General features: G+C 36.9%; 6 non-coding genes across 6 annotated transcripts; 3 read left to right on the top strand and 3 right to left on the bottom strand.

Moving 5' to 3' along the window:
- Positions 1–1,350: 1,350 nt before the first annotated feature.
- Positions 1,351–1,444, bottom strand: trnai-uau (transfer RNA isoleucine (anticodon UAU)). The gene is made up of 2 exons: positions 1,407–1,444; positions 1,351–1,386 (listed from the first exon to the last, which is right to left on the bottom strand). It is a non-coding gene; the product is annotated as a tRNA-Ile (tRNA).
- A 27,820-nt stretch (positions 1,445–29,264) lies between these two features.
- Positions 29,265–29,356, bottom strand: trnar-ucu (transfer RNA arginine (anticodon UCU)). The gene is given in 2 exon segments: positions 29,265–29,300; positions 29,320–29,356. It is a non-coding gene; the product is annotated as a tRNA-Arg (tRNA).
- A 133-nt stretch (positions 29,357–29,489) lies between these two features.
- Positions 29,490–29,561, top strand: trnaw-cca (transfer RNA tryptophan (anticodon CCA)). The gene has a single exon. It is a non-coding gene; the product is annotated as a tRNA-Trp (tRNA).
- A 404-nt stretch (positions 29,562–29,965) lies between these two features.
- trnar-ucu (transfer RNA arginine (anticodon UCU)) lies at positions 29,966–30,057 on the bottom strand. Its single transcript is given in 2 exon segments — positions 29,966–30,001; positions 30,021–30,057. It is a non-coding gene; the product is annotated as a tRNA-Arg (tRNA).
- Positions 30,058–30,162: 105 nt separating this feature from the next.
- On the top strand, positions 30,163–30,234 carry trnaw-cca (transfer RNA tryptophan (anticodon CCA)). The gene has a single exon. It is a non-coding gene; the product is annotated as a tRNA-Trp (tRNA).
- A 722-nt stretch (positions 30,235–30,956) lies between these two features.
- On the top strand, positions 30,957–31,028 carry trnaw-cca (transfer RNA tryptophan (anticodon CCA)). The gene has a single exon. It is a non-coding gene; the product is annotated as a tRNA-Trp (tRNA).
- Positions 31,029–72,089: the final 41,061 nt, after the last annotated feature.

Below are 72,089 nucleotides of genomic sequence, written 5' to 3'. Positions count from 1 at the left end.
AAATGGACTGAACTTTGTGTTTTTTCTGCTCAGTCTCTCAACATGTTGTCACTGGCACACTGTAAAACCCAGTGTTGCTTGTTTGTTATTATAACTAATTATTCCTTTTCAATGCAACAAGATTTGTGCAAAAAGTCATTTTAACTTAAAATATTGAGTCAAATAGCAAGATTCATTTGAGTTAACTCTGTTGTCTTTGTTGTCTTAACATAAAATTCTTTTGCAGCATGGACACTCAAATATTTAAGTTGAAACAACAAGTTGGGTTTTACAGTGCACTTATTGATGCACTAATAGCTCTTTTTGCACTATACCTTCATTGCTTTTATTCTTCCTGTAAGCTGCTAAATGACTAAATGTAAATGCAGAGGTGGGTAGTAACGCGCTACATTTACTCCGTTACAAATACTTGAGTAACTTTTTGGATAATTTGTAATTTTAGGAGTAGTTTTTTTGGACCATACTTTTACTTTTACTTGAGTATATATTTGAAGAAGGAACGGTACTTTTACGCCGTTCTATTTGGCTACGTGATGGTAGTTACTTTTTTTTTTTTAAATCTTTTTTTTAACTACATGCGAGATCTATTTCTACGTCTTCAGCTTTCAACCAATAAAAAACATTAGAAAATGATCTTGCCAATCAAATGCAGCTACTTGGGTCAGATGACAAGTGTTGTCATGTCGGTCGTAGCCATAGCAACAGTGAACTCGTGCTTTTTAACGGCCCGTCACCTGCCTTGACTCACATATGAACTAAAGTGACATCCCATTCTTAATCCATAGGGTTTAATATGATGTCGGTCCACCCTTTGCAACTTATGGCAATATATTGTATCTTTAGTTTGAAGATTGCTGTTTTATATGTTGTTTGCTACTATTTTATACCGTTTGTGTTGCTTTCAAAAATAAATCCGGAGGAAACGCAGTACTTGTACTCTTGAGTACTTGAGTAGTCTTTTCACTGCATACTTTTTTACTCTTACTTGAGTAATTATTTTTATGAGTACTTTTTACTTTTATTTGAGTAATTATAATCTTAAGTAACAGTACTTTTACTTGAGTACATTTTTTGGCTACTCTGCCCACCTCTGTGTAAATGTCAACATCTTGAGTTCAGTCCTGACATTTCCTGGTGATCAGTGTTCTAATTTGATCTGTGGTGCTCCAGGTGAGGTTTGAACTCACATCATGTCGTGTAAACTGTTTATTACTTGTCCACTTCTAACTGGGAAAGTGTTCCCAAGTCTGAGTGCGTGCTGTTGATCACGGACACACATACAGTTCTTATTTTACAAAGTTAACCTGCCGTTCTCCTTGTGATCAGAGTCTCTTCAGAGTAAAACTGTGGTGCTCCAGGTGAGGCTCGAACTCACAACCTCGGCATCACTCTGCAGGTATCTGTCTTATAAGTACCGCGCGCTGACCGACTGCACCACTGGAGCTCAGCAGAGAAGCTTCAGTATATACAGGAAGGCTCATGAAGCTCCAGCTGAACACTGAAGTCTTAAAATAATACGTGAAAAATACCCAAAAATATATGTTAAAAATGTCAAAAACATATGTAAAAATACCTAAAAAAATATTTTAAAAATGTCCCCAAAATACCAAGTAAATATGTAAAAAAATAATTACCAAAAATACTTAAATTATACCCAGTAAATATGTTAAAAAGGCCACAAATATGTACCCCCCCCGAAAATACATAAAAAAAACAAATTAAAAAACATTTTTAAAAAAAGGAAAAAAAACTGTCTAAAAATGCGTAAAAATACCCCCAAATTCATCAATTATACCCAAAAAATATGTTTAAAAAAAAAAAAAAAAAAAGGAAAAAAAATACCCCCAAGATACGTAAAAAAAATACCGAAAAAATATGTTAGAAAGAGGCCCAAATCATGCGGGAAAATACCTTAAAAAATACTCAAAAAATATGTAAAAATGCCAAAAACATACGTAAACCCCCCCTAAAAACTACAGAAATAATGCACCCAAAAAAATTTAATAAATTCCAAAAAATATGTTAAAAAAATACGTAAGCAGAAAGACAGGAAGGCTCATAAAGCTCCAACTGAACACTGAAGGTACATGTTGTTATCATCATGTTGTTGTTATTTATTGCTAAAAATAGTTGAATTGATTTGCAGTGTTTCTGTCCTCACGGTAGCTTTTTATATTGATAGAGGTGCATCTCAATACATTAGAATATGATGAAAAGTCCATTTCCAGTAGTTCAAGTCAAACAGCCCCAAACAAGTATTGAGTCATATAGATGGAGATACTGTTCAGAGGCCAACATTTACATATTGCAACACAATCAAACGCCTCGTTTGATAATCAGGTCCAGTCCTCCATCAGGTGAGTCAGATTGAGCTTCAGGACGAGACGTCCTCACAGCTCTGAGAGAAGAAACTGAGCTTCAGATTAACAACTGTAGCTGCTCTGACATTTGGCAGGTTTGGATCAACTGATTTAATCCCCATAAGGATTAGAGGTAAAGTCTAATCCAGTTGTATTTACAGAGACACTCTTGAAAGATGATGGAGCACCAAGTCCCAAAGAGATAACATCATCAGATGTACAGTACTGGAGGAGGGACACATCAGGCTCAAAGAGCCAATAAAACAACAAAACAAACCAATCTCAGAACATCTGATATCATCTGACCACGATTTAGTCTGGAGGTTGTTAGGTTGATATTCCTCTAGTTCTGTAACAGACACTAAGTATCCAGATACTAACAGGTATCTTCTTCCAGGAGACAGTTCTTGTTCAAGTCCTGTTAGCAAGTAGCTTCTGATACCATAATGTAGAGTTCAGGGAAATAATCAATATGTATATGTGGTATTGAGATATTTTGCATGGCAATATTATATCAATTCATGGCCGCCAAGTATCGATATTTAGTGTTCAGACGTTTCAGAGGCCATAGCGGGCTCACTTTTAGTAATATACTGGAGATTCTGGTATCATATGAAACTAGAAGATCTAAGGAATCTATAGGCAAGTTTCTCAGGATATCGTGTCAGGAAGTTGTCGAAATAAGGCTGTAAAGTTAGTTTTTTATGTTTCATGGTGTTACATTTGCAACATTTCAAATTCTTTATTGAGCATGATAGTGTTTTTAAAGTAAAAAAAGATTCAAAATCACATTTGATGTTGGACTACAAAAGACACAAAATGACTAAAAAAAGACACAAACAGACAAAAAAAAAAAAAAAAGACACAAAATGACTAAAAAAAGAAACAAAATGACCAAAAAAAGACACAAAATAACAAAAAAAGACACAAAATCACCAAAAAAGGCACAAAAAGACAAAAAAAGACACAAAATGACTAAAAAAAGACACAAAATGACCAAAAAAGAAACAAATGAGGAGACAAAATGACCAAAAAAAAACACAGAAAAAGAAAAAAGAAGAAAAAAAAGACACGAAATAACTAAAAAAGACATAACAAAAGACACAAAATGACCAAAAAAAAGACACAAAAAAGATAAAACCGTATCGTGAGGCCGATACGCTGAGTCACACCTCTACCATAATGTGGTCCTGTTGCCTACACATTCTGTATTTATATAGAATATTATATTATTATATCAAGTACAGACAGACCGAGCTGAGAAACCCTTGTTTTATTGCTAAAGTCTTATTTCATTAAGAAGTTGCTCTCCAGACGTTGACCAGCACACAGAAGCTGCGGTTTGATTTCATTCATGAGCAGCGCCTCCTGAAACAAACACTTCCTGTGTGTTCTGTTACAGCAGACTCACTAATGCCTGTTGATGTGGTTAATGTGTGGTGTATCATGGGGAAGACTAATTCCTGGTCGGTAATTGAAGGAGTCTGTCTAATTAGAGCGTTCCTGTGATCAGGGAGAGATAATTAATTATGAGAGATCTAGAACCGCCATCGCAGCGCCGAGGCATGACGTGTGTGTGTGTGTGTGTGTGTGTGTTCTTGTACTTCCTACATAGTGAGGACCAGAACACGTTTTTAACCAACAGAGTGAGGACATTTTTGCAAAGTGGGGACATTTCGGCCAGTCCTCACTTCTTTAAAGGCTTTTTTGAGATTTCAGACTTTGTTTTAAGGGTTAAAGGTTACATGATAATGATAATTAACACACACACATTCTTGTACTTCTATCATTGTGAGGACCCTCATTGTAACAGTGAATTCCCTTGCAAAGTTATTATAGTTTTGGATTTTTCATTAGTTTAAATTTTAATTTTTTTGTGAATTTTTGTTTTCAAATTCAGTTAGTTTTAATTAGTTTTTAGAATGAGTTTGCTAGTTTTAGTTTAGTATTTCTTTTTTGAAATGCTTTAGTTTTAGTTCAGTTTTTATTAGTTGTATTTTTTCGTAATGGGGTATTTGTTGGGTGGGAGATTAAAAGAGGTCACAGTAAATTTTGCCTTTATTTCCTTTGTCTGATCCATCTTCATTATGTATGAAAAAAGTTGACAAAGACGAAAACGAAGGACATTTTCACTATAATTTTAGTTAGTTTTGTAACCACACAATACAGTTTCAGTTAATTATCATTATCATGTAACCTTTAACCCTTAAAACAAAGTCTGAAATCTAAAAAAAGCCTTTAAAGAAGTGAGGACCGGCCGAAATGTCCTCACTTTGCAAAAATGTCCTCACTCTGTTGGTTAAAAACGTGTTCCGGTCCTCACTTTGTAGGAAGTACAAGAACACACACACACACACACACACACACACACACGGAGAGAGATGAACATACATGAGTCTGTAGTCATGCGTTGAGAGGACGTAATGAGCAGCATCTGATTACTGCCACTAATTAACAAAACACACACACACTAATAACACACAGTGTCTCATCATCATTCTGTCATCGTTGCTGCGGCTGCATGATCTCTGTCAGCTGAAAGGTTAATGCTTCTACTAAACTAAAGTTCTCTTTAGGGAGCGCCTCAGCTCACACACAGCTTTTAATTAACAGCACACACACACACACACACACACACACACACACACATACACACACACACACATACACATACAGTGTAAATGATTTGAAAAGCAGCAGATCTTACATACAGTCAACATGCTGAGCAGTGAAGAAACTTGATGTCACATAATAAACCAAAACCACACAATCCCAACATGAGTGCAAACAAGCGTATAAATATAAATATAAATTTATACAGTCTATGGTATAAATACATGGATCAAAACTACAGTTTTGTAAGTCTTGTAAATTGCAAATTCAAATAAAAACTGTTTCTGCTGACGTCGGCTTAACTATTTGCAGGAGTTGAAATGCCAAATCCTGCAGACTGGGCTTTTCTTTTCATTGTTGCAGATTGTTTTTAACCCTTTGGAGCAAAAAAAATAAACCTTTTTTTTTTTTACAAAAAAAAAAACACACAAAAAACACACAAAAAAACACAAAAAAAACACAAAGAAATGACAAAAAACACACAAAAAAACAGTAAAAACAAAAGATTGCATGAAAAACGCTGAATCCACACTGCAAAAAAAGTAAAATCATGTTGGTCAAGGTGTTCTTTACCTTTGCTGAGAAAGAGTTGATTCATTAAATTGGACATGGAAACTTCTGGAAAAGCCAAAACTTTAGAGAGAAGCTGACAGCAGGAAACATGCTGCTCGTAACATCATGAAGAAGTCATGCTCTGGAGCATGACTTCTTTATGACGTCACCACGTAAAAACGAAGCAGCATTTTGGCTTTCTCACAAGTTTCCATGTCCAATTTAATGCATCAACTCTTTTTCAGCAACGTTTAGAAAAACACCTTGACCAAGTGTATGTTTTGCAGAGGTTTTTAATGCAATATTTCGTCTTTAATGTTTTTTGTGTGATTTTTGTCAATTTGTGTGTGTGTCTCTGTGTTTTTTGTGTGTTTTTGTGTGTGTTTTATGTGTGTTTTTTGTAATATTTTGTGTGGTTTTTGTAAAAAAAAAAATTATGTTTTTTTCGGTGTGTTTTAAGTGTGCTTTTACATGTTTTTATTTTTTTTAATTTGTTTTTGTGTGTGTGTGTTTGGTGTATTTTTGTGTGAGTTTTTTGTGTTGAAAATGTAGATCCAGTAAATCAAAATGAAAAAAATAATAATCAGGTCATATAGGTGAGGTTGTGCTGAAAACAATACCAACATGTCATGGTGAACACTTTTTAAGTCGTTTAGGCAGAATGAAAAGGAGTCAAAAACCGACAAAATAGCCCCAAACTCCAGAGGGTTAAGTAAAAGATCTGAATACTTCTTCCACTGCTGCTGTTGAGTGATTTTAACTTATTGATCTGAACTGAATTTAAAAAGTGAAGGTTGCATGTTCCCTGCAGGGAGAACGATCCGCTGCGTGGACATTATTCCTCCTCTGTGTATAACGGGTCCTGGCTGTATTTACATGTATATGTTTGCAGCAGTGTGTGAATAAATGTGTGTGTGAGCATCACGTGTCTGTCCTCTCTATAATAGCCACGCTGCTATCAGCCGTAGCCTCTCACAGCTACTGCGGGACAACCAATTCCCTTTATCAGGTCCTGATAACAGGCTTTAGCTCTGCTGCGTCCACGTACACACCATCACACACACACACACACACAGGCCGCTAAATAACTAATTAGCTTCTCTGGGGGGTGTTTGAGGGGGGGGGGGGGGGGGGTGACCCACCGCTCTGACAAAGGCATGCAGCGTTTTAATGTAAAAAAATGAAATCAATAAAGGCGTGGGGGCGTCGGGCAACTAGCAAGCGGCCCCCTCTTAACATTAACAATTATAGTGATTAACAGTGATACCCAGAGCTCATTATTCACAGGCAGCGGCCGAGAGAGAGAGGAGAGATAAGCTTGTTTATTGGAGAGGGCCCTTTTCACAAGGTGCAGTCGTTCATCATTTGGGCTGAGGGGGGTGGTGGGGTGTTGGGAGGAGGCGGGGGGGGGGGGGGGGGGGGGGGGGGGGGGGGTGAGGGGCACCACAATTAAAAACACACTGTGACCTTGTGGCTGCAAGGACCTGCAGAGGTGGAGAATTTAAACAGGGAGAAGAAACATCAGGACGCTGCAGCAGCCAGGAGCCATCATCATCATCATCATCATCATCATCAGCAGCAGCAGCAGCAGCAGCACCACCAGAGTCTCAGAGTTGGATACTGCCCAGTTACTAATACTCATAATTATTATCAAAAGTCCTCTTTTATTATGTTGATCAGGGGTCTCAAATTCAAATTACCTGGGGGCCGCAGTATCAAAATGACCAAAAAATACACAAAATTACTAAAAAAAGACACAAAATGACAGAAAAAACTAATTTACTTAAAAAGACACAAAATGAACAAAAAAAAAGACACAGAATTATAAAAAAAAGACACAAAAATGAACAAAAAAATGCACAAAATTACTAAAAAAGACACAAAATGACAGAAAAAACTAATTTACTTAAAAAGACACAAAATGAACAAAACAAAGACACAGAATTATAAAAAAAAAGACACAAAATGAACAAAAAATGCACAAAATTACTAAAAAAAGACACAAAATGACAGAAAAAACTAATTTACTTAAAAAGACACAAAATGACTAAAAAAAAGACAGAAAAAAACTAATTTACTTAAAAAGACACAAAATAATCAAAAAAGACACAAAATGACACAAAAAAGACACAAAATTACTTAAAAAGACACAAAATGACCAAAAAAGACACAAAATTATTAAAAAAGACACAAAATTACCAAAAATGAAGACACAAAATTACCCCAAAAAAGTAATTAAAGGGACCTTCCACAGACAACACGGTAAAGTGCCATTCAAATAAAACTCACAATAACACAATAAACTTTCATATCACATCATATCACATATAGGAGCGTGCACTTAACCAGATATGATGAAACTGCAATTTTAAATATGTTTACAGTGCAGTAACTTAACATATTTCATGCTCAAATGCATGTATAACAGTATAAATAGGAATACAAAAGGTTTGAAGCAAATAAAAAATAACCACTTACTATGATTTTTTTTTTTCAGTGCAATAACAGCAGACCAACATTAATTGCAAGAAGTAATTTTGTGCATTTTTACACTGCACTTTTAAGTTTTCATGCCCAGTTGTACTGAGGGCCACTTCAAGTGAGGGGTATGGGCCGTATGTGGCCCCCGGGCCTCCAGTTGCCCATCCCTGGTCTAGATAGTGACGTTCGTCAACAGAGACAGAATAACAGATTTTATTCTAATAATATTCTAACACCTTCAACAGCCATTATCATCATCATCATCGCCAGAGTCTCAGAGCTGGATTCTGCCCAGTTACTAATACTCATAATTATCATATAAATCCTCTTTCATTATGTTGATGTGGTGCCATTTTTTTACATGTTGTCTCATGTCTTAAACAGCATCCGAGTCACTTTAATGCAGCCGTGCAAGGTTAAACACACAGAGAGGCAGATATTAAAGCCTCATCATCACGTTTCTTACACATAAAGACAATAACACCAGGTTGTAAATAAGCTCATTTGAAGTTGTCGAGGAGATTCACATGAATTTATAAGAATGATTATTTCCTCTCGCATTATAAGGGAAACGATTATGATTTTAATAGCAAAAAAAAAAAACACCAGGACAAATATCACATGAGCTGAGTACACTGTAAAAAATGGTTGTAGAAATTACAGTAAAACACTGTCAAATTGCATCAGAAATAAGTGGTAAAATTAAACATTAAATCTGCAATTTTTTTCTTCTAGATTTGCCACTTTTAATCTCACAAATCTGCTACTTTTTTCTAGTATATTTGCCACTTTTTATCTCATAAATATGACATTTTTTCTCTCGTAGATTTGCGACTTTAATCTCATAAATCTGCTGCTTTTTTCTAGTATATTTGCCACTTTTAATCTCATATACATGTGACTTTTCTCTCGTAGATTTGCCACTTTTTATGTCATAAATCTGCGACTTTTTTCTTATAGATTTGCCACTATTTCATCTCACAAGTCTGCTACTTTTTTCTAGTATATTTGCCACTTTTATCTCACAAATCTGCTGCTTTTTCTAGTATATTTGCCACTTTTTTATATCATATTTATGTGACTTTTTCATCTAAATTTGCCACTTTTTTATCTCACAAATCTGCTACTTTTTTCTAGTATACTTGCCACTTTTTATCTCATATACATGTGACTTTTCTCTTGTAGATTTGAGACTTTGATCTCATAAATCTGCTACTTCTGCTACTAAAATTTCAATAATATCGTATCGTGACTTAAGTATCAGGATAAAATGAAAGTTGCGGGGCCTCTGCTATATATATATATATATATATATATATATATATATATATATATATATATATATATATATATATATATATATATATATATATATATCAATCTGACTCATGAAACGTGTCCGTCCACGCTGAGTGCCATCTGTGTGTTAATTGGTGCTAATTAAACACGTCTTTTCATTAAATACTGTATGTTTTCAGGAGGTTTTCACCTCCAGCAGCCTCTCAGTGTCTCTCCAGTTTCTTTTTCATCCCTCCCTCCTCCTCCTCCTCCTCCTCCTCCTCCTGCTCCTCCTGCTCCTCCTGCTCCCCTCTTCTGGCTTCTGTCTCTGCTCTCCAGCACTACGGCTGCTTAATGAGCCGTAAAATATAATTCAGAAATGATAGTGGTCTGAAGGAGATGGAGAGGGAGAGAGAGATGGGCAGATAGGAAGACAAAGACAGTTTATTGTCAGCACTGTTTCCATATCAGCAATATCTCTTCTTGTGTTTTCACAGTGAACCAGCGGCCTGCACAGCCGGGGTCAGCACGGGTTCACAGGTCCTCACAGGTCCTCACAGGTCCTCACAGGGTCCTCACAATAACACACATCACATGTTAGGCCCTTTAAAGCTGCAGACCTTGAGGATCAATTGATTTGATGACACGTTCCATTTGAATTGTCTTTAGATATAACCAATCTGTCCACTGGGTTTTTAGTTCCTGATGCAGAAAAGGATCCAAATTAGTACAGTGTTTGCTTCTGAATAGGCCCAATTCACAGCAATGTCTCTTCAAAGTCCTGATACGTCTGATAATCTGGTGATTCTGGGCTGCGGCTTCTATGGTGATGTAGTCCCTTTTCTTTGTCTCAAATCTGCTACATTTTTCTCATAGATTTGCCACTTTTAATCGTATAAATCTGTGATTTTTTTCTCTTAAATTTGTCACTTTTAATCTCATATCTGTGACCTTTTTCTCCTAGATTTGTCACTTTTTATCTCATAAATCTGCTACTTTTTTTCTAGTATATTTACCACTTTTAATCTCATAAATCTGTGAGTTTTTTCCTGTAAATTTGCCACTTTTAAACGCATAAATCAGCAACTTTTGTTCTGTTGTTGATTTGCCACTTTAAATCTCATGAATCTGCAATTTTTTTCTCGTAGATTTGCCACTTTTAGTCTTATAAATCTGCTACTTTTTTGTAGTATATTTGCCACTTTTAATCTCATAAATGCAACTTTTTTCTTCTAGATTTGATCTCATAAATCTGCAACTTTTTTCTTACTTTTTTACTTTAAAACTCCGTAGTTAAATTCATAAATACACAGACTGAGCAGGAAGGCAAACATTACCAGACCTCATCATTATTAACCTGATTAGAGAAAAGAGGCTGATACAAGAAGCACCAAACAAAGAAAGTCTGAAGTTTAGTAACCTCTAACCAGAGACATTAGACATTAGTTTCCATTAAAAATTGCAAAATGTTGCAAATTTTTAGTCCAATATTCACTCAAATGTATGTTCACATCATGTGTGAACATACATTTGAGTGAATATTGGACTAAAAATTTGCAAAATTTTGCAATTTTTAATCTCACAACTGTTACTTTTTTCTCATAGATTTGCCACTTTTAAACGCATAAATCAGCAACTTTTGTTCTCTCGTTGATTTGCCACTTTTTATCTCATAAATCTGCTACTTTTTTGTAGTATATTTACAACTTTTAATCTCATAAATATGCACCTTTCCTCTCGTAGATTTGCGACTTTAATCTCATAAATCTGCAAATTTATTCTAGTAGATTTGCAAAATATTCCCCCCCTCCCCTGGGTCCGTATTTTATTCGTTTTTCATACTTTGCCCTAATAAGCTGTCGTTTGTATAAAGAACAGTTAACAACATATTATTAAATAGCAACAGTTTAATGTAAGGAACATTTTGTAATAGAATATAGTTTTGATACAATAATTATTATATCATGTACAGTTAATTAAGTCAGTGAAGACAGTTGATGATATTTTCTCACTGATTTGGCAGCAAATCATCACAGGAGCTTAATAAAGGCGTTTAATGAAGCCCCATTGAGCTGATATAACCACAGTTATAACCACAGACTCAGAGTGATTCCATCTCATTCACTTTTCTCTCTCAGATCTCATTTATATCATTAATACAGAGATAGTGAGAATATATACACGTAAAAAAGAAAAGAAAGAGAGCAGACACAGTCGTACTAATATTCTAATGTGTTCACTGGCTTTCAATAGGACACATTATGCAGCTTCATCCACTCATGTATTCTCCACCTTCACCTGCTGCAGAGTGACAATAGCAAGTCTTTCTCCTGCAGCACAAGTCCTGCTGGCCTCCGAGTCCCAGTCAATGACGGGTGAAACGGATCTTATTAGATCCAGTCAGAGTGGAAGTCAGACTGTAAATGTGCCGGCTCCATTGTGTTCTTTTACCTATTATGGAGAATAGAAAGATAAATGTCCGGCAGCTTCTACACCCTCTAAAAGAATGAGTACAACGTTTCTATTACTTATTAATAAGGTTCATAGTGTTTCCATTCATGGTATGTTACACTGAAAGGTTCACACAGTTCATGTTTAACCCTCTGGAGTCCATCTATTTATTGAAAATACACGTTTTATTTACAGTAATAACTTAATTTATATATGATATGTAGACAAGCTGAGAAAGACAGTGCAATTCATGTTTCTAAACCATTTTTAAATTGTGAATTTTCTTTCTACAATGAAAACTATTACTATTCACACCTCACACTTTACACCTGTATGTGAGGTTAAATTCATGAACACACAGACAAAAATGACCAGACCTCATCATTATTAACCTGATTGGAGAAAAGAGGCTGAGACAAGAAGCACCAAACAAAGAAAGACTGAAGTCTATAAGCTGTAGCCAGAGACATTAGCCGAGTTTCCATTAAAAATTGCAAAATTATGCAAATTTTTAGTCCAATATTCACTCAAATGTATACATTTTGGACAAAAAATGTGCAAAAAATTGCCGGCTGCCCATTGTGTTCTTTTACCTATTATGGAGAATAGAAAGATAAATGTCCGGCAGCTTCTACACCCTCTAAAAGAATGAGTACAACGTTTCTATTACTTATTAATAAGGTTCACAGTGTTTCCATTCATGGTATGTTACGCTGAAAGGTTCACACAGTTCATGTTTAACCCTCTGGAGTCTATCTATTTATTGAAAATACACATGTTTTATTTACAGTAATAACTTTATTTATATATGATATGTAGACAAGCTGAGGAAGCCAGTTGAAAGTGCAATCATATATTACATATAAGAGGTAAAGTGTGGATAACGGCTAGTTCGTTTTGCTTTGTTTTTACATTGTGACATCATGAAGAAGTAATCCGCTGGCCTTTGTTCACATTTGCAACATTTAAATTCTTTATTGAGCATGATAGTGTTTTGAAAGTTTAAAAAAAGATTCAAAATCACATTTTATGTTGGACTAAAGGACTAAAAAAGACAGAAAATGACACAAAATGACTAAAAAATACACAAAATGATGAAAAAAATACACAAAATGACCAAAATTGGTTCAAAATGTTGATCCAGTAAGTCAGAATAAAAAAAACAATTATAATTAGGTCATATAGGTGACCAACATGGCATTTAAAAAATTTTTAAGTGGTGTATACAGGCAGGATGAAAAGGATTAAAAAATGGACAAAATAGCCCAAAACTCCATAGAATTAAATTAAAAAATACACAGACTGAGCAGGAAGGCAAAAATGACCAGAACTCATCATTATTAACCTGCTTTCAGAAAAGAGGCTGAGACAAGAAGCACCAAACAAAGACATTAGCCGGGTTTCCATTAAAAATTGCAAAATTTTGCTATTTTTTAGTCCAATATTCACTCAAATGGTTATTTGAGTGAATATTGGACTAAAAATTTGCAAAATTTTGCAATTTTTAATCTCACAACTGTGACTTTTTTCTCATAGATTTGCCACTTTTAAACGCATAAATCAGCAACTTTTGTTCTCTCGTTGATTTGCGACTTTTAATCTCATAAATCTGCCACTTTTTTCTTCTAGATTTGTCACTTTTTATCTCACAAAACTGCTACTTTTTTCTAGTATATTTGCCAATTTTAATCTCATAAATATGCGTCTTTTCTCTCGTAGATTTGCAACTTTTTAGTCCTAGAGTACATGATCTTTCTGCATTTGAAGTCGAGGTTAAATGAGACACTCAGATCTCCATGAAGGACGCCAGATATTCTCTCAGATGGAAGTGGCTCTTCTCATTTCCTGCTGCTGTTGTTCTCTCCTGTGATTGGTCCAGAGCTAAGCTGTCCTGCAGCTCTGTAGCCTGCATGTTTTTCAAGAGGCTATTTCCTCTTTATTGAATGAGTTAATTAACACAGTGTGTATATCCCAATGAGCCCACACAGCTACACTTATGTGCTCTTTAGTTGTCACTGTTGAGGTTAATCTGCTGCAGAATGCTTTGCTTTGTGTCATTTCAACCGATAATTACGGACGTTTCATTTCAACTTGAACTGACACTTCAAACAGACCAGTTTTTCAGGTCTTTGTCACTTTGATTTCCCACCACTTCAACTGTTCGTAGACACTTCAACTGATTGATCTCCTGTCCTCTCCTCTCTGCTCTGTGTACACAGCAGAATTTAATGTTTTTAACAGGATCTGGTTTATTTTAAATGACACATGGAGAATAAAGAGATTCTGACACAAATATCAACATTTAACACAAGTAACGGTCACTTTTAGAGCTGATGATGCGTTCAAGGAGCGTCGGAAAGTTCAAACTCTGACGATATCATCTGTTTTTACAGGTTATTTCTATGATAAATGGAGGATTGTTAGTGATCTTTTAAATAACACAGGGTTCAAAGGGTTCAGGTCAAGTCAAACTAAAAAAAAAGTCAAATGTAATATTTTTATTTATTTTTCCCTTTTTTCTGATTTATTTATTTATCTATTCTGTGACTGTGATGACCAAAATAAATCTTTAATAGTGTGTAAGAGTAACAAAATGCCCAGTTTACATTCAGGTAAAGGTCAACAGTGTGTGTAGTGTTAATTAGCCAGCATCACATTTATCATATCAGAACACCATCTCTTTCTTTGTTTAAATCAGGGGTCTCAAACTCAAATTACCTGGGGGCCGCTGGAGGTAGTATCAAAATAACCAAAAAAACCCCCACAAAATTACTTTAAAAAAAAGAGACAAAATGACCAAAAAAAAGACACAAAATGACCAGAAAAGACAGAAAATGACAGAAAAAAAATTTAATTACTTAAAGATGAAACAAAATGACCAAAAAAAAGACACAGACTTACCAAAAAAGAGACAAAAACTTTTTTTAAAAATACACAAAATTACTAAAAAAAAAAGACACAAAACTACCAAAAAAAGACACAGAATTATTAAAAAAAGACACGAAATTACCAAAAAAAGTAATTAAAGGGACCTTCCACACACAACACGGTAAAGTGCCATTCATATAAAACTCACATTAAACTTTCATATCAAGGTGGGGGCCACAAAATATCGTCATGAGGGCCGCAATTGGCCCACGCCCCGAGTTTGAAACCCATGGTTTAAATGTTCAAATATTTAATTAAGTTTGTATGAAGTTAAAGAAACATGAATGATTTAAATGTGGACCATCTGTCTCCAGAGCAGACAGAAACATGAACCAGTCTATTAATGCTCCCAGCTAATTAAACTGGGAATCAAGGCAGATGAAGGAGATAGGCCTGTGATTGTGTGAGAACACATTGATGTAGCACTTAGCCTGAGGGTGGAGGTGTTTGACCTGTGTGTGACACAGTTCTCCTCCTCCTCCTCTTTCTCCTCCTCCTCCCCTCCTGTCTTTAACAGGGACAGAGTGAAGGGTAAGTTCACCTCAACACACTTCTAAAAAACAACCAGCAAAAACTGAACTACAACCAGCCAAAAAGGTCACAGGTCACACCGCTGCTCCTCCAGCTCCACTGGCTACCTGTTGCAGCATCAAATCCAGATCTCTAATGCTGGTCTACACAGTCTCTGGTACTGAACCCAGCTACCTGAACGCCCTGATTCAGACATATGCTACCTCACCACCACTGCGCTCTTCCAATGACCGACGCCTGACTCTGCCATCTGTTGGTCCAAGACAATCCAGACTCTTTGCATTTCTTGTTCCCTGTTGGTGGAACCATTACCTGTTCCTACCAGAGCAGGGGCGTCCCTCTCTACCTTTAAAAACCTCCTGAAGACCTGAAGGCTCTTCAGAGAGCATCTTCTCTCCTACAGGGTTTGTACGGATGCTTGAAATCCTTGAAAATGCTTGAATTTTAACGATGAATTTCAAGGTTTGAAAAGTGATTAAGTGTTTGTAAATGCTTGAAATTCTTACTGTATTTCTCTTGCAAGCTGACTGTAGATAACCACATTTTCAATTCATTTTGTATAGCCTCTAATCTGAAATGAAGACCGATCCGCCTGCGTCTCGTCTGCGTCTTCTTGTTTCTGAGATGTTTCTTGTTGCTCTACCCTGTATCTTCTTACTGAAGGGAGTTTTTCTAATTCCTAGTGGATGTGAGGGCTCCTGAAGTATTATTAAGGCCTATTTGTGGGGCTTTCCTCCTAGTTTGGGTCGTGTATAGTTCCACCAGCTGCCCGTTGGTGATTTTTTTGGAGCTTACTTTTGCTCCTAGCCCCTAGATTCCCATACCAGTATGTTTTATGAGACTAACAAACTACTTTTAGTTGTTAAAAGTGTAATACCATTGCTGATGGTATGGTTAAGTGAAATTACCCCTTTTAGTGTCGAAGTACTCATCTAAAACTTGAAAATGGACCTTCAAAGTCCTTGAAAAGTGCTTGAATTTGACCACTGAAAAAGTGTACAAACACTGCTCCCAGCACCACACCACAACTCTACTCTTTAAAGAATCATCACTAGACCTGATAGCTGCACTAACGCCTCTTACTGTACTATACCTTGATTATTCCTTTTTTCCTGTAAGTCGCTTTGGATAAAAGCGTCTGATAAATGACTAAATGTAAATATGACACAAACACGCTCAATGTAAAGTTGTTCAGGAGACGAATGAAAGAAAGAAAAGGTGTTGGAGTGAAAGATGTGTGTGTAGAAGAGACTAGAAGTCATCCTTCACATCATCACACACCAGCTCTTCCTTTCTGCTGCTGCAGCCAACTGAGAGACATGTCCTCATGTCCTCATGTCTCCTTTCCTTTCCTCTTGTCTTCTCCTCTCCCCTCGTTTCCTCTCCTCTCCTCCCTCCTCTCTCCTATCTATCTGTCTCGGTGAAAGGCCAGCGTGAGCACAAAAGGCCTGCTGTGGTAGCTAGTTATAGAGCTCCATTGTCACACAGCCTTTCTCTATCTGCTCCATCTTAATAAGAGCAGTCATCATTTAGAGTCTAAGTCGCTCTCAGCCTCCTCGCTTTAATTATGACGTATCGATTGTCTCGTTAAGTCTAGTTTGGCTTAATGAAATCTATTGTTACCTCTAATTCTGCCTTCCATTGTCCCGCCCTGCAGCGCTGGCGCTGTGATGTGGACCTGGGCTCTCTTTGTGCTGTCTAATCTGACTCTGTGTGTGTGTGTGTGTGTGTGTGTGTGTGTGTGTTACTGTGTGTGTGTTCTCATGTCTGTTTCTATATGTTTGTGTCTCGGTTTATCTGTGTTTGTGTCTCTAGGTGTGTTCTTTTTTTCAGTGTGTGTACATCTTTGCTTCAGTGCCTTAAAACCTATGTGTCTATGTGTGTGTTCGTGTGTGTGTGTGTGTGTGTGTGTGTGTGCGTCGATGGGTCCCCGCTCTAAAAGGCGCTGCTGTCACCGTTTATCTGCTGCTTCCTGATTCCCTTCCATCGACTCTCAGCCAATCAATTCACTAAATGATGCAATTATACGCCCTCCCTCTCCCCCTCCACATTTAAAGTTGAGAGGTTTATTTTGGATCAATCCAGACCACTTTGTGTGCAAATTACACAATTGCATTGCCTTCAGATTCCTTAGGCAGCCCAATTGGAGCGAGCCCTGGGTGTGAATGCCTAATGAGAGACCCTGTCCTTCAAAAAGGCTCTGTCGAACACAGCCAGAGACAATTAGAGAGGCGGCAGCAAAAAAAAAAAAAAAAAAAAAAAGGAGAAAAACAGCCATTCCTGTTTCTTTACAGGCCTCCAGCTTTACTCCATATTGGATTCACAGGCCAGGGCCATTCACCAAGAATCCATTGGTTTAAATGCTGCTCTAAGATGAAACCTGCCTGTTCATGTGTCCACACGGGACAAAAGAGTCCTTAATGTGCTGTAAAGAATCCTTTGTGATGTTCTCATCATCTCTCACTGAGCACAAAGCTCATCAACGTTTCAAAGGTTTCACTGTTACTGGACGTCAGAGTCAGAATGCATCGTCATCATAAAAGTCTGCAGACGTTCTCATCTGAAACACTGTAGGGGAGAGGGTCAACGTGTTCTCACCAAGGTTATTATAGCTTTATGTTTTGTAGAACTTGGTCAGGAATATTATTGTAAATAAGTCTCCAAACTTTTTGTATTTTCTTTTCTGACGTCAGTGGAGTCGACACTGTTCAGAGCCGTTCTGGAGTGGAACTCCTTGCCACTTTATATCCTATTAATAGATTCCAAACAGAGGTATTTATATACATTTTTGCTTAAACAGGTTCTCTTAACCCTCTGGAGTCTCCAAAAGCTCCAAATCCAGACTTCTTCATGACATCCAGACTAGAAAACAAAGCAGCATCACATTTTATGTTGGACTAAAGGACTAAAAAAGACACAAAATGACCAAAAAAGACACAAAATGACAAAAAAAAGACACAAAATGACTAAAAATAGACACAAATAGACACAAAATGACTAAAAATAGACACAAAATTATAAAAAAAAGACACAAAAAGACATACATTTTTTTTTTAAATGGACAAAATAGCCCAAGATTCCATAGAGTTAACAGGTGAAAAAGAATAAGAAACCTCAGGGAAAGCGACAGAGGATCTCCCAGGACTACTGGACGTCAGAGTCAGAATGCATCGTCATCATAAAAGTCTGCAGACGTTCTCAGCTGTGAGATCACTGAAACACTGTAGTGGAGAGGGTCAACATGTTCTCACCAAGGTTATTACAGCTTTTATGTTTTGTTGAACTTGCTCAGGAATATTATTGTAAATAAGTCTTCAAACTTTTTGTCTTTTCTCACGTCAGTGGAGTCAACACAAGACATGCTACTGAGGGGAGGTTTACTTTATAAATGCGTTAAAGAAATCTGTCCTGTTCAGAGCCGTTCTGGAGTGGAACTCCTTGCCACTTTATATTGTATTAATAGATTCCAAAGAGAGGTATTTATATACATTTTTGCTTAACTCTATGGAGTCTTGGGCTATTTTGTCCATTTTTTAATCCTTTTCGTGTCATTTTGTGTCTTTTTTGGTCATTTTGTGTCTTTTTGTGTCTTTTTTGGCCATTTTGTGTCCTCTGTGTTTTTTTTGGTCATTCTGTCTTCTCATTTTGTGTCTTTTATGGTCTTTTGTGTCTTTTTGGTCATTTTGTGTCTTTCTTAAATTTAACACTCTGTGAGTTGAATTAACACTCCCGAGGTTGCCAGCTTTAACTCAGGAGACTGTTCCTGTCGCTACTGAAAGCAAAAGTCAACATTGATTCATTTAAGTTATGTAACTTATCTTCTGTTAGAATCTGCATTAATATGCAGAGTGTGTTTCTAAAGTCTGAGAGTGACAGTGAACCAGCATGCAGACACCAGAAACATGAAATCAAAGCACACAGGAGACAGTGACACAGGGACGCTGCTACAGTTTGTATGGGAGTCTCCATGTAGCTCCAACTAACAGAACAGCAACATAAACCAAACATCAATCACTCACAGAGTTACTGGCTGCTCTCTGTTTGGTCCTGCTGCTGTTTTTACATAGTGGAATAGATGGAGAAACTCAAACAGCATATCAGGAGTCAGTGGAATCACTATGAGCTGATAAACAGCAGAATAATGTAGAGATGCTTTAATTTATTTAGTTTATTTTCTCTTTTTTATGATTTTAATTTGTATTCAGTCTTGACAAGCCATGTGGAAAACATCTTTATTAGTCTGAATTGTTTATAATGTTGCTATAGCAACAGAATTCTTGTGAATTCTAATTTTATTCATTAAATGTAAGCCATAATCATTATAATTAGAATAAATTAAATGAATGAAGACATGAAATGTTTCATTCTATGTGTAATGGATCTACAGTATATAATGTGTTATTTCCACTTTTTTAATTGAATTACTGACATAAAGAAACTTTTCTATCATATTCTAATTTATTGAGATGCACCTGTACATGTGTTTACATAGCAGGTGTTGAGAATTTATTTGTCTGGATAAAAGAATAAATAAGTTAATACAGGTTAAAATATAAGTTAACAGTAATAGTATTAAAAACAGTTCATGTGTGTAATATGTGATTAGAAAGAGACATTTCATTTAGTTGATTTGGAGTTACATTAAAAAAACTTAATTTCCCAAGATGCTCTAGGAGCAGAAGTAACATACATGATTAGTTTGTTGTTAGCCAGATATGTGGAACCACGGCATGAACACACACGCTGTATGTTTTTTGCTCTTCTTTATTTTTCACTAAAGAATCTGAATCTCTAACTCTGTTTTGGATTGAGTTTTTATTACTATTTTATTCTATTTTATTTTATTGTTTTACTGTTTTTAGTATTTTTTCTTTTTATTGTTTTTATTTATATCCAGTTGTGTATGATTTATTCTATTTTAATAACTGTACAGCACTTTGGTCAACTGAGGTTGTTTTTAAATGTCTATAAATAAACTTTGACTCGACTTGACTTGAAAGAAAAGGTCTCGCTTCATTATTTTTAGTCAAGAAGCATGTTCTGCTACAGCAGGTATTTGTTTACTGCTATATTAATGTTCTGAATGTTGTTTAGCTCCTTTAAGTTAACATGCATTGTACAAAGCAGCCTCTAAGAAAGCAGCGTGTGAACTCGCTGAATGATTAATCAAACAGTAACATATGATTTATTCACTTCTCTTTGGCCTACCCGTTGACCTGCCACTATCTCATTATTTACGAGCCAACCCACCTGACCTGTGGGCCCACAGTGGGCCTGTGGATTATGAATCACACCGTGCATCACTAGTACAAGCACAAAATATGCCTTTTTTCTTTTCTCGGTCTCCATATCACCTTCCCCTGCAGCATGTTTCCCTGCTGCATGCAGCTTCTCTCCTCAGCAGGATGTCTAACCCCTCTGAGAATGACACACACACACACACACACACACACACACACACACACATTCTTGTACTTCTATCTTTGTGGGGACCCCCATTGTAATAGTGAATTCCCTTGCAAGGTTATAATAGTTTTGGATTTTTCATTAGTTTTAGTTTTAATTTTGTTGTGAATTTTTGTTTTCAATTTCAGTTAGTTTTAATGAGTTTTTAGAGTGATAGTTTTAGATTAGTATTTATTTTTTGAAATGGTTTAGTTTTAGTTTAGTTTTTATTTGTTTTAGTTTCTTGTAATGGGGTATTTGTTGGGTGGGAGATTAAAAGAGGTCACAGTAAATTTTGCCTTAATTTCCCTTGTCTGATCCATCTTCGTTATGGATGAAAAAAGTTGACAAAGACGAAAAATTAAGGACATTTTCACTATAATTTTAGTTGGTTTTGTAACCACACAATACAGTTTCAGTTAATTATCTGAAATCTCAAAAAAGCCTTTAAAGAAGTGAGGACCGGCCGAAAGGTCCTCACTTTGCAAAAATGTCCTCACTCTGTTGGTTAAAAACGTGTTCTGGTCCTCACTATGTAGGAAGTACGAGAACACACACACACACACACACACACACACACAAGCAGCTAGATGGAAATCTTTGTAGCTGTATCAAGAAAAGTTCACTAGTTTGTAGTCTGACTTTGCTGGCTTCTAGAAATATAATGCCTATGCAGATCATTATGTGAAGATGATGGCTCGAGCATTTACTTATTATTAATTCAAGAATATTAGTATAATTTTAGTTAGTTTTGTAACCACACAATACAGTTTCAGTTAATTATCATTATCATGTAACCTTTAACCCTTAAAACAAAGTCTGAAATCTAAAAAAAAGCCTTTAAAGAAGTGAGGACCGGCCGAAATGTCCTCACTTTGCAAAAATGTCCTCACTCTGTTGGTTAAAAACGTGTTCTGGTCCTCACTATGTAGGAAGTACAAGAACACACACACACACACACACACACACACACACACACACATTCTTGTACTTCTATCTTTGTGAGGACCCTCATTGGAACTGTGAATTACCTTGCAAGGTTATAATAGTTTTGGATTTTTCATTAGTTTCAGTTTTAATTTTGTTGTGAATTTTTGTTATGTCCTCACTCTGTTGGTTAAAAATGTGTCCTGGTCCTCACTATGTAGAAAGTACAAGAACACACACACACACACACACACTGACAGCTGAGCTGCAGCGCTCCAGCTTTAAAGGAGTCGCTCACCCAGATCCCTGTCTGACCCTGGCCTTTTGCTCTCTTTCTTCTGCGCTTAGTTCAGGTTCTAACACCAGTCAACTAGAAAACACTCTGATCCCCGGCCATGACTAGTCCCCTGTGTGTGTGTGAGCTGGACAAATCTACCAATCTATTCCCCAGCAGCAGTCCTGAGCACTCAAACATGGCTGGCAGTGCTGGCTGACTGGAGGGATGATGGATGGAGGCTTGGTTAGCTCTGCATCATGTACTGAACATCAAGAGAGCACCAGACTCACAGGTTAGAAGCTGCAGCACACACTGACTCACAGCACAGCAGGCTGGACTGGTTGGCTCCCAGTGGGCACACCTATAGACTGGGCTTGTACTGGTCAAATCCCAGTGTGCACAGGTTTAAGCTGGGGCTTCTCTGGGCTGCTCCCTGCAGGCTGCAGGATAGACTCAGGCTGGAGGGGAGCTCCCAGTAGACCAGGCTGCAGCCTAATGTTATACAATGTTGGCATTTTATACTGTTCTACCCCCAGTTCTTAACATTTACAGAGGTTTTGTTGGAATTAAAAGGGTTGGTACGGGTGCTTGAAATCCTTGAAAATGCTTGAATTTAAATGTTGTATTTAGAAGGGTTAAAAAAATGCTTGGATTTTGGATAAAGTGCTTGTAAATCCATGATTTTCTTACTGTATTTCTCTTGTAATCTGATTATATCCATCGATAACAGGGGTCTCAAATTCAAATTACCTGGGGGCCGCTGGAGGCAGTATCAAAATGACCAAAAAAAGACACAAAATTACTAAAAAAAGACACAAATGACCAAAAAAAGACACAAAATGACAAAAAAGACACAAAATTAATTAAAAAAAGACACAAATGACCAAAAAAAAGACACAAAATGACCAAAAAAGACACAAAATTACTAAAAAAAGACACAAAATGACCAAAAAAGACACAAAATTACAAAAAAAGACACAAAATGACAAAAAAAATACACAGAATTACCAAAAAAGACAACTACAGCTGCCAGTTTTTACAGTGTAGCTGGATTTGTATTGAATCCATAGACTATATATAAAAAATGGACGTAGTGACCGTGATGTCACCCGTTGGTTTGTGGCCCAAAACGTTCAAGTAAACTGTCATGAAGTGAAAATACAGTGAAAGGGTCAAAGTTATGAGACCAAACCGCTAAACGTCCTTTTATAAAATATCTATATAACGTTATATATAACTTTATTGACACGTTGCCGTGGATACACATTGTTCTTCTTCTCTCCTGATGACGGCTCGCCTTGTTTGTGACCTGTCAATCAAAGGTAGCCCCGCCCCAAATCATACGATTCTTTATCTTCTATTTTCTTCTAAATGGGGCCATTATTTACACTATTAACATCAGATTGTCTTGATGAAGATTTTTTACTAGTGATTGAGACCATAGTGTTGTCCTAAAAAAAAAAATTCTGAGGAAATAAATCAAGTGAGAAGTTTTCTCATTTTGCATTGAAATGAATGGACAAAAATGCTTTTGCAGCCAAACTTAGCGCCCCCTGCTGGAATGCCGCTTAAGGCACTTCCTGGTTTGCCTCCCAGCTCAGACCAGGAGGTTGAATCACACGAGGAGTTTTTAAAGTTCCTGTAACAGCCACTATAGATGTTGGACAAAATAACAAGGGGGAAATTTGTGTTTGAGACTTTCTTTTGGTCATTCAAACGTCTCCTCGTTCTCTCGTTCTCTTTCCTCTGACGTACAGCTGCTTCCAGATGCCCTTGATGAAAGAAAGTGAAGTGGAGGAAATAAATATGAAAGGTGGGTTAGAAATAAAATGTAGATGATGAGAAAGAAGGCAGAGAGATGAACGTACTGTAAGAAGAAAAAAGGACTGAGAGAAAGAGAAGGAAGGGATGGAGAGGAGGAGAGGGGGAACATGTGGAGCCCAAAGCCAGCTCTGTGTTGGGAGAAGAGGAGGAGGAGGAGGGGGAGGAGGAGGAGGAGGAGGCCCAGTAAATCAGCCAGCCTCTTGTCAACACCTCCCACCAGCTCCCCCCCAGGGGCTTCTGAAGCCACTGAGCTGAGAATAACAAATGGCCGTCATTGGCCAGGCAAAAAGCTGTGATTATAATTATCACATCCCACACTGACCTTGCATAAACCTTAATCCTTCTCCAATGGAGCATTTAAATAGGCTGCCAACGGCGACAGAGATGAGGAGCGAGGGAGGAGGGAGGAGGAGGAGGAGGAGGGAGGAGGGAGGTGATGTGAGAAGGCAGGAGAAGGGAAGGAGGATTGCAGGGAAGAGTGGAGAGGGAGGCGAGACAAATGTAAAGAGGAGGAAGTGGAGAGGAAAAGGAGAGGAGAAGAAGAGAGGGGAAGAAGAGGAGGAGGTGAAAGGGAGAGCAGGAGGAGGAGGAGAAAGAGGGAGGTGAAGCAGGGAGTGTGTGATGGGTGTAGTGAGTGTCGTGGTTCAGCTGCACACCTGGAGGTTCAGCAGTTCAACACAGCCAGTAATGAGGAGGTGAAGCAGGAGGAGGAGCAGGAGGACAGTCACAAACAGGCAACTCAGTCTGTAAAGTGAATATTTAACTTATATATAACTTATATTTAACTTTACTATATATATATATATACATACACACATATATATATATACATACACACATATATATATATATATATATATATATATATACATATATATATACACCAACTAAACACCTGTTTAACGCTCCGTTTACATGATGACGGTATGAACAGAAGACGCAAAAGTGGCGTCGTCTCTTTTTACTTTTTATTCTGTTTTTAGACAAATGTTTTCAGGAGGAAATCTGCTGCATACGGTGAGGTTAAAGTGTGTGAATGTGATTGGGTATCATGCCAGGCAGCATCACTTAAAGTGATAAGAGCAGGGGTCTCAAACTCGCGGCCCGCGGGCCAATTTGCAGCCCTTGTGGCGATATTTTGTGGCCCCCACCTTGATATGAAAGTTTAATGTGAGTTTTATATGAATGGAACTTCACTGTGTTGTGTGTGGAAGGTCCCTTTAATTACTTTTTTTGGTAATTTTGTGTCTTTTTTTAATAATTGTGTGTCTTTTGTAGTAATTCTGTGTCTTTTTTTGTCATTTTATGTCTTTTTTAGTATTTCTGTGTATTTTTTGTCATTTTGTGTCTTTTTTTGTCATTTTGTGTCTTTTTTAAGCGATTTAGTGTTTTTTTTCAGTCATTTTGTGTGTCTTTTTGGTCATTTAGTGTCTTTTTTGGTCATTTTGTGTCTTTTTTTGGTCATTTTGTGTCTTTTTTAAGTGATTTAGTGTTTTTTTAAGTCATTTTGTGTCTTTTTGGTCATTTTGTGTCTTTTTTGGTCAGTTTGTGTCTTTTCTTGGTCATTTTGTGTCTTTTTTGGTCATTTTGTGTCTTTTCTTGGTCATTTTGTGTCTTTTTAAAGTAATTTAGTGGGTTTTTTCAGTCATTTTGTGTCTTTTTTTTGTCATTTTGTGTCTTTTTAAAGTAATTTAGTGGTTTTTTTCAGTCATTTTGTGTCTTTTTTTGGGTCATTTTGTGTCTTTTTTTCCCCTCTTTCAGATTTGAAAGAGGGAATTATCTTGAAAAATAAAAAATAAATCAACTAATGACCTGTTAATTTGTCCATACTTTAAATGAAATAGACTTTAGCCAGAATGAAAGATGTTTCCACACATCATGTACAGTCATGGAGAAAACGATGAGACCACCCTTGTTTTCTTCAGTTTCATGTTCATTTTAATGTCTGGTACAACTAAAGGTACATTTGTTTGCACAAATATAATGATAACAACAAAAATAGCTCATAAAGCTCATAATCCATGGTTTTCTTGATAATGATTTTGGTTATTATCAAGAAAACCATGCAAAATGTCTAGATATCATTATATTTGTCCAAACAAATGTACCTGCCATAATTTATATTATTATTAGTTGGACCAGGCATTAAAATGAACAAAAAAACTGAAGAAAACAAGGTGGTCTAATCATTTTCTCTATGACTGTCTGTTGAAACAAACACTCAGGTTGGAGATTTACCTTGAATGTCTAATCTAGAAGTTGTGTCTTTATTTTTTAAAGAGTATTAAATGTAATACAATATCCTTTATAAATCTTCAGTAATATTTCTGTATTGTTCACTGCTGAATATCTGCACAATTACACACAGTTACAACTGTTTATAATAGGAGTAAAAATATCAGAGAAGATGAAATGAGATGATAAGAAGCTGCCCTGCAGAGACAGAAGTAGAACTCTATCTAGATAAAGAAGTGATGTGTTTTTGGTGGAAACAGGTGAGAACTTCAAACACTTATTTGTGCAGGAAATGATGCCACAGCTGATTATTCTATTGGAGTGTGTTTCTGTGATTAAAGCTGACCTCACAGAAACACTAATCATCCTCACACTGTCACTTCACATTTCTGTTCTTCAGGAATTAGTTGAATTTCTAAAGACTCCAGAGAATCTCCACAGAAACTGTTGGATGTGAAGAAACTCTGAAAGTCCAAATTAACTGGCACAAAACCAGAATATATATATAATAATAAACTAAACTGAACACAACCTGTTCTTTGTAAATACAGAATGAGCATTCTTTTTTATATGTATATTATTTTTGACATGTCAGCATAAACACCAGAAACAATTCAACAATTTGACAATAACTCTTCCTCCATAAAATATTATTAAAAACATTTTTTAAAAGACAATTTAATTGCTGTTTTGTAACTGTGTATTGTTGTCCATCTATTCATGTTTTATAGATGTAGCTTTTTGTTTCATTTTTAAACATATTCACATGCCAAAGACACACTTGCACATGCACACATATAAACATATTTTATGTACTGCTATTGCTGTTTTATTTCATATATATATTATGTCATAATTTCATTCAAATCACATTATTATTATAAAACATTATTGAGGTAGAGGCTTCTAATAAGCCAATTTGGGCTTTCTGTTTTTTCATGTTTGTTACATTTGTCATTTTCAATTGTGCAAAATAAAAAAACTCAAACTAAAGCAAAAAAAAACAGATGTAGTATAAAGGTCAAAGTGACTTGTTTATAATTATACAGTAGAGAATAATGTCAGATAGTGTTTCTGTCTGTCAGTGACTGTACAGCAGGTGAGTGTTACCTCTCCTCAGCACTAGATGGGGTCAAACTGAAGAAGCATGTTACTGTAACACACACACACACACACACACACACACACACAGGTTATAATAGTTTTGCATTTTTCATTAGTTTTTAATTGGGTTTTTTTCAATTTCAGTTAGTTTTAATGAGTTTTTAGAGTGAGTTTGCTAGTTTTAGTTTAGTATTTATTTATTTTAAATGCTTTAGTTTTAGTTTAGTTTTTATTAGTTTTAGTTTTTTGTAATGGGGTATTTGTTGGGTGGGAGATTAAAAGAGGTCACAGTAAATTTTGCCTTTATTTCCTTTGTCTGATCCATCTTCATTACGTATGAAAAAAGTTGACAAAGATGAAAACGAAGGACATTTTCACTATAATTTTAGTTAGTTTTGTAACCACACAATACAGTTTCAGTTAATTATCATTTTTTAAAACATAAACCTAATGTAACCTTTACCCTTAAAACAAAGTCTGAAATCTACAACATCTACATGTGCATTTTCAGGTGTTTTCTTTCCACTAGTCTGAAAGAAAACATTTTATGGAAGTAGAAAAAAAATCAAAAACCAAAATCTCAAAATCAACCGTTGTATGAAAAACACACTTTTGACGCTTGTGTCTCACCTCAATCACAAAGCTTTTAAATGTCTAAAAGCCCAAATTAAAAAAATAAATTAAAAAAAATCCCAGATTAAATTTAGAGGACATCACCTTTGTGCTAATGGTCCTGCAGGCTTTAGTAAACACACCACTGATAGAATAACTGCTAACCTGGGAATTAAGACACCAAAATGAAAGGTTCATTGTGGTTCAGATGTTGTTTTGGGGATTTGCAGTATTGTTGGTGATGAAACGTGTCTGTATCACAGTCAGTCTAGGATCCATTTTAAAACACACAGTGTCTCTGTGAGTGCACAACATTTACAGCCAACATGTGGAACAGAAGTGATGATTTGATGAATGAAAGATAGAAAAAAAAAAACACATCTACAGTAAAGACACCATACTCTGTGTGTGTGTGTGTGTGTGTGTGTGTTGTCTGGGTGCATGTGGGAGAGGGTGAACCTCAGGGAGGTCAGAGGTCAAGTGGTTTGACCCCGAGGTCAATTGAGTGGCGCTGCCCTCACCCCTATAACATTTTACACACACTCACACCAACACACAGACACACACACAGACACACACATCACCTTAATAGGATATGAAGAGCTGAAAATGTGTTGAAAATACTGCTGGGATCTAAACGTCCTGCTGCTGCTGCTGCTTCCTCTGGGTGTGTGTGTGTGTGTGTGTGTGTGTGTTCTTGTACTTCCTACATAGTGAGGACCAGGACACGTTTTTAACCAACAGAGTGAGGACATTTTTGCAAAGTGAGGACATTTCGGCCGGTCCTCACTTCTTTAAAGGCTTTTTGGAGATTCCAGACTTTGTTTTAAGGGTTAAAGGTTACATGATAATGATAATTAACTGAAACTGTATTGTGTGGTTACAAAAAAAATTATAGGGAAAATGTCCTTCGTTTTTCGTCTTTGTCAACTTTTTTCAGACATAATGAAGATGGATAAGACAAAGGAAATGAAGGCAAAATTTACTGTGACCTCTTTTAATCTCCCTAAAATAATAAAAACTAAACTAAAACTAGCAAACTCACTCTAAAAACTCATTAAAACTAACTGAATTTGAAAAAAAAAAAAAAAAAAAATTCAAACTAAAACTAATGAAAACTCCAAAACTATTATAACCTTGTTAGGGAATTCACTGTTCCAATGAGGGTCCTCACAAAGATAAAAGTACAAGAATGTGTGTGTGTGTGTGTGTGTGTGTGTGTGTGTTGACATCTTCTCTTGATTATTTTCCTCTTTTTATCAGCATTAACAATCAGAATATTTGCACAACACTTTTATTCCCCATTTATTAGTTGCATATAAACACTGAATGAAACACACTACATGCAGTAGGAAATAAGATATAAATGATAATTTACATGATATAGTTGACTTTTTTTTGAGGAGGTCATTTTTGGACATCTCAGAATATGACATTTTTCTGTAATTTCTGGCATATTAAGCTCTAATATGTATCAACAGACTATAATTGACCCATTTTAAGCATTTAAATGTGACAATTATGGACAAAAATCCAGAAACAGAACAAACTTCACCAATTCTGGCAACCTACACTGGCACTGGATTCATTTATAAACAGGAGCCAGGACAAATGGGTCCAAATATTAGCAATTAACTTATAAAGCACGACTCTGGTGGGACTCGAACCCACAACCTTTGAATCACTTCAGCTGTATTCATCTAGAAGTCCAATGCGCTATCCATTGCGCCACAGAGCCTGTTTACAAAATTTTTGAACAGATTATAATTGGCCTATTTTTGAGGTAATAACTCCAGTGAGAGGTAGGTCTATTTTCTAAAGGCCCTCTAAACAATCACATGTAGGTGTTGACCTGTCTGGAACTAGAAAAGGACTCTGTGGCGCAACGGTAGCGCGTCTGACTCCAGATCAGAAGGTTGCGTGTTCAAATCACGTCAGGGTCAAAGTCTTCCACTTCCACTCATTTTTGAACATCCCATAACATGGTGATTTTTCACTTTTTTTGACCAACTATACTGCCACATGCATCAACAGAGTATAATTTGGCCATTTCGAGCATTTTAGGCATTTTAAAATTTGACCATTTTTTAGGGGTCAGTTTTTGGACATTCCATAATATAGTGTTAATATGTCATTTCTGGCATATTATATTTTCATATGTATCAACAGAGTATAATGGATGCATTTTATGCATTTGACCATTTTTGACAAACATGGTGCAATGATTTTGAAGCTAATGATGAAGCAGACCACACTTCACCAATTATGGCAGACTACACTGGCACAGAATTCATTTATAAACAGGAGCAGAAACGTGTCCAGATATTAGCAATGAACTTATAAAGCACGACTCTGGTGGGACTCGAACCCACAACCTTTGAATCACTTCATCTGTGCTAATCTAGAAGTCCAATGCGCTATCCATTGCGCCACAGAGCCTGTTTGCAAAATGTTTCAACAGATTATAATTGGCCCATTTATGAGGTTTCTAATGGACCTCTAAACAATCACATCTAGGTGTTGACCTGTCTGGAATTAGAAAAAGACTCTGTGGCGCAACGGTAGCGCGTCTGACTCCAGATCAGAAGGTTGCGTGTTCAAATCACGTCAGGGTCAAAGTCTTCCACTTTAGTAGATGAAGGATTGACAGAAAGACATTGTATGTAAAAGCTGTATAACCTTACTGGCATTTTAAAATTTGACAAAAATGAAGACTTTTAAAAAAAAAAAAATGACCATTTTTGACATTTTTGACTTTTTTTTCAGGGGGTCATTTTGGGACACCCATAATATGGTGATTTTACACTATTTTTGAAAGAACTATACTACCACATGTATCAACAGATATTATTGGGCCATTTTGAGCATTTTTAGACATTTTAAAACTTGACAATTTTTGACAAAAATCAACATTCTATAGTATGACTTTTTTTGGCCATGTTATGCTCTAATATGTATCAACAGACTATAATTGACCCATTTGAAGCATTTTAAAATTTGACCATTTTTGACAAAAATCAACAAATTATAATAAAACTTTTTTTTTGAGAGGGTCATTTTTGGACATCCCATAATATGGTGTGTTTCTGTAATGTCTGGCATATTATGTATGTATGAATCATTTCACCTGTGCTAATCTAGAAGTCCAATGCGCTATCCATTGCGCCACAGAGCCTGTTTATGACACCTATCAACAGACTATAATTGACCCATTTTTGACAGAAATCGACACGCTATGGTATCACTTTTTTTTTTTTTGAGTGGGTGATTTTTGGATATCTCATAATATGGTGATTTTTTATGCTCTAATATCTATCAACTGTTAACTGCCGTCTAAAGACTCTGTGGCGCAACGGTAGCGCGTCTGACTCCAGATCAGAAGGTTGCGTGTTCAAATCACGTCAGGGTCAAAATCTTCCACTTTAGTAGATGAAGGACTGACAGAAAGACATTGTATCTAAAAGCTGTATAACCTTACTGGCACCAGTGACCATGATGTCATCCACTGGTTTGTTGACTGCTGGTTTAAAGCCTCCAGGTGCCATTTTGACTGTGTTCATGTTGTTTTTCTCAAACATTTTTGGACATCTCATAATATGGTGTTTTTTTTTTCCCTTTTCTTGAACAAACTTTACTACCACATGTATCAACGGGCCATTTCAAGCATTTTTTGGCATTTTAAAATTTGACCATTTTTGACAAAAATCTACACTTTTTTTAGGGGGGGATTTTTGGACATCAGACAACATGGTGATTTTTCACTTTTTTTGGAGCAACACTTCACCAATTCTGGCAAACTACACTGGTACAGGATTCATTTATAAACAGGAGCCAGGACAGCAAGCTGAACGGCGCAGAAACATGTCCAAATATTAGCAATGAGCTTATAAAGCCGACTCTGGTGGGACTCGAACCACCAGAATGCGCCACAGAGCCTGTTTATAATGCAGATCAACATGTGTAGTATAGATTTTACTGTTTTTGACAACAGTTACGTAAAGGATCCATAAATGGTTTATGAAAAAAAAAAAAATAATTGATTAAAAAAATAATATAACACAGTTGTAATCATATAAAATATGATTTATGCATTATATTATAGAATAAATATACATATGATATAATAAATCATTTTTCCCACACTGTAAAAAATGTTTGTAGAAATTACAGTAAAACACTGTCAAATTACATCAGAAATAGGGCATAAAATTAAAAATTGTATATCACCATAGTAGACAATTTTGTTTCTTTTTTGCTCATTTTGTGTCTTTTTTGGTCATTATGTGTCTTTTTATGGTCAATTTCATTCTTTTGGCTAATTTTGTGCCTTTTATGGTCATTTTGTGTCTTTTTTTGATCATTTTGTGGTCAATTTGTGTCTTTTTTGGTCATTTTGTTTCTTTTTCGGGCATTTCGTGTCTTTTTTCAGGCATTTTGTGTCTTTTTTGTTCAATTTGTGTCTTTTTCTGGTCATTTTTTGTCATTTTGTGGTCAATGTGAGTCCTTTTTTGCTTAATTTTACAAATTTTTGGTCATTTTGTGTCTTTTTTTAATCATTTTGTGTCATTTTGTGGTCAATTTGATTCTTTTTTGGGGTAATTTTTTGTCTTTTCTGACAAATCCCAAAGTATCAAGTTGTTACTTTCCAAGGAGTCTCTGGCTTGAAGCTGACTGTTACATGCTCAGGAGGTCAGAATGGACCTTTAAACTTATAGCAAAGGTCTTATATTAAAAAGTAACAATAAAATATAAAAAGATATATAAATGCACAGACAGAGAGATGTTTTAGTTGTTGTCTGCTTCATTATTTGTCCAAAATTTGTCGTATCAACTGAGTTTGTATGATCTGAACTGTGCGTGTGAGATTCTGTTCATTATTATTATTATTATTATTACTATTATTATTATTATTATTGATAGTAGCAGTAGTGCAGCTCTCTGTTCTCGGCCGCAGCAGTGTGTTGTAAAGAGATTAGTCATCTGACCTTCCAATGAATGTGTGTGTTTATTGAATTGATTCAATGGAATAAACTATAAAGTGGATTTATTATTGTGATTCAATGGAAGAAGGGAATTACAATCACAGTCAGATAGTATAAGCAGGCCTGGGCTGAATTAACTAACTGCTCACACTGCTTTACATTACACTCACACACACACACACACACACACACACACACACACACACACACACACACACACAGTTTGTACACAATGGACATCCTGTGAGCACACACACATTGTTGCACGTAAACATGCACACATTACTCTTCCCACACAGGGACACACACACTCACACACACAGATATGAGTGCTGGTGGACACGGCGCAGGCCACCAGTGCTGTGCTCCCAATCCATAAATCATAATGTTTCAGCAAAAGCAGAATTTCATTTCCCTGCCGGCGTCTTATCAGGCTGAGGAGGGATATACAGCCCATCACCGTGCTCGTTTATTATCTCTGTGAATAGGCTGTGGCAGGGATAGGGCTATAACCTGGCGAGAGCAGGCAAGGGACTGGATTAGACTATTAACTGGAATAGCATATCAGGGCTAAGTCTATTACCTAAAGCACCAGTATCATGCTCCCCTCCAGATATTCACTATCCTGATGCAGCCATGGCCACGCTGGGAAGTCCCTTTCATTTGTTCCATTATTATCTATTCTCTCTCTCTCTCTCTCTCTCTCTATTGATTTGCACAGCTGAGTGAATCGTCCCTGCGAAGCCACACTGGCCCTGACCCGAGGCTTCGCCTTGTTAAAACGCTACAGTATCGGCTTGTCAGGCTTCACCACACTGGCTCATTATTACATTCCAGCACCTGCTGCAAACAGCCACATTACCTTTGTAGAGAGTTTCCTGTTGCCCTGCAGTTAGGGAACACCAGGGACCAGGAGGATACGGTGGTCCTGAGGGCTCACAGCGCTGCAGCTTAACCGTCTGGAGCCTCCAAAAGAGCCAAAGCATGACTTCTTCATCACATCTAAGACGTAAAAAGAAAGCAGCATGGAGCCCTACTGTGAATTTACCTCTAAAGTTCTGGCTTTTATTGAGCATGATAGTGTTTTGAAAGTTTAAAAAAGATTCCAAATCACATTTTTTGTTGGACTAAAGGACTAAAAAAGACACAAAATGACTTACAAAAGACACAAAATGACTAAAAAAAGACACAAAATGACCAAAAAAGACACAAAATGACTAAAATAAAGACACAAAATGACTTAAAAATGACCGAAAAAGACACATAATGACCAAAAAAGACACAAAATGAGAAGACAGAATTAACAAAATAGCCCAAGACTCCATAGAGTTAAGAAAACACATGCAAATACACAAAACACAAGCAAATTGAGAAAACAATACTTCATCAATTTGACAACACAAGTTCAGCATTTAGAAAAAGTGCTGCAAAAAGACCACAACACAACAGAAGTGTTTCCAGAGGACACTTAAAAGTGATGCACACGTTTGGACACGCATGTCATATTATCAAGTTATTTCAAGATAATGATGATTTCACGTTATAACGTGAAACTATCATGTTATTTCATGATAATGATGTTTCCATGTATAATGTGATATATAGCGCTAGCCCGCTAGTGTTAGCCCTAGTGATGTACCAATGAAGCCTCATGAACCATTTTCTTTATTTTCTGACTCCACTAGATGGAGCTCTCTGATCAACAAAGGGCTGAAAACACACTTGATTACCATTGTTTTGGCCTTTTTCAATAAACCAAGGGCGCCATCTAGTGGGCTCAGGAAATAAAGCAAATGGTTCATGAAGCTTCATTGGTACATCACTCGTTAGCCCGCTAGTGTTAGCACACTAGCCCGTTTCAATTACATTGCAGTTAAACAAAATAAATGAATGATATTCATTTTAGTTGGTCTCTGTCAACGGCGACGAGTTGATTTTGGTCTTGCTAGCCCGCTAACGCTAGCATGCTATCGATCGCCGGCTAACATTTCATGCTATCAATCGTCGGCTAATGTTAGCATGTCCAGACGTGTGCATCACTTTTAAGTGTCCTCTGGAAACACTTCTGTTGCATTGTGGTCTATTTATTTTTCTTATTGTAAAGTGGGTCACTTTGCACCAGTGTTAGTCTACCAGTGAGCCACTTTATAGAGTAATGATTGACATCACAATCTACCAATCCTCATCCAATCATCCAGAAGGAGCCACCAGTCACGTCAAAGGTCTGGAGAAGGAGGCTATTTGCTGTTTCAATGGTTTCGTAGACTTATAAAGTCCATAAAAAATAAAGCATGTTAAGTTCTTTATACAGGAAGAATGAAAAAAGTCCTAAACCGACAAAATAGCCCCAAACTCCAAAGGGTTAATGAATTATATCAGTACAAGTTGTGACTTTTAGGGCTTTTAAATATTAGTCTCCAGGAGGAAGAACAATATTTTCCTTCTCCTCACACTTATTTTAAAAACCCATCTGCTGAATGTTCTCATGAATATGAGTCATTGAGTTGAATATGGATTGTGATGCCTGTTTTAACACAGTAAACCCAGAAAAACAATGACATCATGATGTTTTGTTGAAATGACAAAACATTCAGGCCGGAGCTCGACTGAAAAGTTTTGCGAAATTCTATTTTTTTTCTTCAAAAACAATTTTCAAAAAAAGTGACTCAGACATTAGATATGTTAATGCATGAATGTGATCACATTTATGCCATAATATGCACGTCTGGAAGAGGCTGTATTGTATTTTAACCAAATCCAATGAAGTCACTGTGAGGTTATTTTTATAATGTGTAAATCTGGCGGTATTATGGAGAGAACAGCTCACAGAGAGATATAATTGAAAACTGTGAATGAAGCGCTACATCCAGGAACACTGCTCTACATTTCCATCCAGACCTCCTTTACATAGTATTACAATATAATTCCAGCTGCCAGTTCTGAGCTGTAATTTAACAGCCTGGCTGTCATTCTGAATCACAATTTATTCTTAAATGTCTGCCTGCTTAAATAAAGGTTAGATTAAAGGAGACAAATTAGAGGAAAATGTTAAATTAGAGTAGAAAATAATAAAGTTATTCATCGGTGAGTTGTCAGTGTTGATCATCTCCTTTAACTGCACTTTTATTGTCTTCATTCATTAACGCTGCAATCATCCTATCCCGGCCTAGTCAAAACACATTATCTACCTGGGATGACATTATCACTGTCTACTTCAATGACATTAGCATGTCAGGCTGACTGAGAGGCGTGCAGCCAATCCAACGCATGGCTGCGTCCCGAGGAGCCTCTGACAGCCAATCAGCTGTCAGAGCCACAGATGTCTCCTCCTCTTAGTCTGACGAGCAGCCGCTCGGTCAGAACCTGAACAGGTTAGCTCCACACTAAGACGTCTCATCTGCATCAGACTACATGTTCATATGTGATATTTCCATATGCATTAAAGGGTGAGTTCAGATTTTTCAAGTCTGTTTAAAATAAGACTATATAAGCGTAATTTGTATAACCATGACGTCACCCGTTGGTTTGTGGACCGTTTGAGGCGTCGAGTTCATCGCTACACTCGTCGCCATCTTGTTTCCGATACAGGAAGCAGACCATATATGGACTGTGGAGGAGGAGAGGGATCTGATCACTGACTACAGCCTCTCTACACCTCAACCTGACTGAGAGAAGCTGCTGCTAATTCATGTTAGCATTAACTGGGATGTTAGTTTTGGCAAAAAACAAAAACAAAATGTATGTTACTGACCTCAGAAAAATGACCAGCGGCTCCTTGGAGCAGGGGTCTCAGACTCAAATTACCTGGGGGTCGCTTGAGGCAGTATCAAAATGACCAAAAAAAGACACAAAATTACAAAAAAAGACACAAAATGACTGAAAAAACACTAAATTACTTTAAAAAGACACAAAATTACCAAAAAAGTAATTTAAGGGACCTTCCAAACACAACATGGTAAAGTGCCATTCATATAAAACTCACATTAAACTTTCATATCAAGGTGAGGGCCACAAAATATCGTCACGAGGGCCGCAATTGGCCCGTGGGCCGCGAGTTTGAGACCCATTCCTTGGAGTGTCTGTTAGTCCAACCAGACACTGAACAAGACATTTTAATGAACAAAACGTTCAAATAAAAAGTCATCAAGTGAAATATCTATCTATCTATATATATATATATAACTTTAGTGACACGTTGCCGTGGATACACATTCTTCTGCTTCTCTCCTGATGACGGCTGGTCTTGTTAGTGACCTGTCAATCAAAGGTAGCCCCGCCCCAAATCATACGACCCTTTATCTTCTATTTTCCTACATACATACACATAAACTTTGAGCCTCACTAGATAACTAGCAAGGTCAAAAAGACTTTAACTAAGTAACTAGTGAGAATTTTGGCCCTCACTAGATAACTAGTTGAAGAAAATGTGTGTAATTAGTCAACTAGTAAAGTCAAAAGACACTCTGACGAGTTGACTTGTGGACATTTTCTTTTTACACTAGTTCACTGGTGGAGGGAACTGACGTCTGATATCAAGGATAAGGAATAAATGCTCAAACGGTTTCTTTAGCCCAGTAAAGTTACACCAGAACCAGAACTACCAGCTCTTCTCCCCTCAGAGGTTAAACCACGGTCAGACCAGCGGCCGATGGCTTCACAGATTGTTTTTCCTCTGACGACTTTCAGCAAGTAGCAGATAATGATTTACTGTCACACATAAAATCTACCTGCTTTTTAAGTGTTAAATCCACAATACAGACAGTAATGTAAAAATGAGCTGAAGTTGTATGTTTTTACTGCTGATCTCCTACAGCATGATATGGATTTCACATCAAAAGATGCTTATAAGGTCGACAGTATGAGACGACATAAAAAAGTATTAAAAATGTGCCGAACACACGTGAGAAAGAGATACACAGGTAGGTAGGTAGATACGTTGTTTTTTTTCTTTTTTTTAGGTTTCTGGTTTAATTGTAATGAAAATAGTGAAAATCAGAAGAATGAAATGATTAAAAGGTAAAAGTGTGTCCTGCTCTGTGAAAATGTCCCATTAGCTGCCTGCTGACTTCCATCTCAGCACACTGATGTCTAACTAATGTCAAACTCGGCAGGTGGTGAAATCTGGAAAAGATTAACAAATTGTTGTGACCATAATTCATTTTTTAGCGTATAATATCATCTCAGAGAGTGTACTGCTGGTGGCTCGCACATCTCCAAACCATTTAAAGAATTGATTTGTAGATTTTACCTGCTGAACGTTTTATTTCGTCGGGCAGACGGATGATGACACACGTTGGGAGAGAATGTGGTCAAATTGGATGACATTAACAATTATTTACGGGGTGCTACTTTATTGATTTTCTTTAGCTGCAGATGATTTTAACAGTTTAAATGCAATACAGTCCCTTGGAAAATTCATCACAATGATTTATTCACGTCAAAATATTTAATGAATTTCTTATACTATTTTTGTTTTAGCAATATGTTGCATGAGGAGCAAAGAAAAGTGATATTTACATTTATTGTTGAGGTTTTAACCCTTTATCAGGCAAAGAACTATATTTGGTAACTTCAGGTAATATTTAGAGAAAAATATAATATGCAAATTTACTAGATTAAAGTGGCAAATCTACAAGAAAAACAGTCACAGATTTCAAAGATTTAAAGTGGCGAATCTGCGTGAAAAAAGTCGCAGATTTACGAGAAAAAAGTGGGAAAAAAGCATCTTTTTTCTCCCAGATTCACCACTTTAACCCTTAATAGGACACTCATTGAAATACTTCCAAATTCCAAATTTCAACCCTAGAGAATATTGGAGGATATTACATACAGAATGTGTAAAAAAAAACATACGAAAATAATATTTTGAGAAAAAAGTTTACGAGATTAAAGTGGCAAATCTACGAGAAAAAAATGCGCAGATTTATGAGATTTAAAGTGGTGAATCTGGGGGGAAAAAGCTACTTTTTTCCCACTTTTTTCTCGTAAAACCGTGACTTTTTTCGCACAGATTTGCCACTTTAATCTAGTAAATTTGCTAATTTTTTCTCATAATATTACCTGAAGTTACCAAATATAGTTCTTTGCCTGATAAAGGGTTAACCCTATAAAGCCTGAACCGTGAAATAATTGCCAGAAAATTCTACATTTTCAAAACTGGAGTGTTTGTTGAACTGGCTAACATTTTTTAAAATTCAATATCAATTTTCATATATGAATTTAATTTGGATCATATCTGATACAGGTCTTTTTGTGCAATTTGTTGCTCACAATTTGCTTTTCTTGAACTCACATATTCACATAAAACCTAATATTTTTAACCAAATAAAACTTTGACTTTCCTTTTAACATTTTCCTCAAACATACAAAATATTTTTTTCCATATAAAACAACATCATACATCTGCTGATATGAAGTTTTCACGCAGCAATGACAGATCCACCAGTGGAACCAGCAAATCTTTTTTGTTACATCTGGTATTTTTGTGAAATTTGTTGCTCAGTTTTTTTAATCATCAATTCATGTATTCATCAGGTTTTTGATGTAGAGGTCTCAAAAACTTATGTATCAAATATGATACACTTGGCTTTATAGGGTTAATGAGTTGAATCACACAAATGGGGCTTTGGTGCAAACTTTCAGACAATCTCTTCTCAAGGACATTTATGTAGTTGAACTCAGTTGTTAACATGTAAAAGTGTAACAATTAAAAAAAGACAGCTTGAGTGTGAAGTTCATCAGGCCATCAGCGACTCAAATTCCAGATTGTTATACCCAAATAAGGAATGAAGCCAATGGCAAAAGTGCCAGAAACTGTAGTTCCTCGAATGGCCACTTGAGGCTGGCTCCAAAAGTGAGTCAATCTCCATAGACCCCAATGTAGAACTGTCTAACTTTACAGCAGATTTAAACATGTTTACAGCCTGGTACAGCTTTACTTGCTGGAGCTAATATCATTACACATATTACACATTTTATACGGCAATATTGGGACTGCTGCCTTCGTACATTTGCACCTTAATTACTGTGAGAAATGCTGGATCTTATTCTCTTTGTTCACCAGATCAATTGTTGCTTTCTGTCCCTTCTGCTCTACAGAGTTGGGTAAAAGGACATTTGTTTACTCTGCACCTTATGCTGGAATATGCTACAGAAAGACTGGAAACTAACTGTTTCTTTGAGCACTTTTAAATCCAAACTAAGAGTTATATATATGACAGAATAAAATAAACTTTAACAAACCTTGTGTCCTGTCAGCCGCCACTATAGAAGCCTTTTTGATTCTTTATATTAACTTTATATGAATAACCACGCAGTCATTATTAATAACTGTTCATTTTTCATTTTACCATTCCACTTGTTATTTCCTGTCACTATCTTTCAAAATTAAAGCACCCGTTTCACACTGGACGGCACCATTTCAAAATAAAAGCATCACAACATTGTAAAACACCTGGAAAATTTACAAAAATGAAAAAAAAAAAGCTATATTATACAAAAACACTAATAGGAACCTTGCTAAAGCTAATTTACAGTTGTGTTTAAAATAAATGGAAAAGTGATATAGTGATTGGAGTATTTACTACACTGCAAAAAGAGATTTGTTAAAAATGACACAGGTTGTGCAGAATTTTAACACATGTAGTGAGTGTGCTTAGGGACTACACATGCGTGCAGGAAACCTGTCAGTTTCACAGAAATTTGAGCGATTCCGTGGCTATTCCACGGAATTTGAGTTAAGCGAAATCCGTGGCTATTTCACAGATTTCTGTGAGACCATGTTGCTTTTTTCTGTGTACTTTTTACTGCTATATCTGATTTACTCCACATTAACAGTCTTATCATAACATGTATTCCTATCAGTAGCAGCTCAAAACCAGATAATTTACTGTATTTTATAAAACCATTAAATTAATATTGAGCAGAAATTAGTTCAGTTTTGGTCCGGCCCCTGCAATCTTCGTGGTATTGGTCATGTGACCTTTTGGGAAAATTAATTGCCCACCCCTAACTGATCAGTTTTATACCTGCAGGACATCTATAAACTAATAAACTAAACTAATAAAACACTGACTTGGCTGCAAACGAGAACTGTCCGACTGTTTTTGAAGTATAAAGGTTCCACGGTGACACACAGCTCCGGTGCTAAAGCCCAGCGTGGCCTCGGAGCTGATGTGGTCGCTGCATTAGATTAATAGATTAGAGTAAAGCTTTTATCACAACAGATCCTCTACTGTATTAAACAAGTGTCCCGTGGAAAGCTCACAGCCTCACTGCCACTTCTCTCAGCCTGCTGCTGTCTCTGATGTGCTGATTCAGTCCAACAGCAGTACAAGCATCTGGCTCCAGCTGCAGCCTGCTGATGGGATGGCTGTGTTTGTGATGGAGGCTGTAATGATAGGCCAACAGCATGCAGCCCGGCCCATTCACATGCAGATCTGTGCTAATTAATTCTCATGTTTAAGGGAATTAAACATTATTCTGGAGAAAAGAGCGCGCTGGTGGGAGCCGCTTTAATATGTAGGCCAGATAAAAGGAGGAGTGTATTTCTCTGTGACGGACATACATTTATTCACATTTCCCCCCAGCCAATTTCATTTCAATGTAAAATGAGGAGCCGAGGTTAGGGAACGCAGAGAGGAGAGTTAGCTAATAGAAAACAATGACCGGTGTTTTATTCTCCAGAGGCTATTCTGCCGCTGTCAGCGCTCTCTCTCCACGGCTGCACAAAGCACAGAGACAAAGAGAGAGAGCAGCGGGGCCAAGTGCCTCTTCTAAAACACACAGCAGCTTATTAACCCCAACATGCACACACACGCACACACACAGAGCGCGGCGGCGGGCTGCAAAGCGATATCAGGCAGTAATATATTGAGGTTATATTCAGGTTGTAATGGTGTTATTAAAGCAACAAGCTCAGGCTGAATAGAGAGAAAATCCCATTAAAATAATTATACAGGCCTGGGATATCAGCGTGTGTGTGTGTGTGTGTGTAAGAGAGTGTGTGTGTGCGTGTGTGTGTGTGTAGGTGTATGTGTGTGTGTGTGTGTGTGTGTGTAGGTGTATGTGTGTGTGTGTGTGTGTGTAAGAGAAGGAGAGAGAGAGTACCTGCATTGGTTTGCATACAATATAGCCAAAGTCCGTGTATGTGTGTGTGTGTGTGTGTGTGTGTGTGTGTGTGTGTGTGTGTGTGTGTGTGTGTGTGTGTGTCCTTGGCTTACTAATGTGTAGTAATTGACTCTGCTAATAGTGATTGCCAGCTAATTTTATTGCAGCTTTTCGTCCGGCTCTGGCTTAATTAGAATGTATTGCTGCTACATTCGCTGCTACTAGACCTCTTAAGAAATAATTATCCCTACATGTAATTATGCAGTTACATCGTTACTAAAATAATAGAGCTCCTGGAGAGCACTTCAAATGGAATTACTATTATTAAAATCTGATTTTAACCTGATTTCTCTTTTTACTAAATGTGTTGTTGTTTCATCGTGTTTAATGACTACAATTATTACTTTCATTAGATTAAAAATATTAGGGGGATTAAATGAAAAGTTAGTGCAACATGTCCTCTGGGGAAATATATAATATAGTTCTGATAAAATATGCAAGAAAAGGAGACAGCAGATGATTTAAAAGTCCTGTTTTTTGGCTGATCACTGTGGTTTTTCACGTTTTTCGACCTAATCAAGAGAACAGGCTGCATTATACATACATGTATGTTCATGGTTGAAAAAAAAGCTGTAGTTTCTGTGAATTTATGCTACAAAATCACTGAGCTAGGTTTAGGGCAAAAGAACTCCTGGTAAGGTGTTATAGTAGACAGTTTAAACCAGGCGGCTCAAACTCAAATTACCTGGGGGCTGCTGGAGGCAGTATCAAAATGACCAAAAAAAGACACAAAATGACTAAAAAAAGACAAAAAAGGCCAAAGAAAGACACCAAATGACCAAAAAAGACACAAAATGACTAAAAGAAAGACACAAAATGACTGAGAAAACACTAAATTACTTTAAAAAGACACAAAATGACGAAAGAATTACCAAAAAAGACACACAATTATTAAAAAAGACACAAAAAGGCACAAAATGACCCAAAAAAGACACAAAATTACTAAAAAAATACACAAAATTACTAAAAAATACACAAAATGATTTTAAAAAAAGACAAAATTACCAAAAAATACACAAATTCCATTAAAATCAGTTTCAAGCTTCTTTGAAACTGAAACATACAATATTTGTGAGGCAGAGGCTTTTCTTTAATGAATAGAATGACAAACTGTTATTTTAACACAGTAGACTGGAGCAAATTAACATTTATTCAAACAACATCACATTGTAATGTCTTTAAAAGTGCTTTAATGAGTTCCAGAGAGAACATCAGCAGCTGAATATTTCTCTGTAAATCATCTTTTCACAGATCCCTGTACTGCTCCAAGATCAGCTGTAATGTTTGCATGATGTATCTTGAATTTCACCTAAGCATAAATAAAATCTGCATTCACTGATTCATTATTTCTTATTTTTTGATTGCTTTTATGAACACATTTCATTAGTGGATATATTGTTTCTTTTCTGTAAAAAAAAAAAATGCTAAATGGCATCTCCACATCGACTCGGTGTATCAATTTAATTTAATTACTGCAGCATAATTGAATGTAATTAATGTAGCCTAATTAAATGTAATTAATGTAGTGAAACCTCCAGAGTATATTAGCAGCACCATCTAGCCTGTCTGTCTGTCTTTTTAATGCTACAAATGAACACCTTTAAAGCTGCATTATGGGTGTTATTTATTGTTTTATGTATTTATTAATTCATTATCAATTATTAACATACCTTCCTGTTATTAGGTTGATATACCTAATGTGTGAGTGTGCTCACAGAAGGCCTTTTTGCACATTGAGTAAATACAGAGAATTAAAATTTGGAGGCATGTTTGTGTCCATTGATGAATATAAGTCCACTATTTACTCTCTTTTAGCTCCGTTTTTGGTCTCCACCATTTCTTTAGAAGAATCTCTGTCTCTTTAGCTGCTAAATTTTCCACTTTGTTCTCCAGCTAGTCTATAAGTGGAGTGTTTTTCCTGCTGCTGGACACATGATGATGACAGACATGAGGAGAAGGGTCCAGGTGCGGAGCTCCGGGCTCAGGCCCATCTCCTCCGTCAGGACCTCTGCAGTCTCAAGCTTGGAGAAGGAAGTGACAAGTGAAATGGTGAATGCCAGAAACATCATCAGGATACAATAACATAACATGCATCCATCAGTTAAATAAAAAACACCAACCTCCATCACTTACATTGAAGTAACAATGCAACCTTAATATTTACAGATAACTGAAACGTATAAACACAGATAACATAACTAACATTGTACTGCATTTTTCCTGTTGTTTTAATACCCTTTTGTTATTCATAAAGTTGTTTAAGTCAGCCAATATTAGGTTCTATATGTTTTTGTTAGTTCAAGAAAACAAACTGTGAGCAACAAATTGCACAAAAAGACCTGATGTATCAAATATGATACAAATTAGAATTCATTCATTCATTTACTTCAATGTATTAGGGATTTACTACATTTTACAGTTTCTCCATTCACCACGGAGGCATGTGAGACAAAGTTTATTCATGAATTCAAGCTAACGTGCTATTAACTTGATACACAAATGTTCAGTAACAGTGAAGTAGTCAGCAGTTTATTTCAGGCCAGTCATATTTGTAGAAACCATTAACCATTGAGTGCACACTGGAACAATAAAAGGCTGTTTTTAAACCCGGGGCTGCTGCAGCTGACGGCCCCGGGCCTGAACCTGCTGCTACCTGATATTAGAATCTTCCTCTGCTCTTATTTGATCTGCTCTGTTTGGTTTCATCAGCTCGGCTCTAGTTTGTTGTGTTCACTCGGCACTGTTGTAATGAAAAGATTTCTGGGCTGGAGGTTTTTTTTCCTTCCTTCGCTTTAGCAGAGCTTTCCGAGACTTTCTAATTTACTGGAAATTTGAGGAAAATGGTTCCATTCCATTTTCCTGCCTGCCTGCCGCTCTAACAGTGTGTGTGTAGCAAAGAGGAGACAAATGTGTGTATTTAAGCAGCTGAAATTCTGTGTATGCGCGTGCACACGTAACGATTCAAGCCTGTGTGTGTCCGTGTGTGTGTGTGTGTGTGTGTGTGTGTGTGTGTGTGTGTGTGTGTGCACGCTGATAGACATCAGGAAGCTAGATAGCTGAAGGCTGAAGGCATTAAGAGAGGAGAGGAGGACATTAATCTGAAGAAAATTAAAATCTGGAGCGGTGCGTTTAGGATGGAGAGCGACCGCCACTTCTGATAAGAAGTGGTTAAGGAGAGCACAGATTTAGATAAATGGGCAGGAGAGACAGAGGAGAGGAGGAGGAGAGGAGGAGGAGGAGAGGAGAGGAGAGGAGAGCCAGAGGGAAGGAGAAGAGGAGGAGGAGGAACGAGTGGTGAGGAAAAGTAGATTGTGAGAATTGTTTAGAGAGGACTGAAAGGAAGGACAGAGAGGAGGAGGAGAAATAGAGGAGAATAAAGGGACAGCATGGAGGAGGTGAGGAGAGGAGAGGATGAAACGAAACGAGAAGAGGAGGAGGAGAAGAGAGGAGAGGAAACAAGGAGAGGAGAGGAAACGAGGAGAGGAGAGGAAACAAGGAAAGGAAATAAGGAGAGGAGGAGGAGAAGAGAAGATAGGAGAGGAAACAAGGAGAGGAGAGGGGAGGAGAGGAGAGGAAACAATAAAGGAAACAAGGAGAGGAGAGGAAACAAGGAGAGAAGAGGAGAGGAAACGAGGAGAGGAAATGAGGATAGGAGAGGAGGAGGAGAAGAGAGTAGAGGAGAGGAGAGGAGAGCCGAGGAGGAGGAAAGGAAACAAGGAGAGGAGAGGAGGAGGAGCGGAGGAGAAGAGAGGAGAGGAAACGAGGAGAGGAGAGGAAACAAGGAAAGGAGAGGAGAGGAAACGAAGAGAGGAGAGGGGAGGAGAGGAAATGATGAGAGGAGGAGGAGAAGAGAAGATAGGAGAGGAGACAAGGAGAGGAGAGGAAACAAGGAATGGAGAGGAAACAAGGAAAGGAAACAAGGAGAGGAAAGGAAACAAGAGGAGAGGAGGAGGAGTGGAGAAGGAGAAGAAAGGAGAGGAAACGAGGAGAGGAGAGGAAAAGAAACGAGGAGAGGAGGCCATCCAACAAAACATCTCAAACCTGAGCGGGCTGCTAATATGGCCTCAGTGTGTGTGTGTGTGTGTGTGTGTGTCTGTGTGTGTGTGTGTGTGTGTGTGTGTGTGTGTGTGTTATGCAGCACATGTAGATAGCAGTGGCTCTGTGGTCTCGAGCATCAATAACATCAGGTTATCTGGAGTATGGTCTGGTCACACACACACACACACACACACACACACACACACACACACCCCCGGAGTGAGTGATAGCGGAGCCACAGAGGTGGCTGTCTGAGGTTAGCAAAGCTGCTCAACACAATGTTGTAGATTTAAGACGGTGGCCAGCAGACAAGATGTGGAGCAGATTCAGCTGCAGCCTGCAGCCCGCTGCCCACTGACACCACACACACACACACACACTCTGCTGCTCTTTATACCGTGTTGTTGTTGTTGTTGTTTCATTTATTGTGTCATTTTTACCATTTTCATCATTTTGCACGGATTATATTTGTAACAAAATACTAACAGATATCACACACTGTAAGAATGTTTGTAGCAATTACAGTAAAACACTGTCAAATTGCATGAGAAATAGGGAGTAAAATTTAAAATTGCATATCACCATAATAGACACTTTTAATTACCGTAAATCAAGGATTAGTACAAAACTGTAGAAAAACTGTAGAAAACACAGTTTTACTGTAAAAATATAAAAAATCCATGTAAAATAATGTAGAAATTCCATATTGTCACAAGGACACAATTACCCTAAAAATAAAGGGACTTTTCAATGTAAATTACAGTTTTTGCTGATATTTACATTTAAACTTACAGTAGAAAACCAACTCACTGTACTTTTTACGGTGAAGTTCTGGCAACCCAGCTATTTTACCATCAATAAAACAGATTTTTTTTACAGTGCACCTTGAAGACATGTGGTCCCTTACAAGAAAAACACTTGATATTCATTTTTTATATTATTATTATTATTATTATTATTATTATTATTATTATTATTTCACATGTGATAATGCTTCTTATAAAGATAATTCTCACCATTCTCCTAATTTCTTTTCTGATTTTTTTGTAATGGGGACCTCTGCCCAAATATTTTTATTATTAATATGAATTTCATTAATTCAATAAAAAAATAATTTAATATGTTATATCAAATAATATTATACTATGTTGCAGGTGAAACATGTATTAATTGATTTTCAGTCTTTCCAAAAACGGTACAAAATACATATATATCTGAAATGTATACAATATGCCTCCAATTGTTTTCCTGCTCTTTCTTTACATGGTCATCTGCTCACAGTACATACACTTTTCATTTCTTACCATTTTTGGATCACATATCTGCTGGAACAAACACTTATCAGCCACTCTAAATGCATTGAGCTGCTTCCATGTGATTGGCTGTGCAGATATTTGTGTTAACGACCAGTTAAACAGGTGTACCTAATAAAGTGACGGGTGAGTGTAGTTGTTAGTTTAGACTCTGTTGTTATGATTTTTGACAGTAGAAAGTGCTGCTATACTCAATTACATTGACTGTAGAGACACTGAGAGCTCACATGTGGAAATAGACCCGGAAATTTTGACCGGAGCAAACTGGGCTCTGAAGAGACAGGCACTACGATGCAGCATGTCATACAGAGGTTTAGGGAAATAATGTATGTTTTATATATAATTTTAAAAAACACATAAATATGCGTATTTTGCACCGTTTCTTTCTTTAAGTGACTCCAGTTTGCACAAAGAAGTTTAGTCTTTATTTTTCTGTATATGATAATATCCTGTAAAATGTCATGTTTGTGTTCTCTGTAATTTGTGTGTGTATTTGTGGTGACTCCACCTACAGTATATTGTGTATCTTGTGTGTTTGCAGTGTGTTTTGTGGCTCCAGCAGCAGCAGCAGACCTGAGCCTCCTCTCTCCGGCTGTCTGACACCTATTTAACACCACAGTCAATGTTCTGACCACTTTATTCACTAGCAAAAGCTCCCATAATGGATTGTGGGATCAGTCAGGTACTCTAAATGTGTATTTGTCAGGTGGACTGACAACTCCAGGCCACACACACACACACACACCCACACACACACAAACACACACACACGTACACACACTGTCAGGCAGCCAGTGGCCAGTCAATCACTCAGAACAAAGCTTTGAAGCCCAGAGTCAAGCCTGGTAGACCATGTGAAAGAGTGATTGTGTGTGTGTGTGTGTGTGTGTGTGTGTGTGTGTGTGTGTGTGTGTGTGTGTGTGTGTGTGTGTGTCAGAGTGATGACTGCAGTCGTAGTAAAAGAATGATCAGTGGGCCGGCTGTCACACTTCTGCTCTCTAGTGTGGAAGTAAACCTTTCATTTCATTTTATTAAGGATCTCCATTAGCTGATGCCATAGCAACCAGCTAGTCTTCTAAAAATATCAAATAAAAACCAAACAATACATACACTATAAAATAGACAAACCCACACAATAGTTGACAATATAATAAAATGACTAAACCTACCCAAAAACTAAATACAGGTGAGTTATTAAACAGATCATTCCCCAAAACACCAACAGATGAATTACTGTCTTAGATAGACTTTAAGTTTCCTTTTATAAACTGATTTACTGTAGATAGAGCAGAGATACTGCTTACGTATTACTTCAGCTATGAAAACATTTCATATGAGCGTTGTTAAGATTTAGTTTAGGCAGCTAAAGATACCTTAATGTTATGGAATGATTGTGCTTAATAGAAATCACCATTAACTGTTAGTAGGAGATGAGATGCATCCACCCTTCACACGCTACGTCTGTCCATTCTTCTGATCGATGACACTCATTATTGACCTTTTTTTTAAGTATTTTAATGAATAATTGTGTTGTTGACTTTCTTGGTGAAACTTTACTAAATGCATTAAATGTAACAGAGCTAACTAAAGGTGGGGAAAAACCAACAAGAAATATTATATCAATTCATGGCCGCCAAGTATCCATATTTTGCGTTCTGACAACCGGCGGACCGTTAGTATTTTTGCTGTTTTTGTTTTTTTCAGGAGGCCGTAGCGGGCTCACTTTATGGATACTGGTATCATATGAAACTAGAAGATCTCAGGAATCTACAGGCACCAGACATCAGGATATTGTGTCGGGAAGTTGGCGAAATAACGCTGCAAAGGTAGACTTTTTTTTATGTTTCATTAAAAAAAATTCAGACCAGTGAAGCTTGTTGTTTGTGAAAGTTTGATAAAATGCTGCACTTGTTGTCATCCATACATATTTGATATTAGGGTGGGAGAGAAGGGAGGTGGATGGGTCACACAAACCCAGGACGACATGAAAAAAAGACACAAAATGACACAAAATAAACAATAAAATATGTAAAATGACCAAAAAATTCACAAAATTACCCCCAATTTTTTTTAAATTACCCCAAAAAAGACACTAAATTACCCCAAAAATATATTATGCATATTTTAAGCTAAAAAAAACTGATTCATGTCATGGACATGTTTTGTACCTTATCGCAAGAATCCCAAGAATCCCAAGAATCCCAGTGCTATATTCATAAAAAAAAAGACCCCAAATGACACAAAAGAGACACAAAATAAACAATAAAATATGTAAAATGACCAAAAAATTACCCCTCCAAAATTGTAAAATTACCCAAAAAAGACACTTAATTACCCCAAAAATATATTATGCATATTTTAAGCTAAAGAAATTTATGTCACTGACATGTTTTGTGCCTTATTGCAAGAATCCCATTGCTATATTCATGTCCTGAATGTCATGTACCCCACCTAAACACTTTTTAATTGTTAGCATTGAATGCTAATCCAGGATTTTGCAGAACTGGCTAATATTTACATTCTTCTTTGGCTATAAGGGCGGCAACGGGCGGCAACGGGTGGCAACGGGTGGCAACGGGCAGTGTGTAGGAAACCCCACAAGTTAATAGTTGCTCCTAAGAGTTGATTCCAGGTCAGAGAGTTGGTGTGGAAGCTGCAGCCTGTTATTAGTTTCTGTACATGTGGAGATGCTCCAGGACAGGAGGCAGGTCATAGGAGATGTGAATTACAGCATGTGGAGGTGTGTATGATGAGGTGTGTATGATGAGGTGTGTATGATGAGGTGTGTTTAGCGGCTATTTTGTGGTGTGCAGGTGATTTTCAGTGATAGGGTTAAGGTTGGCTAGCTTTCCATTAGCCTGGACAGCATTCAGTCACCTTCACTTTCACCCTTCCTCAGGCCATACATTAACATTCACTCCATCTCTGTCCTGTGTGTGTGTGTGTGTCTGTGTGTGTGTTTATTGGTGTTTGTCTTTCTGTTACTTTGCCTGTCTGTCTGTGTGTTTCCATGTCAGATTGTGTGTGTGTTGAGTGTTAATCTCCTCAATATTGGCTCCATGAAATTGACATTTGACAGTAATTGTGTAGCGACAGCAATCCGGTCCATCCCGTGCTCTGATTGGACGAGGATATTACACACACACACACACACACATACACACACACACACACACTATGACCGGTCACACTTCCTGCCGGTTAACTGCACAAATATAACGTCAAAACAAATCCCCTCAGTTTTACCCTGAATGGAGGAGAAGGAGGGGAAGAGGAAGAGATGGATGGAGCTGAACACCATAAAACAGGAAACAGTTTGACAAGAAACAGATAGAAGAAATGCTGGAGGGAAGAAGAGACTGTTCAGGGGAGGAATACGAGGAAAGACGAGTAGATCTGAACCTTGTTGTGTCAGAGAAACAAAATGTCTTGTTCTGTTAGTGTATCTGATTATTATATCCTAGTGAGAGTATTTTCTCTTACTCACATCTCACTTTTACTTTAAATTGCTGATGATGCTGCTGTTGTCTTGATTTATTCTGTGCAATGGACTTTTCCAGAATGACCATAAAAGACACAGAAGACACAAAATGACAAAAAAGACACAAAATTACTAGAAAAAAGACACAGAAGTTTCCAGCAGTTTCCATGTCTCATTTTTAGCAAAGGTAAAAACCACCTCGACCAAGTGTAAAAAATGTTTAGTTTTTGCAGAGATCTTTTTTTTATTTTGCAGTGTGCATTCAGCATTTCAATGCATTTTAAATGCAATCTTTTTTGTTTAATTTTTTTGTGTGTTTTTATATGTTTTTGTGTGTTTTGTGTATTTTTTGTAACTTTATTGTGTTTTTATGTTTTCATTTTGTGTGTATTTAGTATTTTTTGTGTTTTGCGTATTTTTTGTTTTTCCATTTTTGTGTGTTTTTTGTCATTTTTGTGTGTTTTTGTGTATTTTTTGTGTGTTTTATGCATTTTTTGTGTGTTTTATGCATTTTTTGTAATTTTATTGTGTTTTTATGTTTTTATTGTGTGTGTTTTTAGTATTTTTTTGGTGTGTTTTTGTGTTCAAAATGTTGATCCAGTAAGTCAAAATGAAAAAATAATAATCAGGTTATATAGTTGAGGTTTTACTGAAAACAATGATACCAACATGACATGGTGAACACTTTTAAGTCGTTTATACAGGCAGAATGAAAAGGAGTCAAAAACAGAATAGCCCCATACTCCAAAGGGTTAAAAAGGATGGGTTAAATGCAGAGGACAAATTCACTGCTCGCCTCTTTTTAAGTGTGTGTGCAAAACTGAATCTGAATCTGAATCTTGTGTTATATGAACTCTCAAACGTTCGTCACTTTGGATAAAAATGTCTGCAAAATGATACTGTAACATCATACTTCCTCTTCTTTTATACAGTCTAAATACACTTTAAACTGAGGTTTAGATTGGACCTTCAAACTGGAATTAAGAGGTTTTTACCAGACAATTAGTGCGTCTGCTCTCTCTCTCTCTCTCTCTCTCTCTCTCTCTCTCTCTCTCTCTCTCTCTCTCTCTCTCTCTCTCTGTCTCTCCGTGTTTCCTTCCACCTCTAAGCACCTTGGACAGGACCTACAGCCATTCCACCACTGATTAAACCTAATAATTAGCTCTGTGTGTGTGTGTGTGTGTGTGTGTGTGTGTGTTAGTGTGATTTTTATCATAGTTTTGAGGACATCCTATTCTTCTCCAATCATCAGCCAGCTCCCTGTGGGCAGACGCTAATTAAAATCAATAGTCTCCTCAGACTGACACTGAAGGTTTTCGGCTACAATGAAGCAACAGACAGACGATATTCACTTCTCCAGATTCACTGCTTCCACTGAACGCCTCATTGGAGAGAAAGTGTCCGGAGCACACACGGTCAAATACATTCTGTTTTTCTGATACATACAGAACACATAGAACACGTTTCAGACAGAACCTGTTAGCGTCTAGCATGCTAACGAAGCCCGGTGGTGACAGTGAAGTCTCTGTTAGCTCGAGGTGAGGGGACGAGGGGACAAGGGGACGAGGGGGGAGGAGGTAGAAGGTCACAGGGACCTTGTTGACCTGAAGATGTGCTTCAAGATAAACACAACAACCTTTTGTATATACACAACAGGCAACAATAGTGAGCTACACGCCTCTACAGGGCTGCCAACAATACACACTGGACTGAATGGAGCTGAGCTGGTTATCATGTTAGGAGACTCACCTGTATAAAGGTGTCAAGTAAGAACCATAGACAGGGACAAATTAACACTTTGCTGTAACCCTGGGCAACAATATTCAAGGGCCCCATCATCACGAGCCCAGAATCACCATAATCTGGCAAAATATAGAATAAATTACAGTAATATACAGTTAATATACTCAATACATCAATAACTGACTGTCATCAAGTGCATTTTCATGTACAGATGTGCAAACGCTCAAAGAACTACAAATGCACCACTATGTCCTCATAGAACTACAAATGCACCACTATGTCCTCATAGAACTACAAATGCACCACTATGTCCTCATAGAACTACAAATGCACCAAACTCAAAACCACAAAGACACCGAACAAACTACAGAGAAACTCAAGACAACTCCAAAAGACATCAAACAAACTACAATTAAACTCAAACTAACAACAAAGCCACCAAACAAACTACAGAGAAACTCAAGACAACAACAAAGGCACACAAACAAACTACAATTAAACAAGACCAAAAAAATACAATTAAACTTAAAACTACAGAGACACCAAAACAACTACAAAGACCAAACAAACGACAGACAGACAGACTTAAACTAACAACAGAGACACACAAACAAACTACAGTTAAACTGAAACTAACTACAAAGAAACCTAAACAAACTACAATTAAACTCAAAACAACCACAAAGACACAAAACAAACCACAATAAACGTAAAACCACATAGACACACAAATAAGCGGCAATTAAATTAAAAACTACAAAGCCACCAAACAAACTACAGAGAAACTCAAAATAACAACATAGACACATAGAGCTGTGTTTCCCATAAACAACACATAACAGGATAATAACCATCATCACTGTTGGTCTAAAAATTCCTGACTTCACTACTGAGGTCTGCAGGTAAAACATCAGACCTGAAGAGAAAAGCAGGAATTATAATATTGTCTGTGAAGCTCCACCAGCAGAGTGAGGTGGCCTCTGGCTCTGTCTATGTACAGCTGATGTGTTAATAGCGGGATGGTGTCGGTGATAGCAGCGTACCAGTGTTTAGTCCCATCCCACATATTAGCAGCTGCTTTCTATCCATCCATCACACACAGCCACAGAGCTGAAACACACCAGCAAATAGACACATTCATCACAGCCTCTGAAGATGGCAACACACACACACACACACACACAAACCTCATACAGGACCTACAGTAAGTGCTTCTGTGGGATGGTTGTCAGTGCAACACACACACACACACACACACACACACACTGTCTCTAATAGTGTTGTGGTTGACAGAGTTGTATGTGATGAATTGTATGTCTCTTCCAGACTTCTCAAAGTTAATTTTCTAAAGACTGCTGCCCATTGGAGAGGAGAGGAGATGATAGGAGACCGGTCAGTGTGTGTGTGTGTGTGTGTGTGTGTGTGTGTGTGGGATGAGATGTCAGTATCACTCAGCCTGTTTTCTGTCTGAAGGTCTAGCCAGCTGGTGGCTGTTTAGACGAAGGCTTTACTCTCATTCTCACCATTTTGTGTCACCAAGTGAAGTGACTGATTCCACCAGAGGTCTGGCAGCTCTGGATTCATGTTCAAAAGGATTTTTTTTTTTTACTACATCGATGCAAGACACTCAGGTTTTGTAGCTGTTCGCCTCTTGTTGTTGTTGTTGTTTTTGTTCTTTTTTCGATATACTACAGTATGACTTTTTTTTTTTTTTTTCAAATTTCAAATTTTGGACATCTCAAGATATGGTGTCTTTTTGTTTTTTCTGTAAAAGCCACCCTAATACATGTATCAACAGACTATAATAAGACCATTTTGACAGTAGCGGGGAATTTAAGAATTTTATGACTTTTTCCGAAAAAATTTCAACATAATATAGACTTTTTTAAAACATTTTCAGGACATATTCTAAAATTGTTGTTTTTGTTTTTTCCCAAAACTTTATTTATTGAGTTTTTTTTCAAAAAGTAATACACAATGAACACAACAACAGACATACAGTCGTAAAACCCCATCCCACCCTCTCATAACCAACAGTCATCTCGGAGGAAAACAAATACTTGAGTTAGTAAAAATAAAATAAAATAAAATAAAATAAAATAAAATAAAATAAAATAAAATAAAATAAAATAAAAAAATCATGAATCAATAAATAATTAAATTAAATTAAACTAATTTTAATTTAATTTAATTTAATTTAATTTAATTTAATTTAATTTAATTTAATTTAATTTAATTTAATTAATAAATAAATGGGGGGAATAAATAAATAAATAATAATAAAACAATAATACACAATAATAATAATAATAAAAATGAAAGTAAACATAATAAAAATAATTGTTTTTTTTATATTTATGGATGTATTATACTTTAACTATCACCAACAGGCTATTTTAAATAATTTTTATTAATTTTTGGACAAACAACAGAATTACCATATTTTGACATTTTTCGACATACTATAGATTGACTTTTTTCTTTTTTGACATACTAAAATATTGTTAGTTTTTTATATATTTCTGGAGGTTTTGCACTGTTACTATGACCAACAAAATATTGATCTTTGTCATCTCAGATAGCCCAACTTGACAGCAGACTCACTAGAAGACTGAATGTTGTAGGTTCGATCTTTAACAGCTGCAGTGAGTTTTGAGGCTGAAGAAACAGAGGAAGCAAGTTAGGAAGAGAAGTATAACTCCAGTTTTTTTTGCAGTGCATGCTATCCTGCTTCACACTCACTACCTGTCACCATTTTCCATTTTCTTTCTCCCTCTCTCTTACACACACACATTTGATGACAGTTTGTTAGCCAGTTGCTGTGTGTGTTTGTATGTGAAAGTGTGTGTGGATGTGACAAAGTGCTGCCATTATCCCCCTCTGACAAAAACCTCTCCGAGGGCAATTTCTAGAAATTATTTCAACAATGGAGCACGCCAAATGTCAGCATTCACTAATTATGTTTATGCTAATTGTTAATTAGTGTCTTAATGGGATGATCTTAATTAACAAAAGGTTTGTGGCTGCCGCTGGCAACGGGGCTGCCATAAAGGAGATGTAATTGCTGCACAGTGCTTGATGAACATGGATTTATTGGGCATTTTAACTACAATGCTTGTCGTTTAATTCTATGATGGATAGAACGGACACATAGAGCAGATAGAATATAGAGCAGAGGAGAGCTGATGATGGTGAACTGTTGGAGGAAGAGGAGCGTGAATGTGACTCAGAGTCTGACTGACTCTTTAAACTACAACAATACTCTCTAACACCAGTGGGACTGGAAAAGTGTTAGCTTGTGTTTTGGCCCTGATAACTTCATGGACAACAGCTCTGACAAGGTAGTTGAAAACTGAAAACTAATTTTTGGGAATCTGAAAATATGGCGTTTTTCTGTTATTTATGGAAAAGCCACCCAACTACGTGTATCAACAGACTATATTAGTATAGTACATAATAAGATAATACTACTAATAATAATAATAATAATAATAATAATAATAATTTGAGAGTAATAATAATAATAATTTGAGAGTATCTGAGTTTTTTTTTTAATGTATGACTTTTTCACAGAAAATTTTGACATGCTATAATATTACTTTTTTTCAAATTTTAAATTTTTAATGACTCAAGATCTGGTGTTTTTTTTTTGTTTTATCTGAAAAAGCAACTATAATAAGCCCATGGATGACTCAAAATATGGCGTTTTCTTTAAAATTGTAAGACTTTTTCACAAAAAATTTCGACATGCTATAGTATGACTTTTTTTCAAAATTTCGGACCCCTCAAAATATGGTGTTTTTCCTGTTATTTATGGAAAAGCCACCCTACTACATGGACATTTAAAATAAAAAGTCAAAAGGAGGTTTTCATTTCTGGAAAAGCCACGCTACTACATATACCAACAGTTTTGAGAGTTTCAGGGCATTTAAAAATTCTATGACTTTTTTACAAAAAAATTCAACTTCTTTTCAAATTTCTAATTTTGAACATCTCAAATATGGCGTTTTTTTTGTTATTTCTGGAAAAGCCACAAAAAGTCACAAAAAATTTCAAAATTTAAATCCACAAAATATGGTGTTTTTTGTTAATACTTAAAAAAAACACCCTACTACATGTATCGACAGATTATAATAAGACCATTTTGAGAGTATCGGGGCATTTAAAAATGTTATGACTTTTTCACGAAATTTTAGACATGCTATAGCATGACTTTTTTTAAAATTAAAAATTTTGGATATCGCAAAATATGGCGGTTTTCAGTTATTTCTTGAAAAAGCCACCCTACTACATGTATCAACAGACTATAATAAGACCTGAGACTATCGGGGCATTCAAAAATGTTATGATTTTTTTCACGAATAATTTCGGCATCTCATATCTTTGAGTTTGCTAAAATAAAATTTCCAACTTTGGCGACTCCTAGTGGTAGAATAAGAAAAAAACACGTCCAGCTCAGGGCCACAAACAAGCTGCAGTCTTGCTACATTGCTCTTTCCACTGTGTTCATATTTGTGTGTGTGTTTATATATCGTGGTCAGTGTGTGTTCCAGGACGCATGGCTTGTGTTTTACTATGAGTGTGTGGCGTGGTGGTGGTGGTGGTGGTGGTGGGGTCATAAACCGCAGAGTGGATACATTGTGTTGCGGAGATAAAAGATTCCAGTGGACAGATCAATAGGCCATATCAGCCTGCTGTTAAATTACTGATAACACTATTTGCTTTATTTGCTTTTTTTCTGCTGCTGCACACATGCCACATTTCTCTGCCTGGAGCTCTGATGTTATACTTGACAGCTGTGTGTGTGTGTGTGTGTGTGTGTGTGTGTGTGTGTGTGTGTGTGTGTGTGTGTGTGTGTGTGTGTGTGTGTGTGTGTGTGTTCTCGTAATGTCCTCACAATGATAATAAAACGAGGAAAAGCCTGCAAAGTTAGTAGAATTTTCTTGGTCCTAAAATATGAACATCAACGTTTTAATTACATTTTATTGCCTTTATGTATTAATGCATTTTCCTATACCACTAACAGTGTTTCCAGTGTAGTTTTTGGTACTGTGTATAGTAAACATTCTGCATCATGCTCTCTAATATTACTATAAGTGATACTGAGAGATAATATTTGAAGGTAAAAACTGTATGAATGATTGTTTCATTCAGTTTACTGCAGTTAACCCTGTGGAGTGTCCAAAAGCTCCAAATAATCCAGACTTGTTGCCTCCATCAGACTAGAAAACAAAGCAGCGTGGAGCCCTACTGTAAATTTACCTCTAAAGTTCTGGCTGTAAACTCCATGAGGCCAGTTTCAGTTTGATGATGATATACCAAGTAAAACTGGAGACAAGCTCAAATAGATTTAGTATCAAATAATAAATAATAAAAAAAAGACACATAATGACTAAAAAAGACACAAAATGACCAAAAAAGACACAAAAAGACACAAAATGACTTAAATAAGACACAAAATGACTAAAAAAGACACAAAATGACTTAAAAAAGATACAAAATGACCAAAACAGACACATAATGACTTAAAAAAGACACAAAATGATTAAAAAGAGACACATAATGACTAAAAAAGACCAAGAAAAAAAACACAAAAAGACACAAAATGACTTAAAAAAGATACAAAATGACCAAAACAGACACAAAAAGACACAAAATGAGAAGACAGAATGATTAAAAAAAAAAACACAGAAGACACAAAATGACCAAAAAAGACAAAAAATAACTAAAAAAGATACAACAGACACAAAATGACCAAAAAAGAAACAAAAAAAGACACGAAAAGAGATGAAAAGGATTCAAAAATGGAAATATAAGACTCCATAGAGTTAAATAGAGATGTAGAATGTAGGTCTGGACTGGAGGAAAGACAGAAAATAAACTCTGTGTGTGTGTGTGTGTGTGTGTGTGTGTGTGTGTGTTATTTAGTTCCTTGTTGGGCCTGTAACAACAGCGATGGCTATCAGTTTAATTCAATGGCTTAAGAGAAAGTGATATGTCTAGTTTTGGTGCGTTCTTAAACAGAATGCTGTGTGTTTTATTTGGTTTTAGCAGGTTTACTCTCCAGCACAAAGACTGATTCCTGCTTTAACAGCTACAAACACTTTGTCTCTTTTTTTAAACCCTCATTCCTCAGAGGTAGCTTTTAAACAACTGAGAAAAACTGCTTCATTTCCCCATTAACGCTGCTCATTACACATTCTGTGACACTGACAAGTCAAGTGTCACATCTAGTTTGTCGTGATGGATCCTCACTTTCTTGGGGTTTTCTCTTATTTGGAAGTTTATTACGAGAGTCAAGAGTCACCCTACTACCTCTATCAACATGTAGTATAATAAGACCATTCTGATAGTATCGGGGCTTTCAAAAATGTCTTTTTCATGAAAATCTTCGAAATGCTACTGTCCTCAAAGCCTAACTGCAGTAACATTTTGGGGCAAAATTGAGTTATAACTAAAAAATAACTGTTTGATGTCTGATTTATCTTGTGCCAAAGTTTTAGATTTCAATTTTGCTTTAATTCAAAGAAAAAATACTGTGATACAGTGTAGCCTTGTATTACTTCATTGTTTTGAATAGTGAAGACAAGAATATAAAAATTATAAGTATAGTTGAAAGGGAAATTATTATCTAGATAGTAAGTAAGTAAAAAAAAAGTGAGATAAAACTATATTTAGATTAAAATATAACATTACTACTTTGAATATAGTTGTTAAACACTTTTAAAACAACATTGTAGTTACTGAACTCTGTTTTTGCATTACTTTTAGAACCTTTTACATCAATGCAAAACCAGAGTGTAGTAACTACATTTTGGGGGTCAAAGGTCAAATAAATCATCATGGTTTTTGAGTATAAAAATGACATCATCAGTACATGTAGAAATAAGTGTCATATCACTTATCTACCTATAACTCGTTTGGCTGGCCAGTTAAAACACATTTAAAAACTTTAAAGCACTTTTTCACTGTTTTAGTCTTTGTGTAGTTACTATAGTTACTCAGTTTTATCTCAAAATGCTTTGCCCTGGTTAGGGGGTACTTGGCTGAAAAATTATTTCACAGGGGGAACATCAGTGAAAAAAGGTTGAGAACCACTGAATTAGACCAGCTAATCTCAACCCTGGGGTCGGGACCCCAATTGGGGTCGTGAGATGATTTCTGAGGGTCTCCAAATCATTTTGGAAGTCAGCTCTGTCTCCACTGTGTTAAAGTGTTCATGTGTTAATGTGTTTTAGTCTTTTTGGTCACTTAATGTCTTTTTTTGGTCATTGTGGGGTTTTTTGGTCATTTTGTGTCTTTTTAGGTCATTTAGTGGGGTTTTTTGATCATTTTCTGGTCATTTTGTTTCTTTTTTTTTGGACATTTTGTGTCTTTTTTTGTCATTTTGTGTCTTTTTTGGTAATTTTGTTTCTTTTTTGGGTCATTTTGTGTGTTTTTTGGTCATTTTGTGTCTTTTTTGGTCATTTTGCTTCCTTTTTTTGGTAATTTTGTTTCTTTTTTGTATGATCTGAACTGTGTTGTGTGAGATTGTGTTCAGTGAGCGGGGGTCACGGACAACATGCATGTCAAATTGGGGGTCACGACTCAAAAAGGTTGAGAACTACTGGATTAGACCATCTGTACTAGTTTGGTACTGTAGGAAACTGTGTTTGCCAGAGTTTATGTGAATTTCAGCACCATGGACAGCTCCGCTGCAGAGTGCCGGTGCTGAAACCTTCCTGTTTTCAGCACATTACCTTTTATCATATAAGCTTGTGAAAGTTGAAAATTAAGTTTTATATACATAATTACTAACTGTATATACATTTTAATTTCCTGTTTTAATCCCATGTGTTGTTTGTTTAACAATCCTGTGAACTGAGGCAACAACCGCTCCGGTCCAGCTGCTGTAACTTGATGTTATAATTGTCAGAGATTCTGAGTTAATTATCCAGTTTCCAGCTCTTCAGATTGGAACATCTTGTCCTAATTATGAGGAGATGAAGTCTTTCTGCCTCTGTGATTGGATGTGACAGGAACAAGATGACAACAGGGACACGACACGGGCTGACAAGAAATGGAAGTTAGTGATGTTTTTTTCTGTGAAGATTACATTTGGTCATATATTTCAACGTACTAATTATCATATTACTTTAAAAACATGCAACCAATCTGATGTATTCACCTGGCTTTATTCAGATGAGCAAATATTTAAATAAGGAACATTTACAAATAGTAGTAATCATGGAAGTGATTGTTATAGACTCTCAAGGTATTATAGTCCAGTCAAATAACCCCAGTTGAATCATATTTAGTTACACATTTTGTAAAAATTAGACCATCTTCTTGGTGTTCATAGGTTTGGCAGCACTGAAGTAAACACACATTTCTTTACACAAGTCTTTACTGAAGAACTGAGGATTGGAGCCTCCATCAGCCAATCAAGAGGACCTAGCATGGCATACTGCATACTATTGAACTTTCAATACTTTGAATATACTATAAAAACTTTAGAGAAATTCAATTCAATTCAATTCAATTCAAACAACTAACAGCAATTCATTTTGAGCAGCAGGTTTTCGTGGTTCATACGGCCCACATGGCCCACAACAAATAGTCAATACATAAATAGTCGACACAACACACATCAAAATGACCAAAAAAGACACAAAATGAGGAGACAGAATGACCAAAAAAACCCCACAAAACACACAAAATGACTAAAAAATGACCAAAAAAGACACAAAATGACCAAAAAAGAAACAAAATGACTAAAAAATACACAAAATTACAAAAATGTTTACGCTAAACACACAAGACACAAATAAAATACAGTCATACTACAAGAAAAATCAGAGTTGGATGACAGGATTACACACAATCACAAGAACACATTTATGTTTGGATTCAAAAATGGACAAAATAGCCCAAGACTCCATAGAGTTAAGACTCTCAAATGGTGTGTGTGTGTGTGTAAAGTGTGTGTGTCTCAGTTTTCATGAGTTGAAGGAAATGTGAGCAGAGAGAAGGTTTCCCTCTGTGTCCTTATAAATGTTGAAATGTTGTCAAGTGGCCAGCTATGACCTGATAGCTGGCTACCGTGTGTGTGTGTGTGTGTGTGTGTGTGTGTGTGTGTGTGTCCTCCCAGCAGTAAAGCGTATTTTATTGGAGTTAACACTAAGGTCAAATAAAGCAGATTTATTTCTACGGATTACTAGCACTCTGCTAGCCAGTCCATAAAACAGAAACCAATCACTGACACACACACACACACACACACACACACACACTCTCACACACACAAACACATTCACAGTGAAGGACTGTGCAGCGGAGATATCATTGCCACTGTGTGACAGAGCCACTCTGAGAATAAGGTGTTATGTTTAACCATTTTAGCCCTGAAGACCCACAAACACCTTAAAGTGATTCCAGCTTTTTAAAGGCGGACAGGCCAGTCATCACCTCCCCGTCTCATCTGGACAAACTCTATTGTAGCTGCCGCTCTGTGCAGTTTTAACATTTTTGTCAAAATCCATTTTCACGGTTATTTTATGATGTATTTCATTGCAGTGGTCCTGTGTGTACAGTTGAGTTTACTGTTACTGTGATGCAGACTTCTAATAAACACATTTATAACTAAACACCACACTGTCTGAGCACAAATGACTTCAAATCAGATGCAAAAACATGCTGCATTTATGTGTGTTGGACATTTTTAACGTGTTTGTTGTTGCTTGTTTCCTCCAGCAGGTGGATCCTTCTCAGTTTCTGGTAACTGGAATGAAATGCACTGAAACGATTAGCTAATAACTCCAATTTAATACATTCAAACTGGTAAAAATTGTAATCAAACATAAATAATCATCATAAATGAGCACACACACTCCTTACTTGAAGTGGTGGAATGTAACTAAGTACTTTTACTCAAGTACAGTACTGCCCTGCAAAGTCTAACTGCAGGGGTATCTGGTTGCAGATACAAATTGCCTCCAGCAGGGGCACCAAAATATTTACAGGTAAAAGCTAATTTATGTCAATTTTGCTGTCAGAAATTGACTAAATTAATATTTAACACTTTAAATGAATTAAAGTTATTTTCGGGGCACCACCTCTTTACTTAGAAAGAGGAAAGATAGCAAATCATAGTAAATCAGTCTCATAAAGTTAACAAATTCTCAATTTGGAACATTGATTATAATAGGTAAAACTGAGAAAAACTGCTTCAATGTTTTTAACAGGCCAACCAAACGGGTTATAGGTAGGTCAGTGATATGACACTTATTTCTACATGTATTGATGATGTAATATTTATGCTAAAAAATCATGACGATTTATTTGACCTTTGACCCCAAAACTGTAGTTACTGCACTCTGGTTTTGCTGTAAAAGGTTCTAATAGTAATGCACAAACAGAGTTCAGTAACTATATTGTTGTAGTCTTCTTTCAGCTTTTATATTTTGTTATTTTTAGTGAATAAACATTCTCAAATTGATTTTGTTATCAGTATATGAGTATTTAAAAGTGTTTAACAACTAGTTTTAAAAGATTTGTTTATTTTAGAATTAATATTACAAAGTAATGTTATATTTTAGTCTTAATATAATTTTATCTCACTTTGGTTTTGAGTTGGATTTTGTAATTACTGCAATTTTTATATTATCATTTCTCTGAATTAAAACAAAATTGAAGTCTTAAACTTTGTCACAAGATAAAACAGGCATCAAGGAGTTCATTTTTAGTTATAACTCAATTTCAACCAAAAATGTAATTACTGCAGTTAGGCTTTGCAGGGCAGTATACAGGGCCGTTGCAGTCATTCCCCGGCTGCAATGACAGTGCAGACATAGAAAGTGCTGATGTGGAACACCCTGAAACACTGAACACTCAAAAATAATGTGTTTTATGAACTTATGGCATACACACATGTTCTTCTAGAAACACAAAGATGAATATGAGCCTGGAAATGAGCATAATATGTCCCCTTAAAACAAATTACCACAAAGCAACTGACACAGTTTGAATGTGAGGCCTTCAGGGCCCTGATTTTGCATTATAGCATTAGTTTGTCAGACATCAATAAGTTCCTCAGGCTGTGAATGTTATCTATGACTACTAATTCAAATGTAGATGCAGCTTTATCTGTTAGTTCTGTTCTTGAATACCTGAGAAATATTTTTTTTAAAACACTTAACAAAATGCTACTGTATGACCGACCCAGTATTATTTAGCAAAGCAACACTGGAGAATGATGAATTGGGAGACAATTAGGAGACAATATAATGGCATTTCTGAGCTTGATTGGCTGCAATAATTTCCTGCTTTGTCAGGAGCATGATAGCTCATAAATATTGATCTGCTGGTCATCACTGTGTGTGTGTGTGTGTGTGTGTGTGTGTGTGAGCACAGTGCCTGGTCAGCATTTTGAGTGTCGTTGTTTGTTAGATCAACCAGAACCACACTGAGGCCTTGTATTGAAATATTAAAAGCATTAATGTTGTTGACCATGAGATAAAGAATACATTAAAGGAAATCACAGTGTTGCTGTCCACCACAGTGTCTTGTGTATTATGACAACCAGGGACGCTAAAAGTTACACATCACAACCAGTTCTCACTCCCAGCTACACACATAAACAGTAAACAGCTAGTCAGGAGCCATTGGTATTACTTTTAATACAACTGGTACTATTTTAATATACTGGTTCCCCTTTAGTGTCTTTTTTGGACGTGCAGGGCTGCCTGAAGAACTGAAGTCCACCACGAAGGCAGTTGGGGTGAATGGATGGGTTGAAAAAATCCATCCATCCATCCATCCATCCATATACCCATCCATCCATCCATCCATATACCCATCCATCCAATCATCCATCCATCCATCCATCCATCCAACATCCATCCATTATCCATTATCATTATCCATCCATCCATCCATCCATCCATCCAATCATCCATCCATCCATCCAACATCCATCCATTATCCATTATCATTATCCATCCATCCATCCATCCATCCATCCAATCATCCAACATCCATCCATCCATCCCCCATTCCTCCATCCACCCATGCATCCCCCATCCATCCATCCATCCATCCATCCATCCATCCACCAACCCATCCATCCATCCATCCAATCATCCATCCATCCAACATCCATCCAACATCCATCCATTATCTGTCCAACCAACCATCCATCCATATACCCATGCATCCATCCATCCATCCATGCAATCATCCATCCATCCATCCATCCATCCGTCCAATCATCCAGCCAATCATCCATCCATCCAACATCCATCCATTATCCATCCATCCAGTCATCCATCCATCCATCCTTCCATCCATCCATTTATCCATCCATCCATACACCCATCCATCCATCCATCCATCCGTCCAACATCCATCCATTATCCATCCATCCAGTCATCCATCCATCCATCCATCCATCCATCCACCCTCCATTATCAATCCATCCAATCATCTAATCATCCATCCAATCATCCATCCAATCATCCATCCATCCATCCATCCATCCAATCATCCAGCCAATCATCATCCATCCAACATCCATCCATTATCCATTATCATTATCCATCCATCCAACCAACCAACCAACCAACCAACCAACCAACCAACCAACCAACCATCCATCCATCCATCCATCCATCCATCCATCCATCCATCCATCAATTCTTCCATCCATCCATCCATCCATCCATCCATCCATCCATCCATCCATCCATCCATCCATCCTTCCATCCATCCATTTATCCATCCATCCGTCCTCCATCCATCCACCCATCCATCCCTCTCTTCTTCTTCTAATTTAACTTAATGAGTCAACTGAACATTATGTTGGCTGATGGTATTTCTTTGATATCTGCATTAATCTGGACCTCTTCCTGCTCACGTCACTTGGCCCACTAACACCGTCTGAATAATGCAAAGTGTCACATTGTGCCCAGAACCAACAACACATCCACTGTGAAATTGTCCCTCTACTGTGACCTATAAGGCCTCTGATTGAAACCCCCAGTCAGGGGAGCCAGGGTTTGTCCTGGGAATCAAGCAAACCGCCACATGTCTGCCCATAAGGCCTCCGACTGAATACATAGATCACTGGAGCACTAACAGCGGGGGAAGGGGTTTTATTGTGAAAGGGGAAAAAAACTAAATTGTGTCTGGAGTTGATTCCTGCAGGTTTACAACTGTCAGGGATGAAGAGAGACAATTCAAGAGTGAAATATTATGAGCAGGTATTTTATCAGTTTAGCGCCAATATGTAATCATTTATGTTTGAAGAGATAAGGATGACAGGATTCAGTGTTTTTCTCATTGCCAACTTATTCAATGCACGCAGCCAGACCAACATTAAACGTCCCTTACGAACAAGTGTGTGTGTGTGTGTGTGTGTGTGTGTCATTGTCACACATACAGTGTATCTGGTATTCACAGTTTTTCCACATTTTGTTATGTTACAGCCTTATTCCAAAATTTATTGAATTCATTTTTGCTTAAAATTATACACACATACACACAATACCCCATAATATAATGACACTTTTTGACCCATGATATAAAAATGTTTTTTATTCAAAAAGTAAGAAATTAAAACAAAAAATGAGGATGCATGATGATCAAAAACAAGTAGATTGAGGAAAACCTGGAATACTGAATGATGAAATTACTTTATTGCAAAGATATAGAAAATAAAAACTCAGTCAGGTCACTTTAGACCAGGGGTCTCAAACTCGCGGCCCGCGGGCCAATTGCGGCCTTCGTGACGATACGAATGGCACCATGTTGTGTGTGGAAGGTGTGGAATTTTTTTGTAATTCTGCGTCTTTTTTTGGTCATTTTGTTTCTTCTTTAAGTAATTTAGTTTTTTTCTGTCATTTTGTGTCTTTTTTGGTCATTCTGTGTCTTTTTTGGGGTCATTTTGTGTCTTTTTTTAAATAATTTTGAGTCTTTTTGGTATTTCTGTGTATTTTTTGGTCATTTTGTGTCTTTTTTTGGTCATTTTGTGTCTTTCTTAAGCAATTTAGTTTTTTCCTGTCATTTTGTGTCATTTTTTAGTAATTTTGTGTCTTTTTTTGGTTATTTTGATACTGCCTCCAGCTGCCCCCAGGTAATTTGAGTTTGAGACCCCTTGCTTTAGACGCACGTTGTACATCAAAGGGTTAAAAAGCTGGAAATGAAAAAGAGTAAAATATGGAAAAGTAGTAAAATCAGAGAGAGAGAGACAGGCAGAGAGACACAGAGTGAGACAGAGACAGTGGGAGACAGGCAGACAGTAGAGTTTAATGATTCCAGATGAGCTGAGTGGTCCGCCTGACAACTGAAATGAACAGGAATCAATAGTGAGAGCGTCTGTCTGCAGCAGATAAGACACACACACACAATGTTGACTATTAAAGACGACAGCTTGAGATATTACACTATTAGTTATGCTATTTTTAATCAGCTATCATATTTAATTAATTCTTCAGGTCAGATGTTATCTCAGTGTCTAACTGTGGGTATGTGTGTGTGAGGGGGTGGCTAGTGTGTGTGTGTGTGTGTGGGTCAAGTGTGTGTGAGTGGAGGATGGGGGGCTATTACTCCTGTAATGGGGAAGAGGAGGAGGGCTAATCTAAAATATAGAACCTTGAAAAGACACAAAATAGAAAAACAGGAGGGATGGAGGAAGCAGGGAGAAGGATGAAGAAGAGAGAGAGACGAGGATGGAGTCAGAGACGGGGAAATAATTTGCACTATATGTTAAATAATAATAAAAAATAGGCTGTGCTGATACGGGTTCTGAACGGCAGTGATTTTGGACGGATGTCACTTCTGTTGATAGCTTACATTCTGTGTCAGTGTTGAGTGTTTTCAATCAGTTTCTAAGTGTTCAGTGTTGCTGTCAGCGTTTCCTGTCAAGTCTGTCCACTTCTGACACAAACAGCATTTAGATTGTGAGACACTAAAACTACTGGAACTGTTCTATCAAATGTAGGTCTGCTACGGAGAATTCACTGAGGAAAATATATTTAAACACACTGCAGAAAAGGTGTTTAAAAAACAGATAAAACAGTAAATCTGAGGGAAATGATCTTGCTGCATGGACAGATAATTTACCTTGACAAGATTTCTTAAATTAAGATTATTAAATCTAGAAATAAGCATGTTGAACGCCTTTAAAATAAGAAATTAACTCTTAAAACAAGATAAATTAAAGCTGCAAGCAGTGATCAACTGGCCCGAGCAGAGTGACCTGATGATTATTTGTTTCTTACCAAGATTAAAGAAAAACTTTAGATTTAGAAGCGTTAGATAATGTATCTTGTTTTAAGAGTTAATTTCTTATTTTAAGCATTCAACATGCTTTTTTCTAGATTTAACAATCTTAATTTAAGAAATCTTTGGCCAATGTTATACAAACATGATATACGTGATATAAACATCATTGATTGTATGTATGAATACAGTTACAATAAAACAATCAATAAAAAATGGTCATTTCCAATAATCAAAATCATTGTCTGATATGCAAATATGTGCATGTATTAAAATATGACCGGTGTGTGCAGCAAATATGGTTTTTGGTGTTACACTATGGAATACCAATAACAGGAAGAATACAACCAGAAAACAATAATATTAAGAACAATAATAGGAGAAATCCAATGAAATAATAATCTGAAGTGCATTTGGACATTCAATAATAAGACATCATGATAATAAATGTTTAGTGTGGACATGTGGACACGGTATGTGTTGAGACAGAGAGACAGCAAGGGAGACGGAGGAGCAGCAGAGGGAGGAGGAGGAGGAGGAGGAGGAGCAGATGAAGGTTGTAGGTGTGATGAAAGCCTGGTATCATCACCTCGCTCTGACCAGCCAGCAGAGAGATCAGCTCAGGCTGCTAATTATAGTAATTATGATTCATTACTGGCTCACATTAATTTAATAAAGAGGAGGCTGAGCAGAGCTCGTTAACCTTCATTAGAATAATTATAGACACAAGACACACACACGGGCTCACACACACACACACACACACACACGCTGACTGGTGAGAGGGAGAGGCTTGGGAGTGTTCCCACACTGTCTGCTGGCACACACTGTGGGAACCGGGACAGATACTGTGTGTGTGAGTGTGTGTGTGTGTGTGTGTGTGTGTGGTACGGTGCTACTGTCACTGTGAGGAGGAAGTGTCCTCATAACAGTAATAAAATGAGGCAGGAAAAGGCTGCTAAGTGAGAACATTTTGTTAATTATTAATTATGAGTCAATAATCCCCCACAGACACACACACACACACATGTACACACGTGCACACACACATGTGCACACACACACGTGCACACACACACACACATGAGCACACACACACGTACACACTTGCACGCACACACACACACACGTGCACACACACACACGTGCACACACAGACATGTACACACGTGCACACACATACACACACACACACACGTGCACACACACACTTGTACACACTTGCACACACACATGTGCACACACACACATGCACACACACACATGTACAAACGCACACACACACACACGTGTACACACTTGCACACACACAGATGTACACACGTGCACAAACACACACACGCACACACACAGTTTTATTACGGTATTTTACTGCATACTTTCATCCACTATCCTTAATATTTTAAAATATGTATTTATCATTATTTCACTATTATTGTTATTATATCGTAGATTCAGTCAAATATCGATGGCTGTTATTGCATTAAATCCTTTTAGTAAATTTCAGGATTTACCAAGTGACCACGGGCTCCAGAAATGGTAAAAGGGGTCAAAGGTCAAAGACGTGTCATTACACGCGTGTCATTATTTGATCGTTCTGTCACAGGTGTGACGAGGAATAAGGTGAGATTGATGTTTAAACCAACACCACGACATATTTTATGCCATAAATTGTTACATATCTTTAATTTGACATGACGACCCGGCCTCTATTTACTCTCAGTGAAATCTTCATCTGCAGATAAAATAATAATAATAATAATAATAAATACTCTCCCATACTCACTCGGCTGATTTTTCCTACTTTTCCTCCACCGCTCATTGTTCCTGTAGCAGTGTGTGTTGGCTCTGCTTTATAGTGTTCTCCCTCCATAGTTAAAATGCTAATATTTCCCAAGGTGAATAAGCTGCTGTGATATTTAATCTGGTTAATATATTGACTGTTTTAAAATAAAGCCATAAAGCGTGCGGGCGGAAGCAGGAAGTAGATCAAAAAGGCTGGCCGTAATGGGTTTAGCTCTCTGATTGGCTAATCATGTCTCATTGTTTCAGTCATTATTTTGCTCAACTTTTAATTTCTTCCTCCTAAGGATCATTGAGCAAGGCAATTACATGGAGCTGACCTTGTGTATTAGGGCCGGGGAGGAGGACAGGAAAGATGTCCCATCACCCCTCGTTTTTTTTTTTTTCTTTTTTTAATTTCTTCCACAACAATATAAAAAGTGTGGCGTCAGAGCCTCCATCACTATTCCCCTCTCCTCCGTGGCTGAAAATGAGAGTCAACGGAATATTAAGTCCCTAGCATTAGAATAAACACGTCGCGTGTTAAATCAAAATCCAATTCTGTGGTCTATTATTTTCTGGCATAGTAATGACTGCCAAGGATTAGGAATCAATATTTCACTGCAGCGGGGACATTACCGGCTTTATTCAGGCCGTAATTGAGTTTTGAGGAGAGGCCCTACCCTGGAATCTGCATTAAAGATAAGGGCTCCTTTCATGTGGATGCACAAGTAAAGCTGAGCGAGGCGACACATTACACATCAGCTACACATCAATTACAGCGCACGCCAGTTAACCTTGCAACACACCAGCTACTGTAACTCCGCAGCACACTGGTTAACACTAATTCTAGCCATCATAACTTATAAGTGCCTGTAGTACGGGAGACTGGGGTCGCTTGGAACAACTGTCACTCTCTGCAGCATTTCGCTGCCGTGATTTATGTCAGAATATTCAAATCAGCAGCCAATGAACATTTTACATTTATGATCTATTTATTGTTGTGCAGCACTTTGGAAACCTTGTGTTTGCTAAAATTGTGCTATATACATAAAGTGGATTGGATATGGTCTCAGCTATAGAGGGACATGTTTAAAATGTACACAAATGCTTTTTGAAATTAGGTGATTCACGATTAAAGTCACATTATGCATTTTTCGTCTTGGGCTATTTTGTCCATTTTGAATCCTTTTTGAATCCTTTTCATGTCTTTTTGTGTCTTTTTTGGTCATTTTGTGTCATTTTTTGTCATTTTGTGTCTGTTGCTGTGTCTGTTTTAGTTAATTAGTGTCTTTTTTTTGGTAATGTTCTGTCATTTTTTGTCATTTTGTGTCTTCTGTGTTTTTTTTTTGGTTATTCTGTCTTCTCATTTTGTGTCTTTTTTGGTCATTTTGTGTCATTTTTTGTCATTTTGTGTCTTCTGTGGGTTTTTTTTGGTTATTCTGTCTTCTCATTTTGTGTCTTTTTTGGTCATTTTGTGTCTTTTTTTTGTCATTTTGTGTCTTTTTTGGTCTGCTTTGTTTTCTAGTCTGGATGTGATGAAGAAGCCATGTTTTGGCGCTTTTGGAGACTCCAGAGGGTTAACTAATAAACACACCAGCTACTGTAACTGCACCGCACACTGGTTAACACTAATTCTAGCCATCATAACTTATAAGAGCCTGTAGTACGGGAGACTGGGGTCGCTTGGAACAACTGTCACTCTCTGCAGCATTTCGCCGCCGTGATTTATGTCGGAATATTCAAATCAGCAGCCAGTGATAGGTTATGGTCTCAGCTATAGAGGGACATGTTCAAAATGTACACAAATGCTTTCTAAAATTAGGTGATTCATGACACATTATACATTTTGCGCCAACCAGACTCATCATGGAGTCAGTTGGTACAATATTCAAACAGCCTGTACTATATTTACAAAAAAAAAGCAACCCACGGTACAATATGAAGATTTCATCCAAACAAGAACCAGAAAATCTGCCCATTTTAAAGCAATTCAGTAGAAAAGACCAATTACCATTGACCATTCAAAATAATACCTATTAGCTAATAACCAAAACTGTTTTTAATCTCTTAAAATACCCCCAACAATAAATACATTAAAGGTTACATTAACAGCACATGTGACAACCAACTCTGCTCACATTTGACCCAACGTGTGGTAGTCCAAAGACAACAAGTTTTATATTTTCTGCAACATAAATAAAATGTTACCATGACCAAAAAGTCACTTTCTTTAAAGAATAAAGGTAAAGAAAGTAAACTTGATGTTACACTTCTGAGCTGTGGTCAGCCTTCCTGCTACACCTGCTACTCAGACTACATTTAACCAGTGGTAGAAGAAGTAGTATATAGTATTCAGCTGCAGTAAAAGTACTAATACCACACTGTGAAATGACTCCACTACAGTAAAAGTCCTGCATTCAGAATTTACTGAAGTAAAAGTACAGAAGTATCAGCATCAAAATGTGCTTAAAGTATCAAAAGTAAAAGTACTCGTTATGCAGAAGGAACCCACTCTGATTGTTTTATATATTCTAAATATATTATTGGATTTTACAATATTATTGTTGATGCATTTATGTAAGCAGTGTTGTAATTGTTGTAAGTCTTATTTAAACTACTTAATATACTGTTATGAGGTTAAATTTGAAAAAAGAAAATGTTTTTCATGTTAAATCTCGACCTGAAAGGTAACTAAAGCTGTCA

Source organism: Centropristis striata, chromosome 12 (assembly GCF_030273125.1).
Source record: "Centropristis striata isolate RG_2023a ecotype Rhode Island chromosome 12, C.striata_1.0, whole genome shotgun sequence".
Lineage (NCBI taxonomy): Eukaryota > Metazoa > Chordata > Actinopteri > Perciformes > Serranidae > Centropristis > Centropristis striata.
The sequence above is the reverse complement of the archived record's forward strand: the minus strand, read 5'-3'. Positions and strand labels throughout refer to the sequence as shown.